Below are 71,796 nucleotides of genomic sequence, written 5' to 3' on the forward strand. Positions count from 1 at the left end.
TGTTCACGTCAGTCTAACTGCCTAGTACATTCGCCCTCAAGAATCTTGGCTCTGATCAGCCGAAGGACTTATATGCATGCATAAGCATAACTAATGGACATAAGACACTGGGGGATAAGGGAGGGCAGGGAATTGTCAAGGGCGGGGGGCAGGGGGGCGGGGAAGGACACATATGTAATACCCTTTGTAATACTTTTAGCAAAGAATAAAAAAGAATCTTGGCTCTGAATTCTTTCAGAGAAAGGGAGTGCAGAGTCTCTTTTATAACTGCTTCATGCTGAGGAGGTGTAACCAGACAATCAGTGGGTCCGTGCTGCCTGACACTACTAGAGCCAATTAAGCAGAGACAGGGTTGAATCATATATGAGCATTTATTCCAGTACTGCTAACAGTATGGAAAAGTAGCAGGTCATCCACAAAAAATATGCTCTGCACCCCATCATAAGCCAGCTGCTTATATTGGGTAGGACAAAGATTACATGGGGAAGTAGACAAAAGAGTATGCCAAATGGGCAGTTTACTGGTAATGCGGGCTGGAGATTTGCAAAAGCCTATGGGTATGCAAAGGCTGAGGGGTCTTCAAAGGGCTGGTGGCTCTAGTTTTAGCAACAAGGTTGTTAATCTGTCCATAATAGGCAGCTCCCAATAAGGAGGATGGGACATATTTCCAAGTGAGCTCCCAGGTCCCACATGCAACTCCCAGCCAGGTTAGAATGTGCTCTCTTTATTATTTATTTATTTATTTATTTATTTATTTATTTATTTATGTATTGATGTATGTATTTATGTATTTATTTATTTATTGGTGCAGTAGAGGTCAAAACTATTGCAATGGGGGAAAGAGTTTGTATTCAATACCAGATATGAGAGGGACCCATGCAGATTTATAGCCAGGGGCCAGGGTGTTAGATAGAATAGAAAATTATTAAGAGGAACTTGGTTAGATATCAAGGGTCAATGGAAGAGGAGCTTGATTAAAAATCAAGGATGGGGAGAAACCAAGATGGGGGCATAGGTAAACACCGGAAATTGCTGCCTGTGCACAAAGTCCACAAAGGGGTGCACCAAGAGTAATAGGGGAGGCTGACCCACTGGGCCCTATAGGACACCTAGCATAGAAAGCCACTCTATCGACACAGGGAAGCGTAAAAAATGCGGAGAGCCCTAACCGGTTTGGCTCAGTGGATAGAGTGTCGGCCTGCAGACTGAAGGGTCCCAGGTTAGATTCTAGTCAAGGGCATGTACCTTGGTTGCGGGCACATGGCCAGTTGGGGGTGTTCAGGAGGCGGCCGATTGATGTTTCTCTCTCATTGATGTTTCTAACTTTCTATCCCTCTCTCTTCCTCTCTGTGAATATATATATATATATATAGAGAGAGAGAGAGAGAGAGAGAAAGAAACAGGTCACAAATGACAGAAATGGAGGAAAGCAAACTACAGGATATAGAGTTCAAAACCACACTTATAAGGTTTTTCAAGAATTTTCTAGAAACCGCCGATAATTTAGTGAGACCCTCAATAAATCTAGTGGTTATGAAAAAGGACCAACTAGAAATTAAGCATACACTGGCTGAAATAAAGAATAACATACAGAGATCCTGTTATGCCCAGATTTCAAGATTCCCAAGAAACCACATCAGGGAGCCAGCCAATCCGATGCAAAAGCATAAGAATCTGTATTTCAAGCTAGCTTGAGCTCCCCATCCACCAGACTCGCCAACACAATGGCAGGCCAAGTGGCTGAGAGAGGGAACCCCCGCGTATAGACGGGCTTTATAGGGGGGGGGGGTTGGAGTAAGGGGAGGAGAAAGGACGTAGCCCTTACCCTGAGGCAAGATGGAGGGCGTAGCCCTTGCCCTTTCAGATCCAACAGCAGACTAGAGGATCACAAGAATCAAGCCAAAGATTTGAAATACGAAGAAGCAAAAAACACCCAACTGGAAAAACAAAAAGAAAAAAGAATCCAAAAATATGAAGATAGTGTAAGGAGCCTCTGGGACAACTTCAAGCACACCAACATCCGAATTATGGGTGTGCCAGAAGAAGAGAGAGAGCAAGATATTGAAAACCTATTTGAAGAAATAATGACAGAAAGCTTCCCCTACCTGGTGAAAGAAATAGACTCCCAAGTCCAGGAAGTGCAAAGAACCCCAAACAAAAGGAATCCAAAGAGGACCATGTGCTAGGGGCAGGGGCCTGGCAGAGAAGAATTACTGAGTGGGCTGAGGGGCAGAGACTATGGGAGAGAAAAATTGCTAATTATCCGGATAGAAAAGCAATGTGTTATGATTAAACTCAGCCAGGTGTGACCTTGCTTTCCTCCCGTTTGTACTTGTAAACTTTATGTGAACTTTTACCCTGCCAGTATCAGAAATGGCTAATAAACCGCTTTGCAGTTTGTTTTTTCTTTTTTTGGAAATACTTTGTAGTATTGCAGATAAAAGGCTTTGCTGTACTCTTGGTCAGCACTGCAAGCTGTGATGCTCCTACGGGAGGGACACCACTGTAGTCAACTGGCCAGCTTAATAAAGGCTCTTAAAATTTAAATTTTGAGTGGGTGGTCTATCTTGCTGATTGAACCCATAAAAGACCACACCAAGACTCATCATAATTAAAATGCCAAGGGCTAAAGACAAAGAGACTCTTAAAAGCAGCAAGAGAAAAAAAAGTCTACTCTACAAGGGAGTACCCATATGACTGTCAGCTGATTTCTCAACAGAAACTTTGCAGGCCAGAAGGGAGTGGCAAGAAATATTCAAAGTGATGAATGCCAAGAAGCTACAACCAAGATTACCTTATCCAGCAAAGCTATCATTCAGAATTGAAGGTCAGATTAAAGAGCTTCACAGATAAGGAAAAGCTAAAGGAGTTCATCACCACCAAACCAGTATTATATGAAATGCTGAAAGGTATCCTTTAAGAAGAGGAAGAAGAAGAAAAAGGTAAAGATACAAATTATGAACAACAAATACACATCTATCAATAAGTGAATCTAAAAATCAAGTGAATAAACAATCTGATGAATAGAATAAACGTGAATATAATAGAATCAGGGGCATAGAAAGGGAGTAGACTAACTATTGTGGGGGAGGGGAGTTGGGGGGTGCGGGAAGAGACTGGACAAAAATCACACACCTATGGATGAGGACAGTGGGGGGGGGTAAGGGCAGAGGGTGGGGTGGGAACCAGGTGGAGGGGAGCTATGGGGGGAAAAGAGGAACAACTGTAATAATCTGAACAATAAAGATATAATTTTAAAAAATACCTCTTAAAAAAAAACCTAAAAAAAAAAATCAAGGATAAGAAGAGGAGCGTGATTAGATACCAAGGACAGGAGGATTCTCGATAAGCCGGATTTACAGGATTCTTTGGGAAAACTGGGCGTAGCAGGCCAAGGATAAGGCCTAGTCTAGATGAGGGCTCAAAAGGGCCGGACTGAAGTTTGCTCCAGGAACATGCCTGCCAAAGGGGGAGTGAGGGCCTGAACGTGGTGGTGTAAGTCCACGGACCTTGCTGACCCTACATCTCCTGTGTGAGCGGTGGACAGCTACACCTCCTATGACCCAATCTGTCGGGAACTGTACACCCACGAAGCAAGACTATGGCTACATTCCAGCCTCAAATCAGACTGCCCCCAAATCCGAGCGTGCATTCCCTTATCTGCTACCCTGCGGCTCCAAGATACCAGCTTGCCTGGGGCTGCAGGGCGGGCCCGGCGTGCACCTCCTACGCGCCAATCACAGGCCGGCGCGCAGGGGCGCAAGCGCCAAGGCCCTGGGCGGGGCCTCAGCTCTCACCAGTCTCCGCCGACTGGCGGGCCTCCCACCGCCCTGATTGGCCTTCCGGAGATGACGTAGGCGCCCGCCTCGGCCAGTAGGAGCGGAGCCGGCGGGCCGGCGGGGTTTGGCGGAAGTGGTGCGGGAGCGGCCAGCCGGCAGTGCAGAGAAGCGGCGCAGCGTGGAGGACGGCACGCCAGCGATGACGCGCTTCGCCCTGACTGTGGTCCGGCAGTGAGTATTGCTCTCGCAGGGAGCCTTTCCCCGCTGGTCACTGTGGGTTGTGGAGTGGGTGAGGGGACCACTGGTCTGTCATCCTGTTTCTTCCTGCTTGTTCACCCCTCGCAGAGTTGGCTTGGACGGGCGATTTTCCAGGTGTTTTCGTACGCGCTGTTTCCTATGACCCTTCCTCCCCCCAGCAGCGCTGAGCCAGGGAGGCAGATGTTAATATCATCAGCCCGGTGGTGCAGAGGAGGTGAGGTCCGGACCAGTAAATGGTCGGGGTCCCCGGAAGCAGTTGGTGCCAAAGCTAAAGCTGAAGAAAGGCAACCTTGTCTGTGCACCGTTTTGCTCCCCAGCAGATTGTGAAGACTGCAGGCAGAATAGCTCGAGGGAGGCTATTTTTGATGCCGGCTACCTTTCGCTGTCTCGTCTCTCTGTCCCTGCTGTTCCTCCTCGTTTCCCGCTCGTTTGCCTGGGCAGTCAGCCCCACGGACATGTATCTGAGATGTATCTCTCCCCTCCAGAGGTTGCTTTACTGGAAGAGAAAAAGGGGCCCTGCCCTGGGCTCAGCCGACCGCATCACCCCGAACAGATATTTTTGTCCTAACTTCACACGGAGCCAATTGCTGATATCTTTGTGTCTCTCATCTTTTCCCCTCTTTTCACTTATTTACCGACTGTTAGTGGGAAGTGAAATTCAGGGTGGTTAAGAGCACAGATTTTTCAAGCAAGATAGACCGAGGTAAGAATCCTGACTCTGCCCAGAAACCTCATAACCTGGCCTTCCCTAAACTGACTTCATATTTCCGACCTCTGTTTCCTGATATATAAAACTTACCTCACTGGGTTAATGTGAGAATTAAGTGGGAGAAAAATAGAGTGTATAGCACAATGGCGGATAAGAAATATATCTGAGAATTAAATAACTTACCTTTTTATAAGGACAGCTCTAATAAGAATTGTTAATTCTCATATATATATATAGTTTATCGGACAACATTTAGAGTAGGCACTATGTGCCAATGGACTGGGTTACATACATAAATAAGATGCCATTTTTTTAAAAAAATATATTTTATTCATTTTTTACAGAGAGGAGGGGAGAGGGATAGAGGGTTAGAAACATCGATGAGAGAGAAACATCGATCAGCTGCCTCCTGCACACCTCCTACTGGGGATGTGCCCGCAACCCAGGTACATGCCCTTGACCGGAATCAAACCTGGGACCTTTCAGTCCGCAGGCTGACGCTCTATCCACTGAGCCAAACCGGTTAGGGCAGATGCCATTTTTAACTTCATGGAGCTCACAAGGAACAATAATGTGATTTAATCTTGTCAAATGACTTTAACTGCTGTCTCTTCTGTCCTTTTTTAAAAAATATTTTTTAATTGATTTCAGAGGAAGGGAGAGGAAGAGAGAGAAACATCAATGATGAGAGAGAACCATTGATCAGCTGCCTCCTGCGTGCCCCACACTGGGGATCAAACCCGGGACCCTTCGGTCCACAGGCCAACCCTCTATCCACTGAACCAAACCGGCCAGGGCTGTCTTGTTCTTTTACAATAATCTTGGGAATCACATGAAATTGTCCCTTTGGGATTCACAGGATTTTAATTTTTAAAAAAATATATCTTTTTATTGATTTCAGAGAGGAAGGAAGAGGGAGAGAGAGAGAGAAAAACATCAATGGTGAGAGAGAATCATTGACTGGCTGCACCCTGCACACACACTCCCCTCCCCTCATCACACACTCACACACATTGGGAATCGAGCGGGAAATCCTGGCATGTACCCTGACTGGGACTCAAACCGTGACCCTCCTGGTATATAGGCTGACCCTCAATCACTGAGCAACACCGACCCAGCTAGGATTCACAGCATCTTAATGACTAAACTAGGAATCGAATTCCTCCCTATCTCTTCTCTACCCTCTTCATTTATAGAATGTCTTATGACTATTGTATGACCTACTTAAGCTCATAAGCTGATCAGTAGCAGAACAGGAACTAGAGACCTGATTGCCCTTTCTGCTGGTGTTAGAGCACTTTCTGGCTCCCTGACCCAGCCAGCAGTGTCTGGCACATAATTGAAGCTCAGGATTTGTGGGAAATCTGGGTTAAAACACCTCTTGAAAAATCAGGTGATCCCTATTCAGATTCTTAATAAACAATAGTTATATGAAGGTGGCTTTTTATCCCCTTCCTGATTCTTAAAAGGCTTGATTTTTTAAATTGACTGCTCACAGGATTCTATAGGAAACAAGTAAAAAATACCTTAAATTGTGTGTTGGGCACTGTTGTAGTTCTGACAACAATCCAATGAAGTAAGGATTGCTCCTCAGTTTGCAGATAAGGAACTGTAACTTTAAAAAATATATATTTTTATTAATTTCAGAGAGAGAGAGGGAGAGTTAGAAACATCAATGATAGAGAATCATTGATCGGCTGACTCTTGCATGCCCCCTACTGGGGGTTGAGCCCACATGCCCGGGCATGTGACCCTTGACTGCCAAACCGGTTAGGATGAGGGCATATAACTTGGTTAAAGTCATATGTCAGGTTGGGAGGCCAGATTTGAACCAAAGCAACATGACTCTACAGCCTAACCTTCTTAACCACTGTACTCTTCTGCATCCTATTTTATTGAATTAAAGATTAGTATTTGTAGAGTGCTTGAACACCACCAGCCATTTTAGAGGCTTTTTATTTTTCTTCATATAATTGTGAATAGTGATAAGAATAGTTTGCTTTGTTCTGTTATATTTGTGGGCAAGTGGAATGAAAGTGTTGAAACAGCCAAAACCTGTTTGGCTCAGTGGATAGAGCGTCGGCCTGCGGACTAAAGGGTCCCGGGTTCGATTCCGGTCAAGGGCATGTACCTGAGTTGCGGGCACATCCTCAGTGGGGGATGTGCAGGAGGCGGCTGATCGATGTTTCTCTCTCATCGATGTTTCTGACTCTCTGTCTCTCTCCCTCTCTGTAAAAAATCAATAAAATATATTTAAAAAAAAAGAAAGTGTTGAAACAATCTATAGGATTAGGGTAAGCTGCTCCCCTATCTGGACCATCTCTCTTTTCTCCTTTAGAATTCTCAAAGCTAAAAATTGATGATTCTTTCAGGAAAAGAAATGATTTCAAACTTGACTGATAATTACCATACTTAAATATAATGACTCTTTTAAATATATATTTTATTGATTTTTTACAGAGAGGAAGGGAGAGGGATAGAGAGTTAGAAACATCGATGAGAGAGAAACATTGATCAGCTGCCTCCTGCACACCTCCTACTGGGGATGTGCCCACAACCAAGGTACATGCCCTTGACCGGAATCAGTCTGCAGGCCGATGCTCTATCCCTGAGCCAAACTGGTTAGGGCAAATATAATGACTCTTATGGGAGTCAGCAAGATAGGATCATTTAGCATAGTATTGGGAATAGGCACTTGAGTTTCTATTACCTGATTCTGTATAACTCTATAAGATAAACACCTTGAAACTGATGGCATGATCAGTATTTTTTTGAGTTGGATTATTTTATTGAACAGTGCCTCTTCAGGTAATGCAAGAAAACTTTAAGAAAGCAATTTAAGTTCAACCAAATCCCTTATGAATCTTGTGCTGTTTCTGTATATGTGTGTTTACCGTTCTTCATCATACTTGGAAGTGAAAGTACCTTGTGTATCATTTTTGGAATAGAATGCCCAAGATTTCAAACTTCAAGTCTACTGATAATATTAAACTGTAACTTCTCATTATCTTATAGCAAAGCTTTGCTGAAAACTCCAGTGTGTGTTGGCATTTCCATCACCTACACTATATATTGAAGCCCCCAGTTCCCTTGACGTTATTTGTAGGTGTTTGCAACCATTTGCCTGCAGATCATCCATTTCACTTCCAGTTTTAACTGGCTCTTAAAATTTAAATTTTTTTTACAAACTAAGTTTAATTTACTTGAATGACTTAAAGGTAATGGATTACTAAAGTTATTGATAGCAAAACTGATGTTTTTCTTACTCTACCATCAGTTAGCTTGCTTTTTGTTGATGTTGGTCTCAAACAGCAGTTCTCAACCTGTGGGTCACGACCATCAGAAAACACATAACATATCAGATATTTACATTACGATTCATAGCAGTAGCAAAATTACAGTTATGAAGTAGCAACGAAAATAATTTTATCGTTGGGGGTCACCACAGCATGAGGAACTGTATTAAAGGGTCACAGCATTAGGAAGGTTGAGAACCACTGGTAAAAAAAAAAATCCAAGCAAAAATAAATATGAAATCACCTGTAAACTTTTATAAAGATAACATATAATTGTTATGTTATTGTGATATTTGTTTTCTGGGGATTGATCATAGCCTTTGCACCCAGGATTAATTCTGTATGTAAACAAATATATCACGAATTGAGATATTAGGTTCTTTTTCCCCTCAAATACCCAGGGAATATCTCCATGTTACTAGCTCTTGGAATCTTTTATATTTTCACTTGACTTATTTGTGGAGAGGAATTAGAATAAAACTGTACTCATGATTAAATATCAGGTGAGGCTTTACATTTCCATGTATGCTAAAGCATATCTATTTTTTGCCCCACATGTATACTAATTTCCCACTATTTGTCTCTCGTGTCTGTTGAATTTGAATTCTTTAAAGGGATATGCTTAGGAAATTAAGCTTTCTATGTGATTTCTGAAGAAATGTCAAAGAATATAAGCCCGAACTATAAAGTCAAATACCTGTTTAAGTGAACAGTGTGATAATCTATGAAATGAATGATCCCTATTTGTAGGGCCTATAAATGGCTGGTCATAAGACTTCACCTCTTGGCAGAAGCATTTGAATTCTTGCAGAGTCGGGTGTTGCGTTTTGGAAATGGATCACACTGCAGATTCTGAAAATGAGTGGTGTTAGTCCTGACTCCTTCAAAATATATTCCTCTGACCTTTCAGCTCCCTTCATCTTCTCTGTGCTGTCACAGCCAAACTTGGTTAAGTGAAGTTTAATAGTAAAACTATTTTAGTCACCTACTTTTCTTTTCCACTCCCCAAGCAAACTAATGTTAAATACTTGCTTCAAGGATTTATACAGACCTCTTGTTAAAGCTGATAAAAGCTGTAAAACTAAATATTTATGAATGTTTTTAGAAAAAAAATTCTATTTCTAGATTCCTACTCTATAGTGTTTATAAAATGATTCAATGGCAGAAGTGACCAACAGAATGCCAGTGATTGTTAATAAAGCAGCAATGTCTGCAGTAGTTTCTGCCCTTCATTATATTAGAGCTATTTTTTTCTCCTTTCACTAAAAATGGCTAGATGGAGGGGCAGTGTCATTACAAAATTATCACAATACTTGGGATTCCATTTTTTACAGGGTGACTTCTTTTTTTTTCACTTGAGGAAAAAGATGGATTTAAAACTTGGCACCTTGCTTTTTCTACTTAATATAATATATATTGGTGATTTTTCTATATCTTCACGTACAATCTCTCTCTTTTTAGGGGACATAGTATTCCATTATGTAGGTATACCACTGTTAAGGCAACCGGAACTTTGTTAATGGACATGTAGGTTATTCACCATCTTTTGCTATTAGAAGTCTATAATAATAAGTTGTAATATGCAAATCAACCAAATGGCTGAACAGTGGAATGAAAAAGGAACATGCTGAAGACTACATATTGTAAGAGGCAATCTAATCTAATAAGAGAAACATGCAAATTGACCGTACCCTCGCTATGCCCAAGCCACACCCACCAGCCAATCAGAGTGGCTATATGCAAATTAACCAAACCAAGATGGCAGCTGGCAGCCATGGAGCTGGAGCAAGCAGGAGGCTTGGTTGCCCCAGCGATGGAGGAAGCCAAGCTTCCCGCCTGTCCTGGCCGGCTGTGGCCTCTGCTAAAGGCACCAAAGTTTCAATTATAGAAGATAAATAAATCCCAGATACCTGCTTCCAGATAGCCTCCACTGGGAGCTTGGGTGGTTGGGGGCTGTGGCCAGCCTGCAAACAGCCATCAGCCCCTCACCCAGGCTGGCCACACCCTCATGGGGTGAGGGTCCCTGCTGGGGGGCTTGACCAGCCTGCAAACAGCCCTCAGCCCCTCACCCAGTCTGACCAGGCATCCCAGCAAGGACCCCCACCCTGAAGGGGCTGTGGCCAGCCTGCAAACAGCCATCAGCCACTCACCCAGCCTGGCCAGTCACGCCAGCAGGACCCCTCTTCCTGATGGGGGTGTGGCCAACCTGAAAACGGCCCTCAGCCCCTCACCCAGGCTGGCCAGGCACTCCAGCAGGGATCCCACCCTGAAAGGGGTGTGGCCAGTATGTAAACGGCCCTCAGCTCCTCACCCAGGCTGGCCAAGCACCCCTGTGGAACCCCCACCCTGATCTGGGACACCCTTCAGGGCAAACTAGCCAGCCCCCACCTATGCACCAGGCATATAATAAAAGGGTAATATGCAAATTGACCCTAACAGCAGAAAGACTGGGAATGACTGGTCACTATGACACACACTGACCACCAGGGGGCAGATGCTCAATGCAGGAGCTGCCCCCTGGTGGTCAGTGCACTCCCACTGGGAGCTCTGCTCAGCCACAAGCCAGGCTGATGGCTGCCAGCACAGCAGTGATGGCGGGAGCCTCTCCCGCCTCCTCAGCAGCGCTAAGGTTGTCCGATTGCAGCTTAGGCCTGCTCACCACTGGTAAGTGGACATCCCCTGAGGGCTCCTGGGCTGCCAGAGGGATGTCTGACTGCCAGCTTAGGCCTGTTTCCCTGGGCAGCGGGTCTAAGCCAGCAGGTGGACATCCCCCGAGGGGTCCCAGACTGCGAGAGGGCACAGGCCGGGCTGAGGGACCCCCCCGAGTGCACAAATTTTTGTGCACCGGTCCTCTAGTTAATTATAAAGTTCAACAATAGCTAAAGTGACCTATGCTCTACACCGGTGGGAAAGCTATAAAGAAAGGCAAGTGAAGGAGCATCCAGATGTCTACATAATGGATCCTCTGTGGGTGGAGGACATTGTGATGGAAAAGGGTCTAGGAGGCTGGCAGTGATCTGTTTTGGGTAATATTATATGAGTGTTGGTTTTATTTGTTTATATTATTTCACAGTTTTCAAAAGATTAGAGAAATGCATTAAGTTACATTTTTTATTTTTATAAACCTCTGTCCAAGCCTCTATAAAGCTCTTATAATTATTGAGTGCTTATTAAAAGCTAAGCAGTATTCTAAACACTTTAACTGTATTCACTCAGTTATCACAAGAGTCATGTGAGATAGAGGCTGTTGCTATCTATCCTTTTTAACAGAGAACGAACTGAAACACTTGACCCAAACCCAGCTCCTAGAGCCCAAGCAGTTTTGTTCCTGTGCCTGATTTATGGCGATGAAGTTTACTTCAAAGATTTCCACTTCTCATTGACATGGAAGGATATAAATAGGGGGCTGTAGACATTTGGTTCCAAATGAGAAATCATTTGCTCTGAAGAAACATTTTTACTGTTTTTACCTCCTATTCCCAATTCTATGTCCAGAGTCCACACAGAACAAGGGCAGACCCTGAGCATCTGTGTCTCCAGTGCTGTGTGCTGTTTCGCATGTAGAAAGAGCCCAGGGAAGCTTCGGCTGAATTCTCCTGACAGCTTTTTGTGTATTTGATGGCGGCTTTAACTGTAGTTCTGTCCTATCACTCAGTCTTGTCCATGTAACCCTGCCTTCTTCCCAACTGACTGTTATTTTGTTGCAAAATTTCCAGTCCTTTCACCCTACTCTTGCTTCAAAATTGTTGTGTGTCTTTTTTTCTCATTCTTAAACATGTATTACCCAAACCCCAGTTCTTCAGTGTGGTCTGCAGACAGTTTGTCAGCACTACAGAGTGGAACATCTTGAGAAAACCTAGGTTCTAGGAGAAGGCAGGGGTCTGAAGATTTGTACGTTTTTCCCCCCCACTCTATTCTCAGTCCTGGACTTGCTCATCCTGTTCAGCAGTGGACAGACTGACCTTCATATTTGAGTTCTGCCTGGGAAAATTGTTTTGGTCAACATACTTCTCGTAACAAGAATATTTAACAAGAGTGATATATACACATACATTTTTAACAGAATTTCCCACCTGCAATTCACTTAAGATTGATTCATGATCTATACATTTTAATTTGGGCAGTGTGAAATTCTTAGCTTATCAATTAAATACATTAAATGATTGCAAATATTCATTTAGAATAAATTTTACAGATTAGATTATGAAGTATGTTACAAGGTTCATGTGCTGTCTTTGTGAATTGCATTACCTTTGATTGCTGATTTTTTTTTCTCATAAAAATAACCTAATTTATTAATAAAGGTGTTTTTTTTCCCCCCCACCATCCTCTCTACTTTAGTGGACAAACAAGATTAAACAAGGAGAAAGTAATTCAAGGTTGGTATATTATTATTTTTGCTTTCTTCTTTAGTGTTAATGTGATATGGGAGTTAGTCGGGTCTTGTGGGGCAGGGTGGATGGGCTCAGCCCTGTGTTATGAGCTGGGATTACAGAATTAAAGCATTACAGCCACAGAAATATGATCAGAGCAGATGGTAACCAAGGACTCTTAAGTAAGCTGTATGTAAAGAGTGGTATTCCATGTTGTTTGTGGGTAGCTTCAAGTGGCCCAGGCAGCTGATAAAACCATCTTAAAATATAACTGCCCGGATTTAAGATGATTTTATATTGGGAGACAAAGTTTACTGGCTGATGCTAGTGGTGTTTTTCTGCTAAGATTTCAATTTTCGTAGTAACAAAGAGGATTAAAAAAGAACTTTCTCACATCGGGTGGTTACTTTATTCTGAACAGATTGTCCCTCCCTTCTTGTGGTAATTTAGACTCAGATCTTTTAATCTCCCTAATGATCTGGCTAGTCTGGCTTTTAAAGAATATTTTGGTGGACGTTCAGCCAGATTATAAAAGCATTTTGTTTAATTTGTTTGGTTAGGGACATCTGGGGTTGGCAGAAACTGATTTTCATACCCAGTGTGCTTGACTCCCTCTACTGGGCACTAATCTGATAGTTAAATGAACCTTTGTTTTCCAATGACTTGTGTCCACACCAGGTTATTCTTTGGACTCATGTCCCTGACTGCCTTGTCCTTCATTCCATTTCACATTGACAATGGAACATGAATAAAAGCTTTCATGTTCACACTTGTTTTGTAAGGATTCTTTTGTGTGTTTTGTTATTTTTCCTAATTTGGTAAGTTAGATGTTTAGTTCTTGAAGTTATACCCTCTCCCCCGCCCCCTTTTTTAAGCATTCCAGGCTTATATATTTGGAAGTACTATTTTGGTTGCATACCTACAGCTTTGATATGTAGCAATTTCGTAAGTATTCAGCACGAAGTATCTTAAATTTCCATTATGATTTCTTTATTGACCTATCAGTTATCTATTAAATTTCCCAATGGCTGGTCTTGCTTTGTTGTTCTTCATCTTTTATGATTCACTTCCAGTGTAATTGCATGTTCTGGCAGCATGATTTATTTGATAATACTTACTTGAAATTTGTTAATATGGTCGGTTTTTATAAATCTACCATTGCATGCTTGAGAAAAATTTATGTTTTCCAATTGTTGGGTTTGAAGTTATATATCAAATAATCAACCTTGAGGTTTTTCTGTTGCTCAAATCTCCTATACTTTACTAATTTGTAAGTTTACTAATTTGCCGGTATGACCTAAATATCAGTTTATGAATAAGACATGTTATATTTCTGACTGTGATGGCCAAGTCATCCTTTGGTACCTGAAATGGCATAATGTGTGCTTTGTATGTTCTGCCTTTATATAGTTAGAGGCTATGTTATCAGGCACATGCAAATTTAAAAATTGTTATATGTTCGTAGTGAATTGGATCACCACTTATTTATAGTAACGCCCACAACCTTACTAAGACTTTTGTCATAAAGTCCTGCATTTCTGAGAGTAGTATAGCTACTCTGTTTTGGGGTTGGAATTTGCCTGGTATGTAAATATATTTTTCCACCCTTTCCTTTAAACCTTTCTGTGTACTGATGTCTTAAGTGTTATTACCTCATAAATACTAGGTAACTGACTTTGATTCTTCTTTTAAAAAAATACAATCTGTCTTTTAATTGGCAAGTGCAGTCTATTTACTTCTGGTTGCTGATATATGGAATGTTAATGTCAGTGGTGCATGGGCAGGCTAAACAGCCATCTCATACGGTGAATAAAGAAACATTAAATTTATTTAAGGAAAAGGGGTTGGAGGATGGGGATATCCAAAGGGAAGAGCTACACAGCACTGAGCCAAAGGGTATTTGGTCCATGCTGACAGCAAAAATATACTTAGGACAGTAAAACAAGGAAGGGCATAGAAGAATCAACAGGAAAGCCTAGGCTGGGCTGTTTTGGCTCACTGCGAAGTCAGAGAAAAGGGGGCCTTGGAGAGAGGTTCAATGGGTTAGCCAGGGACAAGCTGCCATTGCCCATTGCTCTCCTGGTTGTAAATCTCATGGGGTCCCTTAAAAGTTAGGGGATGCATGCCTGTGGGGGAAGGAGAAGCGGGTGGGAATGACACGGGCATCCTCCTTGGAGGGAGAGCATGCACTGGATCCTTTGTCTTGATGTATTTGTCTCTCTCTTGCAGACGGAAATCTTAGGGGAGGTGTCAGGAGAGAGTCAAAAGAATATTCATCAGCTCTACCTGGTGGCTCTTTCAGGGCAGTGGGTCATTAGTCAATGTAGGTGGTCTCGGCAAACAAGGGGTCACTTGTCTGGTTCTGCTGCTTTTCTGGGCCTGGAGCTGAAGTATAACTGAAGCCTAGATATTATCCTTAGGAAGGAAAGGTCTGTGGGTCTAAACCACCTGACGAGTGACATGCTAGGGGAGGATAGTTATCCTGAGGGCGAGGTTTGTGTTTTCCTTATCCAACCCCTTCTCACCTTCCCTACTGGCTTTGAAATGATGAGCCATTTCTATTCTTTTAATGGCTAAAAGTGTTCTTTAAATTTTTACCATTCATGCTTAATAAATTATAAGATTAATATTCACTCTCTTGAAAAATACAAAGACCTTATGTTACTTTTGTTTACTATTTTAGTCCTGTCCTTTTTAACTACAGGCCGTAGCTATTATTGTTCAATTTGTTATTTAGACAGTGTTTGTTTAGATTTACATGTATATTTACCAGTTCCTCTTATCATTTCTTTTATATCCCAGACTTTCACTCCTAAGTATCTTCTACGAAAGCGCCCCTAGTTCAGACTGGTTAATGGTAAAGATAGTTTCAGTTGTTTCTCTTCTAGACAGTTCTGGGTTTAGTCTATGTAATTGCTTTTAGTCTATCAGTGGTCGGCAAACTCATTAGTCAACAAAGCCAAATATCAACAGTACAACGATTGAAATTTATTTTGAGAGCCACATTTTTTAAACTTAAACTATATAGGTAGGTACATTGTTATTAACTTAATTAGGGTACTCCTAAGGCTTAGGAAGAGCCACACTCAAGGGGCCGAAGAGCTGCATGTGGCTTGCGAGCCGCAGTTTGCTGACTACGGGTCTAGGTAATTTTAGAATGACAGTTCTCTTAGCACCTGGGAGATATTATTCTGTTGCTTTTTGGCTTTTATTGTTTCTCTTCAGAAGTCTTCTCTCAGCCAAATGGGGTTCCATGGTAGGTAATTTGTCTTTCTCTGAAACTACTTTTAAAATCTTCTTTGATTTTGGTATTCTAGTTTATCTTAATATACTAGAAGGCCCATGCACAAAAATTTGTGCACTGGCAGGGAAGGAGGGTCCCTCAGCCCAACCTGTGCCCTCTCACGGATCACACTGCCGCTCACCCTGCCCACCCTGCCCGCCCCACCCAGCCCGCCCAAGACACCGCAGGCCCGGATCCCGCGCTGGGGTAAGCAGCAGCTCAGATCTGCTGCCGCCGGCCCCGCCCAAGACACGGCAGGCCGAGATCTCAGCTTGGGCGGCACAGCGGGATCTGCCTGCAGTATGCAAATTAGCCGCCATCTTTGTTGGCGGTTAATTTGCATATCTCGCTGATTAGCCAATGGGAGGTGTAGCGGAGGTACAGTTAATTTCAATCTTTGTCTATTATTAGATAGGATAGGATTTAAAAATGTTTTTTCTGCGTGATTATATTGTATTTAATTTATCTGTGGGTTTCTTGAAAATTCTCAACTATCATTTTTCCTATATAATAAAAGCCTAATATGCTAAGTGTCCGGTTGGCCGTTCAACCAATCAAAACGTAATATGCTAATGATATGCTAAGGCAGTTCAACCGCTCGCTATGACGTACACTGACCACCAGGGGGCAGTCGACCAGTTGCTATGACATTTACTGACCACCAGGAGCGGGGGAAATGCTCTGACTGGTAGGTTAGCTTGCTGCTGGGGTCGGCAGATCGGGACTGAGCAAGATGGGCTGGACATGCCCTGGAGCCCTCCCGCAGTCCCTCCCCGGCTGGCCAACAACCTATGTCCCTCCCCGGCCCCGATCATGCACTGGTGGGGTCCCTTGGCCTGGCTTGCACCTTCTTGCAATCCGGGATCCCTTGGGGGATGTCGGAGAGCCAGGCCAGGCTGAGGGATCCCACTGGTGCACGAATTTGTGCACCGGGCCTCTAGTCTCTTCATAGTTAGGAATTTTCATTTTTTCTGTCAAGCCTCTAATAGATCAGAGATGCGTTCCATCTGTATCCAGCCTGTATTCTGGGTATGAATTCAGGCCTGTCTTGGAGTTTATTAAGTCACTTTGCAACTGGATCTCCCTTTACCCATTGAGGAAATATTTTTCTCCTTCAAGAATTTTATTTTTCATTATTAAAAGATCTATTTGGTTCTTTTAGAAGGCTATCTGATAGTTTTTTGTTTTTTTGTTTGTTTTTGGTGATCACATTTATTGGAAGAGTTGGAGAAAAATAAAAATGCCATTTAGCTTAAGAATTTGTGAGTTATGTGCAAATAAACTCATTTCAGGAGCAGAAGAATCCTTGGTCATTTCTTTATATCAAAATTTACGCAGGTTTCTCTTTTGAATATCTTCTACCTTTAAAGATGCAATCATGTAAAGTCTCCTAATTTCCACACAGGATATATTCTTTGTTTCAACCAACTCTCAATGGAGGGAAAGCCTGCACAACATCTCCCTGGACAAAAAGCATTGGAATATTCCGTTTTGTTGATTTATATATCTCTTCATATGTTTCTTCATCAATTTCTTTAATAGTCACAGTTTCTTCCACATCTCCCAATATCATATTTAAATGTTGATCATAAGCATGTAATCTACCTTGAAGCTCTCTGTCATTTCTCATTTTCATATAAATTCGCTCATCCAGGCTGAGCCTGATAAGATCCAGGGGCTCTTCTACAGTGTTGGTAGTTTGTTGCTGCTCCACATCATCCACCATGTTTCAAACCTTATCTGGTAGTTTTTTATGAGTTTGTGTTTGCTCATTTTTGTCATTCTGCCTTAATCTTATTTTATAGTCTGTATTTTCTGATTTCAATGTTAGAAGTGTTACTGGTTCTAAATCTGTTATGATTTTTATGACTTTCATTCATGATGGATTAATTTCTTTTTTTTTTTTAAATATATTTTATTGATTTTTTTTACAGAGAGGAAGGGAGAGAGATGGAGAGTTAGAAACATCGATCAGCTGCCTCCTGCACATCTACTGGGGATGTGCCCGCAACCCAGGTACATGCCCTTGACCGGAATCGAACCTGGGACCTTTCAGTCCGCAGGCCGACGCTCTATCCACTGAGCCAAACCGGTTTCGGCAATGGATTAATTTCTTGTGTCATTAAGTCTTTGACTAAACTATTATTTGCTCTAAATTAATAGAAAACTTGTTAGCCTTTATTGAGAACTAGAGGCCCAGTGCACAAAATTTGTGTGTGTGTGGGGGGAGTGGCACGGTCCCTCAGCCCAGCCTGCACCCTCTTGCAATCCAGGACTACTGGCTCCTAACTGCTCACCTGCCTGCCTGCCTGATTGCCCCTAACCGCCTCTGCCTCGGCCCCCGCCACCGTGGCTTTGTCTGGAAGGATGTCCGGAAGATGTCCAGTCTATCTGGTCTAATTAGCATATTACCCTTTTATTAGTATAGATGATTTGCTCTGAAAAGGATTTGCATTTTATTTTACTGCTGGCCTGAAATTGCATTAGCCTCCCTTACAGGATCCCTGATTTCCAGGAATATTCAGTGCAGTTCTCCCACCTTGCTGTGTCAGTCAGCCTTCCCCCCCACCCCATCCCCTGCCCCACCCCTGTGCTAATATCACAGCAACTCCATTTTCTTATGCTCAGGTTTTTTTGGATTCTTTTGCTTTGTCTCATGGAGATTTTCTTTTTCCTTATATCCTGTGAGCCCAGGAATGCATATCTCTCTCTCTGTCTCTCTGTCTCTGTCTCTGTCTCTCTCTCTCTCTCTAGTTCTTTTGTAGTAGGATAAGCTTTCAGAGTATCTAATGGAAATAAAGTATATTTTAAGTGAAAACGGAGAAGGGAGGGAGGGTGGGAATGAGGGAGGGGAAAGTAATACAATACGGAACATTTGGCCAATGGAGATCGAGGGAAAACTTTCTTAGGTGATGATCCTACCACCCAAATATAACACCTTAAGTTAAGAACATGAGATAAGAGCCGGCATTAACAAAATATAGCTACTGAAGGGATAGGAAAATGTGAAAGTGGAAAGCTTGAGACTGTTGAATTTTTATCATATAATTCCCATTAGGCAAACATTCTTTTGGAAAAATTTGAATACTTGAGCCTTTTATAGGATTACTAGAAGTCCGATGCATGAAGATTCATGCAAGTATAGGCCTTTCTTCCCCTGGCTGCCGGTGATGGGGTGGCTCGCTCTGGCGGCCTGTGCAGTGGCAGCGGCGGTGGCAAGCCCTGCGCGCTCTGGCGCCGCTTCTTCCTAGCCCTCCTTCTCCAGAGAGTTCCTCTGTGCAGCGCTGGTGCTCCTGGGGAGGCACGGAGGGGAAGAGGTAGGGGGAGCCAGGCAAGCTGGGAGGACTGGAGAGGTTTGGTGCACTAGTGCATTTCACTTTCCCATTGTGAAAGTGGGATGCAACTGGCCCCCCTTCCTCATCCTCTTCCTCCTCTGCCCTCTGCCTCCTGCCCGCCGGCCCTCCCTCCATGCCCATCGCCCCTCCCTTCTTGATTTGGCGAGATAGAAAGGAGGGAGATCTGATAATTTGGGTTACTGTGTAGGTGGCCTCTTTCATCTATTCAAAACAAAGCTGAGCTGCCTGCTGCTGCCGCCACAACTGCCACCATCGCCCCTTGGCTGGCCCGGGGCTCCTGGGGTGCACTAACTGTGCACTGAGCGAGCTCCCATGAGCGTCTGCACCTGCAGAGCTGCTCCAAAGGTAGGGTTTTGTTTACCAGAGCAGCGGGGCAGTGGTGGGGTAGAGGGAGATGCCAGACACCGGTAGGTATGACCTCAGGCAACCGGAGGGTTGCCTCTGAGGCCGGGGGCTGGGCCACAGGGAAGCTGCAAGGACGGTTGACAGGTGTGGAGTGCAGCAGGGAGCCCTGAGGAGGCATGCTGCCCAGAGCAGCCAGGGGTGGGGCTGCCACCATCTTTGTCAGGTTAATTTACATACTCACTCCTGATTGGCTGTGGGCATTGTGAAGTGAAGGTCAATTTACATATTTCTCTTTTATTAGATAAGATGGCTTAATTTTACTGGTCAGTTCTCTGGAATGTTATGTGGAAAAGTACCCAAGGAAATATTTCAATAAAATATAAATAAATGCACTTATAGTCTCTTACATGTGAGTTAATTTGCATATCTTATATTTCTGAATGATATTGTTTCTTTTCTTAATCCCACAGGACAAGGAGTAGATGAGCCTCTTTCAGAAACTGGATTTAAACAAGCAGCTGCTGCTGGTATATTTCTTAATAATGTGAAGTTTACTCATGTTTTCTCCAGTGATCTCACGAGGACAAAGCAGGTAAGTTTAGAGTGGAGGTTTAGGGTGATGAGTCAAAAGTTTCACCAGTGTAACCTTGAAAAATCTGCTACCAGAATTTATAGGGAATTAAATCACATACAGACTACCCCCAATATTCCCCTCTCCTCAACAGAACTTTTTTTTCCCATTGTACTTTATTTTATTTTGGTAAATTTTAAATTAGAGTAGCTTGAGAAAAGCTATCTAAAAAAAAGACAAAGAAGGTGTCGAGAGAGAAAGCCAGGAGAAACAATAGGCAGGAGAAGTTAACACACAAAGGCATCAGATGTTGGAATTAATAGATACAGTTAAAAAACAATAACTATAAATACGAGACATTTTTTGAAATATCTTAAATATCTTTAGGGAACAGATTGGTATAAAAATTACCTAGAGATTTAAAAAGGACCCAAGTCAACTTCTAAAAGCTTAATGGAAGGACAATTTTGTGACAACTACGAGGGAATAACAGGCCTGGGTTTAGCCTTCCCACATGAATAACTAGAAAATAGGACAAAATTTGTGAAACACTATTTTCAGATATTGGACTTCAGGCAATGTGGGTTTATGATCCCCAAAAGAAGTGAAACAAACGAGGTGAGCCCTAGGACTGTCCTGACTTTTCTGCTGAAGCAATTCCCAGACTCTGATAGGAGAAGCCATATAGAGCCCAATGGTCTCAGTGAGTTAGGTGATAGAGCTTGGAAAGGTTAAGTAACTAACATTTACGGAGCAGAGTACTGGAGGAGAGAGCTGCACAAAGAAAGAAGTCTTGAAATGTGTGTAGGGATCCCCTTGAATCTTTGGTGGACTTAATTTGCACACGTGTAGGGTGTAACTGCCTGTGGCCAGACAAAACACAACTTCAGTGGGGAGAGCAATTGCTGGGGAAGTTGTAAGCTGAACAATTCCTGGAGCTCAATTTGATTTCCCATCAGCTAAAGTGGAGAGATTTCATTGAACGCATAGAGCATAGAGTAGAGTTGTCATAGTATTATACCTTAATAAGTGAGGCTAAACTACCCTTAGAGGAACGTAATGAGGAAAGAAATAGAGAATAAAAGAATCAAATTTATCTTCTATAGATGAAAAATATGATATTCTGAAATGAAAATGTTATGGGATGGAATTAACAGCAGAATAGATACTGTCGAAGAAGAGATTAGTGAACATGAAGACAGAAACAATATTTTAAAGTTGTAAAAAGGAAAAAAGACTAGAAAAGGAACATTGAAAAGTCTCAGAGAAGTATAGTATGACATTAAGCAATTTAATTTACATGTAGTTGAAATCACAAAAGGGAAGTGGGGCATGAGTATGAGGGTTAAAACAAATGATTTGAATAAGTAATGACTAAAATTTTCCCAAATATTTACCCAGTGAAAATTCTTTGAAAAATTAGGTGAAATAAAGACTTTCTCTCAAGCAAAAGTTGAGGGACCTAAAATAGCACCATATTTTTATGGACAGTTATTTTTGAGTGTTTTTGGTTTAGGGTTTTGACAAAGGTACCAAGGTAATTTAGTGATTGAAAGGATAATCTTTTCTATAAAAGGTGCTGAAACATTGGGCTATCCATATGGAAAAACATGAACTTTGACTCTTACCTCACATAACACAAACATTAACTTATGATTGATTATAGAACTAACCTAAAAGCTAAATTTATAAAAATTCTATTTAAAAAAAAAAACCCATAGAAGACACATTGAGATATTGCCTCACACCTGCCAGAATGGCTACCATCAGTAAATCAGCAAATAAGTGCTGGTGAAGATGTAGAGAAAAGGGAACCCTAGTACACTGTTGGTGGAAATGCAGACTGGTGCAGGCACAGTGGAAAACAGTATAGAGTTTCCTAAAAAATTTAAAGTGGAACTACCTTTTCACCTAGTGATCCCACTTCTGGGACTATTTCCTAAGAATCCCAAAACACCAATTAGAAAGAATATATGCACCTGTATGTTCATAGCATCATTATTTGCAACTAGAGGCCCAGTGCATGAAATTCGTGCATGGGATGGGGGTGGGGTCCCTCAACCTGGCCTGCAACCTCTCCAATCCGGGACCCCTAAACTGGCAGTCGGACATCCCTCTCGCAATCCAGAACCACTGGCTCCTAACCACTCACCTGCCTGCCTGCCTGATCACCTCTAGCTGCCTCTGCCTGCCTGCCTGATGCTCCTAACTGCTCCCCTGCCAGCCTAATTGCCCCTAACTGCTCTCTGCCTGCCTGATTGCCTCTATCTGCCTCGGCCCCACCACCGTGGCTTTTTCTGTGAGGACGTCCAGAAGATGTCCGGTCTAATTAGCATATTACCCTATTATTAGTATAGATAAGTCGCCAAGATCTGGAAACAGCCCAAGTACCCATCAGTAGAGTAGTGGATAAAAAAGATGTGGTACACCCTAACTGGTTTGGCTCAGTGGATAGAGCATCGGCCTGCGGACTGAAGGGTCCCGGGATCAATTCTGGTCAAGGGCATGTACCTTGGTTGTGGGTGCATCCCCAGTGGGGGGATGTATGGGGGGCAGCTGATCGATGTTTCTCTCCCATCGATGTTTCTAACTCTATCCCTCTCCCTTCCTCGCTGTTAAAAAATCAATAAAATATATATTTTTAAAAAGATGTGGTACATTTACACAATAGAATACTATGTGGCTGTAAAAAGGAATGAACTCTTGCCTTTTATGACAGCATGGATGGACCTGGAGATTATAATACTAAGGGAAATAAGCCAGTCAGAGAAAAATACTATATAATCTCATTTCTATATGGAACCTGATGAAAAAAATTAATTGACAAACAAAATAGAACCAGAGACATGGATACATGGTACAGACTGACAGATTTGGGGGTGGCAGGGAAGTCAGCAGGTGGGATGAAAGAAGGTGAAGAGAATAGTCAAAGAACATATATGCATACCCCATGGACACAGACAACAGTGTGGTGAGGGCCAGAGGAAGAATAGAAAGGAAAAGTATCATGTACTAAACACCAATATTAGGCTATCAACCAATTTGACAGTATCAGTAATTTTTTTAATATGCTGAGAGACAGTAGGATTAACCTAGAGTTTTATACCCAGCAAAATGTTTTCTAGAGTAGAGGTGAAATGAGAGCATTTCACACAAATAGGCTTGAAAGTAAGGAACTTTCACAGGATAACAGAAGAAAAATAATTCCAGAAGGAAAGTATGAGTTTTAGAAAAGAATGAGCAAATTAGTAAAGGTTTAGGTCAATATAAACAACTATCTACACTAATAAAAGAGAAACATGGTAATTAGCGTACGACTGCTACCCTTTTCATTGGTTAATCAGTGAGTATATGCAAATTAAATGTCAGCCAAGATGGCGGCTAATTTGCATACTGCCGGCAGGGAGGGCCAGCTGGAGCTGTCATCCCACCCTCGTGGCGCCTAAGCCCCAACGCCAGCCAGGACCACAGTGTGCGGCCCTGAGTGGCGGAGGGGGGGGGGGGCTTGGCGGCTCAAACAGCCACCTAAACCACTCCCCCAGCCAGGACCGCTGTGTGCGAGTGACCTGGGCGGAGGGGTGGGTGTGTCTTGGCGGTGCAAACAAACCACCTAAACCACGCCCCCAGCTGGGACCTCTGTGTGCGGCCTAGGCGGCCGGAGGGTGCGAACAAACCGCCTAAACCACGCCCCCAGCTGCCCTGTGTGCACCCTGGGCAGTGGGGGGCTTGGTGGTGCGAACAAACTGCCTAAACCACGCCCCCAGCCGGGACCCCTGTGTGTGGCCCTGGGTGGGCGGGGCCTCCGCAGCTGCAGTGTTTGCACCCAGGCCCCCAGCCTGCCCTGGGCTCCGCTCAAAGAGGGGCTGGGGACCGGGGGTTTACTAAACTTTCCTGGAGCTGCTCCCCACACCCCAGCCCCTGCCCCAGAACCACACTGCCTGCAGCAAGGCTCCAGACAGCTTCCTGACAGGTGGGCGGCAGGAGAGCTGAGTAGAGTGGGGCTGCAGGGAGCCACAGAAGGGCTGGGCCGCGGGAGCCAAGCTCCTGGGAGTCTGAGGAGAGAGCTTGAAGGTAGAGGAACCTTCGGCAAAGCCCCTGCCAGGAGCCGCAGCCATGGGGTCTGCAGGCACGTGCACAGGCCTCCGCCTGATGGGCGATCCTGGGCAAGCGCCATGGCTTGGGGGAAGCAGCTGGCCAGCAGGCGGGCGGCCCAAGGAGCGCAGAGCGGCGCCAAGGTGGGGTGCACTCGGGGGGGGGGCTCAGGCCTGGGCAGGGTGCTGGCGGGCGGGGATCTGCCTCGCCTGCAGAGAGTGAGGTTCTGTATTGGCCCCAATAGGCAGGAAACAAGAGGCGATGACTGTAGGGATGACTGCAGGCGTGGAAGGACGCCCAGGCTGAGGGGCAGACTCGCAGCCCTGAGGCGGGGTGGAGGGGTGGCACCACCTCAGTGGAGGAGCGCCCCATGCTGGGTACCCCACTGCGGCGGTTTGGTGAAGCTCCCGGTGCTGACTGGGCCTCCCCGCGGCCTGTACACTTGAGGCCAGGACTCCTGCTCCCGCCTTGGCCCAAAAACAAGCCTGCGCCCGCCCCATGGGGGTGCACACCTGCACAGTGAGTGCAAGCCTACCACCTGCTCCCCAGAAGGGGGGGCAGTAAAGAATGGGGGTGGGGCGGGGGAGAGGAAAGAAGGTGGAGCATCCATGATGAAGAGGTGCTTGAGAATGAGGCTTGGAAGCCTCATGGGGAGGTTTGTTCTGTTTGCCCTGGCTGTCCCTTAGGAAAGGCAGAGAGCCGGCTGTGAGGGCTCCCTGCGCGAGGAGTCCAGTTCCATAGCCAAGTGGAATTGGCCTCAGTTTCCTGCTCCGTAAAATGTGTTAAGCATGTTCCAGTGCCTTCACTGAGCTTTGAGGGCCAATTGAAATCCTACATAAAGAAAATAAGGGAAGACCTGAGAAAGAAAAGGAAGGGCGGGCAACAGAAAAGAAAGGTTGGAAGGAACCTGTAAACCTATTGTCACTTAAATAGGGAATATAGTCAACAGTGTTGTAATGATGGTTTGAAGCCAGGTGGGTACTGGAAGTATCAGGGAACACTTTGTAAAGTATATGGTTGTCTAACCACTATTCTGTAACTAATAAACCTGAAACTAATACAAAATAATATTGAATGTAAAGAAATGAAAATAGGAGTGAAATTTTTCTAAATTTCAAAGTTTAAATAAAGGCTGTAAAGGAAGGAAGGGGGAGAATAAAAATAGTGTTTTTCATTTTTCCACTTTATTGTCTTTTCAGTATATGATAAGACAGTTGTCTTTATATGGTGCTTTTATGCTTTTCTAAGTCATTATCTCATTTAATGTTCAGGGCAACTTAAAGACAAGATAATTATTCCCTCCACTATTCAAAGAAAGAAAATCTTGGTGCCTGGCCCCAATGATTCAATCGTCAATCCCTTATTGTAAAGCAGGGTTAGTGAAATTTTCTGTGAAGGGTCATATCTATACTAATAAAAGCCTTGGGGGTGATTGGGCCAGCAGGGAAGGGCAGATGGGGATGATTAGGCCGGCAGGGGAGTAGTTAGGTGTCAATCAGGCCAGCAGGTTAGGCCCGATCCCGGCAGTCGGACATCCTGGGATCAGGCCTAAATCAGCAGTCGACATCCCCCAAAGGATCTGAGATTGGAGAGGGTGCAGGCTGGGCTGAGGGACACCCTCCTCCCGTGCACGAATTTCATGCACCGGGCCACTAGTTTATAATATAAAATAGTAACAATGATAATGTCTAATTTGTGGGTAGGGTATTAAAAAATAAGGCTGGTTGTGGACTTAAATTACTAGTTTTGCAAATACACTGTCCCTTGTCCATTAAAAGTAACCAAGCACACAATGAGAAGGAATCAAAAATAAATAAGTACAAAAGGCAGCAGAAGTAGGCATGGCAGTTAGCTGATAATGGGAGTTATCAGACAAAGGCTTTAAAATAACCATTCAATGCAGAGGTAAAAGCACTGAGAATTTCAGCAGAGAACAGGAAAGTATAAACAAAAATCAAATGCAAATTCTAGAACTGAAAATAGTCCTAAATTAAGACTCAATGGGTTTAACAGCAATTTAGACACCTTGAATAGAGATTAATGAACCAGAACCTTTTCTATAAAGAGCCAGAGAGTAAGTATTTTAAGTTAGGTGGGTCATGTGATCTCAGTCACAACTGTTCAACTCTGCTGTAGTACTGTGAAAGCAGCCTAAACAATACGTAAATGGCTGTTTTCTAATAAAACTATTCACAAAAAGTGATGGTCTGGATTTGGTCTATAGCCTATAGTTTGCTGACTGCTGAATTAGAAATTAGGGTAGAAGGAAATATGAAAATCTGTCATGAAGAGAGGCAACTTTTACAAAGGAAAATGATTTCTAGTTCTTTTTTATTCATTAAGAAGGTATGTATTATTTTGATGTCTTGGCCAGAATGATTATTTTTATGAGAAGAGAAACAGTTATCTTTCGATTTTCAGACAGTGCATGGGATTTTGGAGAAGAACAAATGTTGCCAACATATGACAGTGAAGTATGATTCAAGACTTCGAGAAAGAGTAAGTAGCTTATGTATTATTCTTTGCCATAGTCATCAACAACTACCTCAGGTTATCATATGGCTAAAAATTAATTACTGCTAGAAATATGGAAACAGCTAACATTTGTTGAGGATCTATCCTGTAATAGTCACTGTTACATACTCTCAGAGATAGCATAGATAGTATCTTATTTAACTGCTAGGAGCCCAGCACGCGATTCGAAATTGTGCAGCGCTGTGCACCCTCAAGTCTCCAGTCCGGCCCTGCCTCGCTCCCTGGGCCCCGCAGCAGCCACAATCGCTGCTGGTCAGCCCTGCCTCCCTCTCTGGCCCTTGAAGCAGCCGCGGCCACTTCTGATTAGGCCCTCCCCCAGCGCAGGTGTGCGGAGGCCCTTGCGCCCCGCCCCCAACGCTCCGTGTGCAATCTCCTCCTGTCCGATCGACCCGTTACGGTGTCCCGGTTAATTAGCATATTCTAGTATATATAGATATATAGATTAAAATCATATGATAATACATTTAAAAAAAATTTTTAATCCTCACCCAAGGATATGTTCATTGATTTTTTTTTTTTTTTTTTTTAAGAGAGAGAGGAAGGTGGGGGGCAGAGAGATGTGAAAGAGCAACATTGAACGGTTGCCTCTTGTATGCTCCCAAACCGGGGATCGAACCTGCAGCAACCTAGGTATGTGCCCTGACCAGGAATAGAACCCACAACCCTTTTGGTGTATGGGACAATGTTCCAACCAACTGCATCTCCCGGCCAGGTGAAATCATATAATATACATCTTAAATTATAAAAGCAAATGGTATATTTGTAAGAATTTAACACAGTGGCCCTAACTGGTTTGGCTCAGTGGATAGAGCATCGGCCTACGGACTGAAGGGTCCCAGGTTCGATTCCAGTCAAGGGCATGTACCCTGGTTGCGGGCACATCCCCAGTAGGAGGTATGTAGGAGGCAGCTGATCAGTGTTTCTCTCTCATTGATGTTTCTAACTCTCTATCCCTCTCCCTTCCTCTCTCTAAAAAAAAAAAAAAACACATTAAAATATATATTTTAAAAAAAAGAATTTAACACAGTACAGAAGAATTTAAAATAAAATTGAAAACCTCTCTCCCTCAGCTTCCCAGTTCTACTGCCTGATTTTAAGTATAAGTAGCCCATTTTAGATACCAGAAATGAATCTTTTTGAAACTGTGATTTAGCTAAAGCTGTAGAACAATTTCACATCTGAGATTTGGCTCCAGGTCTCCTAGAAGACTTTTTATTATGCTCTATAACTCTGACCTATAAAACACCTAATGCCCCTGCCAGCCCTGTGATTTCTTACATAACCAGACAGAAATGTAACAGAATGGCTAGGACATCTTTAAAGAATTACTTTACTTAATGTGCTTATGTTCTCTGTTATGGCTCAACATACATACTAGAGCTCCAGCATACGTGCTGCTTGGAAAGGCTCATTTTGCTCAAATGGTAAACAAAAGCGCCTTGAATTCAGTGAACACCAAACAGGGCCTGTCATCATCAAGGAGTAGCAAGTGTTATTGATCATTCGGCTGCACCATCTCTTTGCTCTCTCCCTGAGTAATTACATCCTCTCTTATGATTTCTGCTAATGAGCTGATTTCCAAATGGGTACTTTTAGCTTAGATCCCTAAACTGTATCAAACTGCCTACTGTTTATTTCTGTTTGAATGCCCCCCAGCTACTTCCTGCTCAGTGAGCTACACTCTCCTTTCCATTGGGCTCCTGCTTTACCCAGTTCAAATCGTTCATTTTTGACTCTTCACTGTACCTCACACTGCACATCTGTCCTCTTGTCAATTCTACCTCTAAATAGTTCTTGAATCCTTCCTCTCTCTGGAAACTCACTGCTGCCATCTTCTGCAGTTCCCTGTCCTCTGTCCCCTAGATCACTGTCACCTAGGTTTTCCTGTTCACTGCACTCCTTTTTCAATCCAATGTCCACACCACCAGCCAGAGTAATCTTTGGGAATTGGGTCGCTGCACACCTGTATAAAAGAGTCTGCTACTTCCCTTTTGTCTTCAAAGGTTGTCTAAACTCTTACCTGTTTGGCTGTGAGCGTGCTGTGGGATCTGACCTGTTGTCTCCACCTGCCTCCTTCCCCTTCCCTGGTGCTTGGTGGCCAGTTTAATAATATTAGCGAGCACTTACATGGTGCTCATCACATTCTGGCCCTGTTGCAAGCTCTGCAAGTTTATTAATCTTTGCAACAACCTGATGTAAAGATTCAAAAACCTCATGTTTTAGCCCCCATTTTACAGGTGCAGAAACAAAGGCACACAGAGGTCAAGCCCATGCTCGGAGTAACAGAGCTAGTTTATTGCAGAGCTCAATGAAAATCGAGGCCGCTGGGCTCTGTGGTCTATGTTCTGGACCTCTGTTCACGGTTGTCTCTCAGAGATCTTGGCATCTGGTGTCGCCCAAACAGCCTGTGCTCTTTCCTCACTCGGCCTGGAATACTTGCTCCTTAAACCTGGCCCACTTCCACCCACCCCAAGGCTTGGGCCTTCAGTGATGTCTCTGCTGTATGTGTCTGTGTCGGTATTTCCCTCCATCACAGCACTTCCTGCCGTTCCTAGGCTAGTGTCTCCACCACGCTGCCATCTCCGCAGGGGCGGGAGCCACGTGTCTCCCTGCTCTTCTTCACTCTGGCCTTCCTGCCTACCATGCTTCAGCGTAGTGTTTGGAATATTGAACCAATGGATGTTTCCATTCTTAAAAAAACAAAGCCAGTGATGATAATTAATGTTCCTCTTTGTAATAGAGGTTACTCCAGATATAACTGAGAATGTTAGAAGTTGGACTTGAGGATTATAAGAGCACCTGGAAAAATGTGCCTATTCTCTTATAAAAAATAATATTTTACTATTGAACTCTGACTGATGGTGTTGTTGGCCTCTTCTGGTATCATCAATGCAAACCATAAAAAATGATTTGTCTCTTTCAATATTTTATTATGCAAGTAATCCATTATCATTGTGGGGAAATTATCAGTTCAGAGGAGATATAATAGGGTAAGTAGAGGAAACCACACTTCTTCCTGGGGATGATTGTTCTAAATTTGTCATAAATTTGTACTTAATTGTTGTATTGCAAGTTAACTGGAGGCACTGTTGTCTATTGGATATTGCAGAAATACGGGGTTGCAGAAGGCAAGGGGCTGAGTGAGCTGAGGGCAATGGCCAAAGAAGCTGGGGAAGAATGCCCTGGGTTCACACCACCTGGAGGAGAGACCTTAGATCAGGTACGTAGCCCTGGGGCATGTGATGAACTAGCCAATGTCACAGTAGCTGAAATCTGACTTAAAAAAAAATAAAAATTGCCAGAACCGGTTTGGCTCAGTGGATAGAGCGTCGGCCTGCGGACTGAAAGGTCCCAGGTTTGATTCCGGTCAAAGGCATGTACCTGGGTTGCGGGCACATCCCCAGTAGGAGGTGTGCAGGAGGCAGCTGATCGATGTTTCTCTCTCATTGATGTTTCTAACTCTCTATCTCTCCCCCTTCCTCTCTGTAAAAAATCAATAAAATATATTTTAAAAAAAATTTTTAGAGAGAGGAAGGGGGAGAGAGAAACATTGATCAGTTGCCTCCCACATGCACCCTGACCAGGGATGAAACTCACAACCTAGGTGTGTGCCCTGACAGGGAATCGAACATACCACCTTTTGAGCCAAACTGGCCAGGACCTGACATTTTTTGTAATTTCCCTTTTTTAATTAAATTAAATTAAATTAAATTTTATTGATTTTAGAGAGGAAGGGAAAGGGAGAGAGAGAAATATCAATGATGAGAGAGAATCAATGATCAGCTGCGTCCTGCATACCCCTTACTGGGGATTGAGCCCACAACCCCTGGCATGTGCCTTTGACCGAATTCGAACCTGGGACCCTTCAGTTTGCAGGCTGACTCTCTATCCACTAAGCCAAACCAGCAGGTTTTTTTTTTTTTGTAATTTAGATGTTCCTAAATTTTAGCTAAGCAGTTTGAAAGTTGTTTGGTTTATAAAACAACTCTGAGTGATACCGTTTTTTCCTTTCTAAGCTATCCTGGCTTTCTCGTTGATTTTAAGTTGGCAGTCATAGCTGATAGTGGATGGAAAAGATGTGTGTTATTACATATTACTGTTAAGAAAACTCTGAATATGAAGCAGTAACTTAAGCAGTGGTAGTGGTAGTCAGTAAAGCAGGTGGTGATGTTCAAGAATGACAAGCAGAACACCTGAGAGGCAAACTAATACACACTGAAATCTTCAGGCCTCTACTGCCTCCCTGACAGCATCACCCGGCTTGCCTTTCTTTGGACTGTTCTGCTTTTGAATTGTATTATTGTATTATTCCCCCCTATTCATTACTTTCATGTAAAAAATTTCTATAAATTTAGAAAGGAAAAGTGTTTTTTTTTGTCCTTGTTCTAAGTACACTGAAGTGTCAGATGTAGTCTCCTAGTTAATACTGTTTTATGGGCTTCTGTTTACTTGCATATTTTCCTAACTAGACTGTGAGTGCTTTGAGCTAGGGATTAGGAATTATATCTTACTCTTCTTGGTCCCCAGTGTGCTTTCATAGTTTCCCGAAGTATGGTGGGCACTTACTAATGTCCTTGGAACTACTGACTGAATGCATAGATAGATATACAGCCTTTTGCCCTGGCCTGTGTGGCTCACTGGTTAGAACGTCGGCCCCCACACTGAAGGGTCTTAGGTTTGAATCCCGGTCAAGAGCATGTACCTGCATTGCAGGTTCACTCCCTGCCCCCGGTTGGGGTGTGTTTGGGAGGCAACCGATTGATGTGTCTCTCTCACGTTGATGTTTTTCACTTTCTCTCTGCCTCCTCTTCCTCTCTCCCTTCCACTCTTTGAAAAGCAATGGAAAAAATCTTCATGAGGATTAACAACAAAAGAAATAGTATTTTATGACATTAGAAAAATCCAATCAGGCTTTATGTTTATGTTTTAAGACAGTCAACAATGTCACTTTACTTCACCCTTTATCTCCTTGTAGGTGAAGATGCGTGGAATAGACTTTTTTGAATTTCTTTGTCAACTGATCTGGAAGGAAGCAGATAAAAAAGAATCGCGTTCCTTAGAAACTCCAAGCAACTGTCTGGCAACTTCTTTGGCAGAGATATTCCCTTTAGGAAAAAGCTGTGCCTCCAAATTTAATTCAGACAGCAGCGCTCCAGAATTAGTAGCCAGTGTCTTAGTAGTGAGTCACGGTGCTTACATGAAAAGCCTGTTCGGTTATTTTCTGAATGACCTTGAGTGTTCCTTACCAGAAACTCTGAGCAAATCTGAACTTACATCAGTCAGTGCCAATACAGGGATTAGTCTCTTTATCATAAACTTTGAGAAAGAAAGAGAAGTTAAACCAACAGTTCAGTGTGTTTGTATGAACCTACAGGAGCATCTAAAAGAAATGACTGAAACTTGCTAAATTTAAACTTACACCAAAATCCTAACAGTTTTGAGCCTCTGAGGGAGGGAGTGCCTTTGACTTTATTTATTTTCATCCTCTGCTCTCACTAAATTGGAAACAGTTTTTAAAAAGCTGTCTATTTAGCAGGTTTTTAAGTTCAAATGGAATCATAGCCACATAAAACACTAATGGAAAACCATTTAGAATTCATTTGTCTGAATACAATTGGCATTTTCCAGAGTATTTTTACTGCCCTGCTTACTTATGTCTCTGGATTGTAAAAGGATGAAAGAACTCAGTATTGCAAATTGGGGGATTAGTAATCTGGTTACTCTTTTTACCCGCCCCCCTTTTTTTAAATGTTGATATTTTCCTTTAATGTCTGAAAAACCTAGCTTATTTTATTGGCTCTCGGTAAGATACTGTATGTTTTGTACTATCTCCATCCATACTTGGAAGAAGGGACTATTTATAATTCTCACCGCATATTTAGAGTGTTGATGTTATATTTTAAAAGTCCTTAAATAAAAAAGGCTTACCATCAAGTTTATATAAAGCAAAATGACACTAGTTTTCAATATAGAAATCTATGGTTGGAATTGTTCCCTCTAGAGCAGCGGTTCTCAACCTGTGGGTCGCGACCCCTTTGGCAGTCAAAACGACCCTTTCACAGGGGTCGCCTAAGACCATCCTGCATATCAGATATTTACATTACAATTCATGATAGTAGCAACATTACAGTAATGAAGTAGCAACGAAAATAATTTTATGGTTGGGTCACAACATGAGGAACTGTATTTAAAGGGCCAGAAGGTTGAGAACCACTGCTCTACAGGGTTTGGAATGTGGGTGAATGCAGAAGTTCTTGTCTAATATGTAGGCTGAGAGTTCAGTTTGAGAAAGGCTGTAAAGAAAGTAGAGTTACCAGGGTGCTGCACAGTAGCCTCAGAATAAAAGTGGGTGCTTCGTTGAAAAAGAAAAATAGTACTCTGAGAACTGCAAATGTGGGGGTTTTGTGGAAGGCACGCATGAGATTGCCTCTTTTTCCCCACCAGGTGGCACTGGAGAAAAGGGATTTTGGTTAACTTAATTTCAAGCATATGATTGGACCCTCAAAAATTCTTATCTATCCCAGGCCTTTGGGGTTTAGGTGGAGGCGGGGCAAAAGAGAAAATGGGGAGACATCTGTAATACTATCAACAATAAAATAAATAAGCAAACAAAAAAATCCGTATCTGAATGAAGAAGTGCTTTACACATAGTCTACTCTTCAGTGTGCATGTTGATGAATGCTCTGGGTCTCAGCTTAGAAAAGAATTAAGCCCTAGCTGGTTTGGCTCTGGATAGAGCCTGCCCACTGAAGGGTCCAGGGTTTGAATCCGGTCAAGGACACATGCCCAGGTTGCGGGCTTGATGCCCGGTAGGAAGTGTGATTCATCAATGTTTCTATCTCTCCCTCTCTGAAATCAATAAAAATGCATAAAGAAAAAGAAAAGAATGCTGAAGTTTGTTGGTTAAGGCTAAAATAATGTATGGTCAGCTTTTACTTTGAACATCATTGAAATGTGTGAAGTTCAGCATTCTGCTGGGCTCCAGCAGTTTTCCTACCAGTATTGGAACAGAGCACAGTTGAACACCGGGGGAAGTGCACTGCAAATGAAAATTTGACAAAGTAACCAAAAAGTACAAATAACAGATGCCTACATTTCCATCACCCAAAAGTAATGCACCCCCTTTTAAGATATATTGTGATGTAAGTCAAATTCCTTATGTAACCAATTCTCAGTCCTGTTCCCATCTGTACTCTACAGAGGCAACCACCACAATGAATCTATGTATTCACCCATTCTTTACATCTTTACCTGGTATAAGGAAATAATATTGTTTTGGTGTCAAAAATGTACATAAATATCTTCAAGCTGTCTGTATCCTTTATTTTCACTCACTGTTGGGGGCTCTATTCTGATTTGTATAATCTACTTATAACCACTGTATTCTGCTGAATAAATATGCACGTTTTGTGTCGTCTCTATTAGTGGGCATTTAGGCGTATCCGCATTTTTCTGTAGCCACAATGCTGCAGAAACCGCCTTTTGCATCTCCTGTGCTGTGTCATAAAACACGTACACCCTGGGTAGATAAAGAGCTCAACCATCTTCAAAATGGTTGTTTTGCAACCTTACTAGAGTTCCAAAGCTTCTGTTTTCATGTCTTTGTTAGCACTTGATACTGTCTTGACGGAATTTTGTTAATATAGTGAATGAAAAATACTGTTACTTTCCTGGGATTCCTAATGGGTCTGGGCATTTTTTCATCTGCGTTGATGATTAGGACTTCCTCACTGGTATGGCACCAGTGTATTTCTGCCTGGTTATCGCTTGGGCTATTTGGCTTTATCTTCCCGAGTTGCAGGAGTAACATCCCAAATACCTCCCAGTTTACTTGCCTTTTACATTTTATCGTGCATCTTTTTAATTTTTAAATTTATTTTTTAATTACAGTTGATATACAATGTTATGTTTGTTTCAGGTGTACACATAAACATTTATATAACAGTGAAGTGATCACCCTGATAAGTCTAAGTGCCCACCTGGCACGATGCATAGTTATTGGCTATAATCCATATGCTGTACTTTACATCCTTGTGACTGTCTTCATAATGCAATTTGTGCTTAATCCCTTTCACCTTTTTCACCCATCCCCCATCTCACATCTGGCAACCATCAGTTTGTTCTCTGAGGGTTTTTTTTTTTTTTTTTCTGTTTTTTAGATTCCACTTACAAGCGAAATCATATATTTGTCCTTCTCTGACCAATTCCACGTAACATAATATCCTCTTGGTCCATGTTGGAATGGTAAAATGCCATTCTTTTTTATGACTAATCTAATATGCCACTGTATATAAGCATCACATCTTTATCCACTCATCTATTGATGGACATAGTGTTTTTAATTTTTAATCAAACCAATATATTTTGTCCTTTATGGTTTGTGGGGTGTAGTTTGGTGCTTTGAAAAGCCATCTCTACCATGAGGCCATATAGTAATCTTTTTCCTTATAGTTTTAGAGGATTTTTTGAATGCTAAATCTTACCTAGAATTTATTTTTGTGTGGTATAAGTTCAGAAGTCACTTTTTAACTTTTCTTCATGTGAAACAGTTACCCCAACACCATTGTTAGGAGTCTCCCAGTTGATTTGTGATTCTACTGTCATACCCCCATGCACTCATATTTGCTGGCATCTGTCTGTGGACTTGGTTCTGTTCCAGTGAGCTATGTACACCCATAGCAATGTCATACTTAGTTACTGTAGCTTTGGAACTGAATATTTTGTAGAGTGGATATCTCTTTTTCATTTTTATAGTATCTTAGCTATTTTTGCACCTTTATTTTTCCATATACATTTTGTTTATTTTTCAAAGCTATTTTTAAAATATATTTTTATTGATCTCAGAGAGCAAGGGAGAGGGAGAGAGAGATAGAAACATCAATGATAAGAGAATCATTGAGCCCTAGCCAGTTTGGCTTGGTAGATAAGAGTGTCGGCCTATAGACTGAAAGGTCCTGGGTTCGATTCAGGTCAAGGGCAAAAGCTCGGGTTGCAGGCTCGATCCCCTGTAGGGGGTGTGCAGGAGGCAGTCGATCAATGATTTTCTCTCATCATTGATGTTTCTATCTCCCTCTCTCTGAAATCAATAAAAATATATTTAAAAAAAGAGAATCATTGGCTGCCTTCTACATGCCCCCCTAACTGGGGATCAAGCCCGCAACCCGGGCATGTGCTCTTGACCAGGATCGAACCCAGAACCCTTCAGTCCACAGGCTAATGCTCTATCCACTGAGCCAAACTGGCTCGGGCTTCCATATACATTTTAGAATCAATAGGCCAATTTCCAGAAAAATTGCAAATTTTATTAGAATCATACATTTGTTAATTTATAATTTGTTATATATATGTAATCATCACCTGAAGATATGTTTTTATTGATTTTTAGAGAGAGAGAAATATCGATATAAGAGAGAAACATTGATCATTTGCCTCCTATACATGCCTGACCAGGGATCGAACCTACAAACTTTTGGTATATGGGATGATGTTCCAACTAACTGAGCCACCTGGCCAGGGCAATAATTATTTTTTGAGCAAGGCACACAAATGCCAGGTTATTATAAGAACTACTAGAGGCCTGGTACACAAATTCATGCACTGGTAGGGTCCCTTGGCCTGGCCGGCGATCAGGGCCGATGGGGTCAATTGGGGACAGCCGGCCGTGGGGGAGGGACCACAGGAGGTTGGCTGTGGGAGCATACCAACCACCAGGGGGCAGCTCCTGCTTTGAGCTGCCTCCTGGTGGTCAATGCGCATCATAGCGACCAGTTGTTTGGTCGGCCGGTCATAATGGTCACTTAGGCTTTTATATATATAGATTGGAAATAAACAAATGGGACTACACCAAAAGAAAAAGCTTCTGCACAGCAAAAGAAACCATTAACAAAACAACAAGAAAGCCCACTGCATGGGAGAACATATATGCAATGTTATCTCCGATAAGGGTTTAATCTCCAAAATTTACAGGGAACTCATACAACTTAACAAAAGGAAGATAAATCCAATAAACAATCCAATAAAAAAAATGGGCAAAGGACCTAAGTAGAAACTTTTCAAAAGAGAACATACAGAAGGCCGTGAGACATATGAAAACATGCTCAAAGTCACTAATGATCTGAGAGATGCGAGTCAAAACGACAATGAAGTACCATCTCATACCTGTCAGAATGGCTATCATTAACGAATCAACAAATGACAAGTGTTGGCAAGGGATATGGAGAAAAAGGAACTCTCATGCACTGCTGGTGGGAATGCAGACTGGTGCAGCCACTGTGGAAAACAGTATGGAGTTTCCTCAAAAAATTGGAAATGGAACTCCCATTTGACCCTGTGATCCCACTTCTAGGAATATATCCCAAGAAATCAGAAACTCCAATTAGAAAGGATATATGCACCCCTATGTTCATAGCAGCACAATTCACCATAGCTAAGATTTGGAAACAGTCTAAGTGCCCATCAGCGGATGAGTGGATTAGAAAACTGTGGTACATCTACACAATGGAATACTCTGCTGCTGTAAAGCAGAAGGAACTTTTACCATTTGCAACAGCATGGATGGAACTGGAGAGCATTATGCTAAGCGAAATAAGCCAGTCAGAAAAAGATAAATATCACATGAGCTCACTCATTTGTACAATGAACAACATAAACTGATGAACAAAAATCGAGCCAGAGAAAAAAAATATTTTAGAATATAATAGAAGTAATCCTGTTACTTGCAGATTTTTCATATTTCATACAACTTTTGTGATATTACATATACTATATTAGTAAAGTTTTGGTAATATATTTTAAATATTTTTTCTTGAAATATTGTTTATTGCATGTAACATTTAAAATAGTTTTTCTTGAAAAATTAATATTTATTGCATGTATCATTATTATATTTAAAATTGTTTTTCTTGAAATAGTAAAAAAAAGTTAATGTCAAAAGGAAAAAAAAGAAGTATTAGAACTGTGAATATATAGCAACAAATAAAAAATAGACAAAGTCCCCATTCTTTGAAACCTATATTCTGTCAGGGAAGATAGTCTATACATGTCAGTGTGGTCTGTATTATTGAGAAAAATGAAGGAGGATAAGGGGATCAAGACTAAAGGGAGGAATACTATTTTATTTAGGGAAGTCTAGTTTCTCTTGGGCAACCATCTAAGAGTGCAGTTGCTGGGTAGGTATGGGTGTATGCTTATCATACAAGACACTTAGATCGTTCTCCAGGGTAGTTGAACCATTGTATACTCACCAACAAAGTATGAGAGTTATGGGTGCTCTACATCCACACCAACATTTGACGTTATCAGTCTTAAATTTTAGCCACTCTGTTGGATGTGTAGTAGTATCTCACAGTGGTTTTATTTTTTTATTTCCTTGCTAACTAATGATGTAGAGCACCTTTTCACATATATTAGCTACATAACTTCCTTTGTTAAATCTCTTGTATAATTATGTTTATCTTTTAGTTTGAATTCTGTATATATTTTGGAGAGACAAGTTCGTTGTCATCTACATGTGAGTGAGTATGTATGAATATATATACACACTTACATATTTATAAACTTTTTAAAATAAACAATATTTGTTATAAAATATGATTTTCTTAATAGTGTTTTTGAATAAGTTAATTTTCATAAGACTAATTTACTATTATATTTGTTTTATGGTTATTGTTTTCTATAGTCTAAGAAATCTTTGCTAACCCCTGGTTATGAAGATATTGTTCTTTTTTAGAAGCTTTTTATTTATTTATTTATTTATTTATTTTTAGAAGCTTTATAATTTTACCTTTTATGTTTAGGTCTTTGACCCATATGGAATTAATTCTGGGGTATGGTATGAGGTAAGTGGTTGAGGTCTGTGGGGAAGCATGGGACTTGGTTGGAAAGTCTGTAAGGAGGATTTTTCGAAAGGTCGGAGCCCTGGGGGATTCTTGCCAAAGGCAGCAGCCCCTGCCTTGACTTTTCCAAACAAGTTTGAGCCCCTGGGCGTTTTACTGGAATCTTTATGTTTAGACTTCAAGACATCCTTGTTCAAAGGACACTGCAGATACATGTATTTTCTCAAGGATACTTACCCTGCTGATAGTATCTAGAGGTTAATTTTGGTTCAAGCTGTTACTACAATGAAAACCTAAGGAGGCAGGCAAATGGGACTGTCTGGTTCCTTTAAAATAAACAATATTTGTTATAAAATATGTTTTTCTTAATAGAGTTTTTTAATGAGAAGTTGTTAATTTTCATAAGACTAATTTACTATTAGTCTTATTTACAGAAACGTGTGTCAGAGTAATCATTCATCTGTTGCTCAGGGTCTGCAGGCCAGCCTGTGGGGATGGGGCCGAAACCAGTAGTCTGACATCCCCCAAGTGGTCCCGGATTGTGAGAGAGTGCAGGCCAGGCTGAGGGACCCCACTGGTGCACAAATCCGTGTCCTGGGCCTCTAGTATATATATAAATTTTATTGTTGAGAGTATTACAGATGCCCCCTCTTTTTTCCCCATTGTTCCCCTCCATCTAGTTCCCACCTCACCCCACCCCAGGCCTATACCACCCTATTGTATGTGTCCATATGTAATGTATATATGCATATAAGATATTTGATTGATTTCTTTCCACTCCCCCTCCCCTGCTTCCTCTGAGACTCATCAGTTTGTTTCATGTTCCCATGCCTCTGCGAACATGGCATGTTCCCTTTATTCATCAATTTATTTTGTTCATTAGATTCCTTGCTTATTTTTATTTTTGGATTCAATTGTTGATAATATGTTCTTATTGCCATTTTATTATTCATATTTTTTTATCTTTTTTTCCTTCTTCCTCTTCTTAAAGAATACCCTTCAACATTTCATGTAATACTGGTTTGATGGTGATGAACTCCTTTAGCTTTTTCTTCTCTGTATAGCTCTTTATCTGACCTTTAATTCTAAATGAGAGCTTTGCTTGCTGACTGGTGTGGCTCAATGGTTGAGTGTTGACCTATGAGCCAGGAGGTCATGGTTCGATTTCCAGTCAGGGCATATGTCCTGGTTGTGGGTTCAATCCCCAGTGTGGGGCATGCAGGAGGTAGCTGATCAATGATTCTCATCATTGGTATTTCTATCGCTCTGGCTGCCTTCCTCTCTGAAATCAATAAAAAATATATTTAAATGAGAGCTTTGCTGGATAAAGTAATCTTGGTTGTAGGTCCTTGTTACTCATCACTTTGAATGTTTCTTGCCATTCCCTTCTGGCCTGAAAAGTTTCTGTTGAGAAATAAGTTGACTGTCTTATAGGCACTCCCTTATAGATAACTAACTGCTTTTCTCTTGCTGATTTTAAGATTCTCTCTTTAACATTTGGCATTTTAATTATGATATGTCTTCGCGTAGGCCTCCTTGGGTTTCTCTTGTTTGGAATTCTCTATGCTTCCTGAACTTGTAAATCTTATTTCTTTCACCAGGTAGGGGAAGTTTTCTGTCATTTCTTCAAATAGGTTTTCAGTATCTTGCACTCTCTCTTCTCCTTCTGACACCTCCATGATGCAAATATTGGTACACTTGAAGTCTCAGGGGCTCCTTATACTCTCTTCATATTTTTGGATTATTTTTCTTTTTGCTCTTATGATTGGGTGTTTTTTTTACTTCCTTATATTCCAAATCACTGATTTGATTCTCAGCAACCTCTAGGCTACTGTTGAATTCATGTAAATTATTCATTTATAAAAAAATATATTTTATTGATGTCAGAGAGGAAGGGAAAGGGATAGAGAGATAGAAACATCAATGATTAGAAAGAATCATTAATCGGCTGTCTCCTGCACACCCCCTACTGGGTATCAAGCCCACAACCCGGGCATGTGCTCTTGACTGGAATCGGACCTGGAACTCTTCAGCCTGTAGGCCGATGCTCTATCCACTTTACCAAACCAGCTAGGGCATGTAAATTACTCTTTATTTCAGTTAGTATATGCTTAATTTCTGACTGGTCCTTTTTCATGTCTTTGATGTTCTCACTAAGTCCCTTGAAGCTTTCATTAAGATCCTTGAGCATCCTTATAACCATTGTTTTGAACTCTGTATATAGTAGTTTATTTGATTCCATTTCATTTAGTACTTTTTTCTGGAGATTTCCTCTGTTCTTTCATTTGTGACATGTTTCTTTGTCTCTGCATTTTGACTGCTTCCCTGTGTTTATTTCTATGTATTAGTTATGTCTCCTGGAATTGGTAGTGTGGTCTTGTGTAGCAGGTGTCCTGTAAGGCCCAGTGGCTCAACCTCCACAGTCACCTGAGCCTGGTACTCTTGGTGCACCCCTGTGTGCAGTCTTATTGTAGTTGAGCCTTGATTGCTGTTCACGTTACTAGGAAGAATTGACCTCCAGGCCAATTGTCTGTGAGGACCAGCTGCAATTACAGTGGAAGAGCTGCTGTGCAAGAGACACCCCTATGGAGCAGGACTTGCTTCAGTGCAGCTTTGGTGCTCACTGAGTCTGCCCTTTGAGTGTGTTGCAGTGGATGTGTAGGGTTGTAATCTGGTATGGTCTGAAGCTGTCCACCTGGTGCACTGGCTTTGGGGCCTCCTGGAAGGTGCAAAGTCAGGCACTGCTTGGGGCCACCTGGCAGGAGCTACAGAGTGATCTGCAGATGACTGCTACTTGTATTGGGCTTGGAAGTGCCCAGGCGAGGCCAAACTGTTAAGCAAGGCAGGCTGGTGCTAGTGTCGGGTCTTGGACCTCTTATTGACAGGTTTGGGGCATGCTGACTCCAGCTGCAGCTTGTTTGAGAGATTTTAGGAAAGCCTGAGGCCTGAGCCAGGACAGACTATTCATATGGAAAAGGTGCTGCAAACACCTTGGGTGGATCTGCAAATTGGGTGAGGTGGAGTCTTAGGGAATCTCTAGGGTGGAATGAAAGCCTCAGATATGGCATCTGTGAGTCAGTTCTATGATGGGGGAAGTCTCAGCATAGGAACAATGAACCCTGTGAGCACTTCTATCTGGGAGAAAGCCTCCCCTAAGTTCTTGCCCCGATGCCAGACAATCCAGTTTCTCCCTATATGTCTCTGGATGCCCCCAAGCTGCTGTCTCAGTTCTGGAGCTCAGAGGGAATGAGTCTGAGTAAATGCATATGCCGGCCCTTTAAGAGGAACTACTGGGACTCTGGCAGCCTCTGTGTCACTCAGCCACAATCCCAGCTGGTTTGTATAAACTGAAGTTAAGAGGACTTCTCTTCCCAGATCTGGGATCGTTGGCTGAGGGGGTCTGGTGTGAGAGGCCTCCGCAGCCAAGATACCCTTCCCAATTAGAAACACCACATGTAGGTTTCAGACCAGTCTGTCCTGCCCCTCCAACACTCCTACCAGTCTCAATGGGCTTTCTTCTTTAATTCTCTAGTTGTAGGACTTCCATTCAGTAAGACTTCAGGCAGTTCTGAATGACGGTTGTTCTGTATTTTAGTTATAATTTTGATGTGGTTGTGGGAGGTGGTGAGTATCTACACTGCCATCTTGGTTCCTTCTATATATTTTTAATAGACTTTTTTTTTTTAGTAGTAAGAGTTCCCATATTCTATGAACTCAATACAATATTCAGATGATGTATTATAGAAGTGTGCATCTGAAATCTACATAAATTTATTAACCAATGTAACCCCAATAAATTCAATAAAATTTTAGAAAATTTCTGGTATTCTTTTACAACTTTGTCTTCTCTGGATTCCCCCAAAGCTCCTCTCCCATAATCCCTTTTATTCTCATATTGTGACATGCTTTTATGTAGTAACACAGAGAGGAAAAGCTAATAGAAGCTTAGATGAATTTTATTTTTCTTTTAAACAGAAGAAAGGAAAATGGTGGGGTTACATACTTATAAATATCTATAAATACAAAGCGATAGGTAAAGTCTTCCAAATAAATAAATAAATATTGCCACATGCTTCAAGACATAGGAAATTGTGGGGGTTACCTTGGCACTGCCAAAGAGAAACCCCCCTAATAGATGCTATTGAGTTTGTGAGATTATAACCAGTTTTCTACTAAAGTCCTTTGGGAATTTTCCATCAGTATTGGGGAGCTTCCAATAGTTTTTATACAGTATAATATCTCCAACAGAAAATGAAAACTATATAAAGAGAATATTTGCCATGCACTGCTACATAGTATTATAGTTTTGGTGCTTCATAAAAGGAACTATTTCTTCAAGTTCAGCTTAAAACCATTAGGCAAAAACAGTTGTCCAATGTTTCTCTCATAAGTAAAAAGAACGGATGTTTTTAAGGTTGGGTACATGATAGCAGTGGGGGAAAGGGGTGACTGGGAAGAAGCTGTTGTTTAAGTCTGCTTGTTAATATTCTGCTCTTTGGGGGAGCCATTTAAATAGAGGTAGGAAAATGGGGCCCCGCTGTAGGAAGATCCTACATCGCGGGGTAAGGCTAGAGTGAGGGCTGAGCAGCCGTCCCACTGTCTGGTGCTCCTCGGCTGTGAGATTTGGTTTTCCCCATGGTAGTATTGGAGCTCCTTGGCCTGAAAGCTGTCTTCATTTAATGCCCTCTCCCCCCCCCCCCCCCCCCCCCCCATTTCCCAAGTGGCTTAAGACCCAGACTTGTCAGCCTGGGAGTGTTTTAACCAGCCCCCAGCCACTGCTGTGGGGTGGTAGAGATCGTATGAAGAGCTGGCAGTGTGGTCTTTTCCTACCTCCTTTACTGAGGTGCCCTGGCTATTGGACTTCGCTTCCCCCAGGTCCTTGATGCCACTTCACTCAGAGGGCAGAATTTACCAGAATACAGAGAACCTAGCCCAGAGCAGCCCCATTGTCTCAGGACCCCTCCCTTCCCTGTGACATTTTTATAATCCATCCAGAATGAATTGCCACTGGACCTGGAAGTAGAGGCTTGGTGAAATGCCTCTTAGGAGAGTTTGAATTTATTTCCATTTTGAAAAACAAATCCTAGCAGGCTAGATTTTCCGGAGCCGGTACCAGGGCTCTTCCTCAGGCCCAGTTCACTAGAGCCAAAGACCAGGCCAGAGGCCAGGCTGTGCCTGGGAGCGAAGCAGGGTGCTTCTCGGCCCTCTGGCTCTGGCTGCTTAGAGAGCATGGCCAGGGGCGCCCGGCCCCGGGCAGGTGGAGTTTCCTAGCTTGATTTCTGCCTCAGTTCTCTGAGCATTCTGGTGAGGTTCTGACCGGTTTCCACCCATCTTTTTGACAGCTGTTCTCCAGAGATGCTCAAGGAAGACCAAAGGCTTGAGATTAGGGTGCCCAGTCGTTTGCCCAGTTCGGCTGTTACTGCCCTGCCTGGGTCAAGGTTACAAATTCGAATGCCAACAGGGCCAAGGTAACAAATGCAAGGGACAGAGGAGAAGACTGCGGGCATTGACTCTTCCTTCACCTGCAGAGCCGTGAGCTCACTAAATTGTAGCTTTGATTTTAGCGCTAAGCTGATTAAGAAGAGAGGTGTCTATATGGAAGGGAAACAAGAGAAGGGAAAAATCCTTTCTCTCCGCGGTGAAGCGGAAATTTCGATTTTACCTATGGGGCTGAATTCAGAAAGGTGGTTTAGGTGGGTCGAGGAAGGCAGCGAAACCCCTTTTCCCAGGCCTCAAAGGCAGGTTCTCAGGGGCTTTCCTAGGGAAGGAAATGGAGAGAAGCGGCTAATTGCACACATCATCACCCCACCTCCCCTTCCTTGGCGAGTACAGGGGGCTGTCCCTTGCAGTGGTTCTCAACCTTCCTAACGCCGCGACCCTTTAATACAGTTCCTTATGTGGTGGTGACCCCCACTTTCATTGTTACAAATTGAACATAACTAAAGCATAGTGATTAATCACAAAAACAATGTGTAATTATATATGTGTTTTCCGATGGTCTTAGGCGACCCCTGTGAAAGGGTCGTTCGACCCACAGGTTGACAACCGCTGCTTTAAAGGCTGCGTGCGTTTCTGAAAGGTACGAGCAGCATTCCTTTGTGGGTCCTAGGCGGACCTGGGGGCGGCGCGTGCGAGTTCACCCTGTTGCTGCTCCGCACCACCCCGAGCGGGTCGTGGGCCGCCACGCTGTTGTCCTCGGCGCTGCTCAGCTCCCGGGAGCAGGAGGCGGGCGCGGGCGTCAGGCGCGGCACGGGCTTCAGCACGACCAGCGGGTCGGCCGCCGAGTTCTCCTCGGCGCTGCGCGTGTGCCGGCGCGGCGCGGGCGTGTTGAAGTGGAAGAGCGGGATCTCGTTCCTCCGCGGCAGGAACTGCGAGTAGGGCGGCGGGTTGGTGCCCGGCAGGAAGGCCCTCTTGGCCCGGCCCAGGCTGACGAGGAAGCGGTGCTGCGGCGAGTGGTACACGTTGTAGCCGTTCTCCAGCATCTGCTGGCTGAACCTGCAGCTCTCGGGGCTGAAGTGATGCTGCAAAGCGGAGGCGGTCGTGAGCGAGCCCAGCCCCAGCCCCAGCCCCAGCCCCAGCCCCAGCCCCAGCCCCAGCCCCAGCCCCAGCCGCAGCCTCAGCCCCAGCCGCAGCCTCAGCCCCAGCCCCAGCCCCAGCCCCAGCCCCAGCCCCAGCCCCAGCCCCAGCCCCAGCCCCGCGCTCCCGGGGCGGACCCGCCTGGGGTCCCGGAGGCAGCAGGTGCTGGGAGGAGCCCCATCCCTCCCGACTACTCTGTTCGGAGGTGCATTTCACCAGGCTGGGAAAACGTGATTTGCACCAGTGCTTTAGGCACCCCCCGCAGCTCCCACCCCCAGGGCGTGGCAGCCACAGGGCTCACAGCCCCGGCCTGGAGGTGGGCGAGGGCGGACGGAGCCTCCGCGCCTGTGCCTGGTTCTGTAGGGAAGGCTAACGTACTAGTAAATACAGCCTTGTCCTTCCAGCGCTCTACCTTTTTGAACCCTCTTTTGGCTGGTGGAATGGAGTTTGAAGGAGAAAGGGGATGGGATGGAGTTTGAAGGGTCAAACATAAGTGAGGATACTCACATCAGAGAAAATGTGATTTGGGAGTTAGGGACGTGAACTTTAGCAACAGATGTCCTAGGTCTGAGCCCTCAGTCTGCCACTAACTAATACAGGGTTTTATTGAGTGCCTGCTAGGACCTCTGCATATTATATTTAGTTTAATCCTCAAACTCCATGAAGTAATGTTTTACAGATGAGAACTATGTATATGCAGTCAACAGCTATTTGTGGTCAACAGCTATTTATTTATCCATTTAATTTTCTATATTTCTTCAACAGATGTTTCTCTGCTCTGGGTCAGATACCGTTATTGATGTTGGGACACAGCAGTAAGCAAAACAGAAAGTCATTGCTCTCATGAAATTTCTGGTGCGTCTGTCTGTCTGCTTATCCTGAGATCAGCAGTCCCATTATTGTACCATCTCAAAACCCTTTAGGCTGTGCCTGCAACCTGTAGTTTGGGAAATCCTTTGCTTATCCGCCTGAAGGACCAGCCAGCACAGTTGGAGCAGAGAAAATTAATTAGAGAACTTTAACTAGGGGGAGCCCCACAGGGCAATGGTCTATCCCACTTTCGTTTTTCCATTCAAGGAAACTGAAATTTAGAGGAATGGGGGTGGGGGTGGAGGGCGCTTGACCAAGGTCAAGGAGGTCTAGTAACAGAACCAAGAAGACACTTACGGTTTCTCACCCTTCCTAATGCGCTTGATGACATGAATTGACATGGCTGAAGGGCCTTTGGCTACACACAAGGTGCTGTGTTAGATACACAGATGAAAACTAACAGGCATTTGACTACAGGCTAAGAGTTTGGGCCCCAGAGCCAGACTGCCTGGTTCAAACCCCAGGTGTATAAACCTGAGCATTTACTACTTCGACTGAAAAAAAGCACTCAGTGAAAACAAGTCATCAAGATATTCTGCAAATGGAATCTTCAAGCTATAAACACCTATGTTCTGTCAAAAAAAAAAAAAAAAAAAAAGAGGGATAATTATTTGCAAATGGTGATCAGCACAAAAAGAAACTCACGGATCCAAAAATGTTGCCTCTGAAGTCCATGCAGAGGTATCTCCTACTCATCACTCCAGTTATCACCACAAAGCCAGCGTCCTCTGATCTGATCATCAGGGCACCTGTGGAGAAAAGCATTCAGGTCAAACCTTGCTGTACGTCCAGTTCCCACCTTCAAGCACTTCTGGAAAACCTGCCTTCATGTATCTTCCCTTGATTAATTTTAATGGTCATGATTTCACAAACCCTCCCCTTGTACTTACTTGTTCAGCCTCATTTCTTCTGACTCCTACATGCCCCCACTCTTGTCCCCTCTCCCCCAATTATCTTGCTCTTCACCCCCTTGCCACATGGAGCATTCTGAACTCCCTGCATTCTTTCACCTGTGCCCTACACATGTTTCTCTCCTTGCCTGGACTGTCTTTATCGTCTCCTTGCCTGGCTAATACCGCTTCATGTTTGTGGTGGTAGTCACATTCCCCCAAAGCTTCTGCCTTTGTGATTTTAAAATCTATACCAAGATGTCTTTCAAGGATTCAGGTTGCACATAGAGCCTGATTCTCCACCTGAGTAGCTGTGCAAATGTCCCTGGTGCCTCAGTCAACACCCATCATGTGTCAAGAACTGTATTAGAATTGATCTTCCCTCTCTTCTCTGCTTATTGAAGTCACTCATCCTTCAAGGCCAGGCTAATCTCCCTCAGCATTAATTGTTCTTTCTTTTCAGCTCTCAGCACAATGCCTACACCTCTATTGCAGCATGCATTTCATTCTCCTTGCTTTAGGTTCACATACCTAGTGTGTCCCCTAGAGGGAGCTACTTAGAATCAGATGGTTTATCTTTCCATGTTGAATAGGATTGGATGGAATTTTTTTCTTGGGTCTTTATTGCTGTTCTTTGTCTTTTCCTCACTTAGTGATGTCCCCTCAAGGTGCTGTCCCTCATGGTCTTTCAATGCCCCTCTCAAAAACTAGTCTCTGGCAAGGGCCCAAAATCTATTCACACTACCTACACCTTAAATAATTGATAACAGTTTTAGTACACCCCTCACCCACTCCCATGGAAACTTGCAATTTTAACAAGTACCAATGCCTAGTTAAAGAAAGTCTAAAGCTTTCTGTTTTGTGGCAAGGGTACAATTCAGCAAGACCTATGGCCCACATGCTGTTTAATTACCTGACATTTTCTATTGGAAATCATTTATTTAAGTCTTTAAGGTCACTTCCATTGCCTACCACAGAATTTCCCCCTGCATCTCATTTGGCCTCAGCCCGAGGAGAGGAGCCCGGGTAGTGGTTCAAATCCCTTTTAGGAATGGTGTGTTCCCAGTAAGTGGTAGCACTTCATGGGTTGACTTACAGCCCGTCTCCTTCTCCACCCAATGTAGGATCAATACAAGACCTCTGAGGAGAGCAGCAGCCAATTCTTAGACACGAGCTGAGAACAGACCCTGATCTGGACTGAAGTCAGAATGATTTGGGACAGAGGAAATGAGGCGGGAGCAAGCCTAGAACGGAGAGAAAGGAGGAGGCCAAAGAGGAAAGTTAATTTGATTCCAAGTTTGGCTGAGGGTTAGCCTTGAGGGAAGCTTCTGGAAGCGGGGTGGGGTATGGGAGGTGTGGAGGATATTTGCATTGCTCCATAATTGGGTCTGCTTATGTGTCTCGAATAAGTGGCTAATTTTGTGGTAAGCCCTGAGAGAAACTTAAGAAACATGAAAGGAATAGTTTTGTCCTGATGAATTTTCTTTACATTGAGTAACTTTTTGAGTGATTGTGCGCTAAGAACTTTATGTATTTTACATTTTCAAAACAACGGTTGTATTGTTAATATTTTTAATATTGGCAGTAGCAGCATCCCAACTTAAGTGTTGTGGAAACTCAGGCAGGATTCAAACTAAGGTCAGTGGACCTAACATCCTCTTCCTATCACCTTGTAGCTTGTCTCCAACAGAAATCATCAGAAGACAAAGCCAAGGCCCCACACAGTGGGTCAGGAAAGAAGCACTGAACCAGGAACTGGATTCCAGTCCCAATTATACTTCTTACTGACTTTGTAGCCTTGGGCAGGACATGCTCTTGCCTCAGTTTCCTCAGTTGTGAAAAGGGAATAATAACAGCTGTCCTGCCTACTTTATAGGGTTACAATTAGAATCTAATGGGATGATGGCTGTAAAAATGACTTGAAAGTGTTGAGCAAAGGAAAGGCATCAGACAGTATTGCTGACCTGCCATTATGGCATCCTGTGCTCAGGGCCACTGTGTGCAGTGTGCATGGGACACCTGGTCCTGTTCTCCGGGGCCAGTCCCAGTAGGAATCAGCCCGCAGAGGAACTGTGAGCAGCTGGCTATGGAGGATGCTCAGACTTGAATCAAACCAACATAAGCCAGTGGGAAAACCAGAAAATATAAGAGAAAGACTTTGTTCCCTTTGCCATTTCAGAAGGCATGTTTTCACAGTCTGCACAGATGTGAGGGCAGAATTCAGCAGAAGGAAAGACGAAACCACTGGCTGCTTGAGTCACAACCTGTTGGAGCCAGCAGAGTGAATGGACATTTCTTTTAGTCACAACGGGTGGTGTGTGTGGCCCTGGAAGAAGCACAGGTTTGGGCTCATGGTATCCTCTAGGTCAGTGGTCGGCAAACTGCGGCTCGTGAGCCACATGCGGCTCTTTGGCACCTTGAGTGTGGCTCTTCCACAAAATACCACGTGCGGGCACGCATGTACAGTGCGATTGAAACTTCATGGCCCATGTGCAAAAGTCGGTATTTTGTGGAAGAGCCACACTCAAGGGGCCAAAGAGCTGCATGTGGCTCGCGAGCCGCAGTTTGCCAACCACTGCCTAGGTAGGTCATCTACTACCTATGTGACCTTGTGTGAGTTATTTAATTTCCTTAACCTTTGTTTTCCTCATAAGTAGCAGAATCACCTCATTTGGCTGTCTAGAGGATGCAATGCGATAATATTTTTATCCACTGTAAAAGCACTTTCTAAATGCTGGTAATTGTTATATTACCTCTTTGCCTCACCCTCTGCTATTAAAGTAGAAAATTACCTGCTCTGTTCTAGTCTCATAGCCAGTAAGTGACAAGTAAGATGATCTTTCCCTCAAATATCCACTGGTGTCAGGCCCAGCGAAGGCACTGAGTATTAGTTGGAATGAATTAAAATGACTGAGAAGAAGTAAAATAAACGGATTTCAGATTTTTCTACTTTACAGAAAAGTGATTTTGTAAAGTATCTCCAGCTCCCCAGAAGAAAGAGAAGATTTTGAAGGATGAAGGAGCCTGAGGATAATTCAACTTCAAATAAAGAAAATGCCAACGAGGAAGGTTACTGCATCTAGGAAATGACAGTAACCAGGGGTAGTAAGCATCTTTTCTCTGCTGTTTCCACAAAGTGGGGGCGGGGGGTACCGGGGAGTGGGGGGTGGCCTTATTCATAGCAGGACAGGAGACACAGACGTAGGAGAGGCTCCCTGCCATCTGTGCTGAGTCCGAAGGGAGGTTACAGAATCTTGTAGGTAGGTAAGTTTACAGTGACCAACAACCCAAAGATGGGGTGGGCACTCAGCTATTAATCAAGAATTTGCTAAAGCACAGCAATCAAATGAAACAAATTTCACTGGAAATCTATCATGACTTAAGAGGGGGAAAACCCACCCACTGGTTCCCATCAATGTACATGTGTTGCTTTACACTCATTGAGGAGGTAATTATAAATCCTCTGTTAATTAGTTGTCCTACCTATCTACATACGCCCATGTTTCCTCTATTCTTTTTGGTAACATTTATCTTAATGTATGCATTTTTTTTGGTAATGCACATGATACCTGATTTGAATAGTACAATAGATTATTCAAACTAGGAAAAGTGTCTCCCACCCACCACCTTGACCTGAGTTCCCCTCCCCGGGAGCACCCTGCTTAGCTAGCAGCTATACCTGACAAAACAAAATCACTTTTCTATAAAGTAGAAAAATCTGAAATCCGTTTATTTTACTTCTTCTCAGTCATTTTAATTCATTCCAACTAATACTCAGTGCCTTCGCTGGGCCTGACACCAGTGGATATTTGAGGGAAAGTTCTACATTTTGGCTTGCCTGCTCAGTAGGCGGAGCCCCATACACTGGAGCACTCAGGCTACCACAGCCAGCTCACACCAGTCTACTTTGTCATGTTCAGGAGGACATGTCTTTGGGAGGCTCCTTTCAGTGAAGGGATTCCATGATTTTAGACAAGTTTTACAAGCATTCTCTAATTAAATGAAGCCCTTTCCATCCATGGGAATCAAAATAAGGTACCATAAGTCACTCGTGCACGTTAAACCTTGCAGTGGAAGTAAGGGTGACTCTCCATGGGAGCTGCAAAAATTGTATTTCTGAGAAGTCTGATAATAAGCTGGGAAACAGGGTGAAGTGCTTGAAGGGCCGTGTCTGCCTTTGCAGTCACAGAGCTTTGCATGATGTCAGACACATTGTAGGCTACGCTAAACACCCCTTGGATAAAATGAGCAGCACTTTGGATGTATCAAGTATATCCAGATTTATTTCAGATTTTCGCCATTAGACTCCAAGATGTTGACTCCTGAAACCCACCTTATCCTGTTGAGTTCCAGAGCCTTTTTGGTATTTGGAGAGTCCTTTCTCCCTCCTCTAATCTCTTATCACTATCCATTGAGCACTTGAAGAGATTTGAACTGTTGGTTTTGCATGTGCATTTACCTTGCTACCAGGTTTAAGAACCTTTGATTCTTAGCAGAATTACTGTCTTGCACACAGCAAGGCCACAGGAAAATTACTAAATAATTTAGTACAATATACAGCAAATAGTTTTCTGTAATTAAACAGACTGTGATTACTCTTTCATTCCTTTAATTTGTTCTTTAATTTAATCAGTATGTATTTTGCTGTATTCTTAAAGTAATTTTTACATATTTTCGTAAAATACAAGACCTTGTCTTTTTCAATATCCATCCGTCCTCCTGCCTCATTATTTCTTATATAGGTGCACACCAAAGGGTCCTCATATGAATCATACATAATTGATTGACTATTGTGGACTGTGATCCAACGTTCCACAAATGTAATCTTTAAAACATTCTAGTTGTCTCGTATTGCCAAAGAGCTCCCAACTAGCTCATTTGCTACTGATTTGTACTGAACTGGGTAGCTCTGAAGAGCCCGGTGACCTGTTGGATGGATGCATGCATGGATAGATAGATGAGTGCATGAATGGTTTGTGCACATGGTCAGGCCCATCAAGACAACATACCTGGATAGTCTGTCTTTTATACATTTTTCCTGAAAAAACTTAAAAGGCCAGAATACAAGAAGCTTCAAGTTGGAAAGAGCCCCTGAGTTCAGCTATTTCAAATCGGAGTTGGACACAGGCATCTTCTTCACAACCTCCATTGCTAACTCTGCCCAAAGTTCATAAGCTAAAACTCAGTGACTCTTTACCTGTCTGTCTTTGCCCTCTGAACCTCCTTGTCTTTCTCTATGTACATCTTTGACTCTTTGGACAGGACAAAGGGAAAGTGGCTGCTGTTGTGGGAAGAAGGACTTTAGTTAAGATAGAAGTTATTCATGTCAGTAGAAACCAGTAAATGTTACCTAGGACGGTGGCAGAATCTTCTCCCAAGGTTTAAACACACACACAGAGGCTGGATTAGCCCTCTGGTCTAGCCCAGGGTCTCCCCATGTCCCTGGCAGGGGACGGGCAAAGGAGCTCCCCTTCCTCCCAGCCTGAATGAAGCCCCTACTCACTGTAGATGGTCTGATGGGGTGTGCCGTCCACGTGGCCGTCCTTGTGGATCTGCAGGTGGTAGCTGTTCCTGGCTGAGGCCGTGTACAGGTGGGTCAGGCCACCCCAGCTGGAGCCGAGCAGTGGGGAGGAATTGGGATAGGCTCTGACCACACAGCGCAGGGCCAGGACGCAGACCAGCAACCCAAGGCGGGCCCCTGGCATCGCTGCTCTCTGAATGGCTGGTGCGGAGTTTGAAACCTGACACTGCCTCCCTGACTCGGGGCAGCCTCTCTGGCCTTTTTCTCCTCTTCCCCTGGTGGGTATCTGGCGTGAGGATCCCAGGCTGGATTCCCTCCTTTCCCCCTTGGGCTTTTAAAGGGTAGCAGTGTGACATCAACCAGGAAAACCTCCACTGTCCACATCCTCTGTGTTGTAATCAGCTCATTTGAAGAGAGTGCAGAGAACTCTGAGGTTCACAGAAGGCACGTCGGTTACACACACACACACACACACACACACACACACACACCAATTTCAAGCCAACGCTCCAAGAAGTGAATGATGTGTGGGCAAAAGTTATCTATGACTGTTGACCTGTCCCACTTCCACCAGGAAATGTGAAGGCAGCCAGCGGTTCCGAAAAAATCCAGCTTCAGTCATGCGGTCAATAGACTCCTGTGCAATTAATCTCCCAATGAGTCTACTCATTTTGGTTTTCTTGGTCCTTCCCATCCCAATCACCAACAATGTGTCCAGTGCTTTTCTCTGTGTATAGCACAGGTGGGCATTTGGAAGGACACAGAAATAATACAGAATAGCATCAGGCACCGGGGATCCTCTGGGACCCTCCCATCTCACCCCACCCCATGAAGATACAGGAGCAGAGAACAGAGGGGCCTAAAACAAGGTTGCCATTGGGGAAAGTTCCAGGCAGGAAGAAGGAAAGCAAGGCCTTGAGTCTCTGCTGCTCTACAAAATGAAATGCTGATGTTTGATTTCTCAGTGTCCCTGGTTGGGCTGTCTAGGGCAGGGGCTGGGGGGGATGTCCAGCCTGTGGGCCGTATCAGGCCCAAGAAATCATTTGGTCTGGCCCTGAAGGCAACTGCAGGCAGGACTCAAAATTCAATAAGTCTAAGAGCCTTTTCCATAGCAACATAGTCTATATTGCTCTGGTCTAGGGCACCTGAACTGGTATTATGGTCTCTCCAATAATATGGAGACTCATTGAGAGACCTCACGAAGACCGGGAGACTGATGGCTGAGCACAGGGGTCAGAGCCCAGGAAGGTCCCAGGAGTGAGTGGCAGGCCAGGGAGTCCCTACAGTTAGTGTCTATTGGGTGCCTGGCTCCTAGGATGGGACCTTTCTCAGAGATTCTCCTCACAGGTGTGCCCTCTGGGAAGCTACATGTGATGGAGGACATCTTAGCACATGCAGCTCAACAGGGAGCAAGCTGCTGGAACGCATCCCAGAAAAACACACACAGGAGGCTGCGACTTCTCCAGTTCCCCATTTGTTGAGCGCATACCATGGTCAGGCATCAGACTGGACACCGTGGTTGATTAAAGAGAGAGCAAACGGTGATCCCTGCCTCAAGGAGCTCACAGGCTAGGAGAGAAGGGAAGTAAAGATAAGTAACCACAACACAAAGCATGATGGGATGCACAATCATATAGGTGCTGGCGAAAGTGGCGGGGGGAGGGGGGCATATGCTATCTTACATTTGTACAAGGCTTTATAGATTACGAAGCATTTTCATGTGTACCAGCTCATTTGAATCTCATTGCAGCGTTGTGAGATAGGCACTCCAGGCATTATCAGCATTTTTATATTATACATGAAGAAAAGGTCTTGGGATTCATATGTACAAATAAATGAGATCGGACAATGTCTTCTGCTTTCCCAGATTGCTTCTCCAATAATAATCATGGCAGCAACTAACATTTATTGAGAGCTTACCAAGTGCTTTACTTGTACTGACTCAGTGAATTTTCATAATAAACCTCTGAAGAGATGCGGTTATTTCCTTCATAGTTATAGGAAACTGATGCACACAGTTTATACAGTTAATACGGGGAAGAGGTCAGATGGGTGTCTGGGCAGTCTGACTCCAGCCCTACTAAGGGCTTTGCTAGATATACAAACCCCACCAGCGCTAGGCGCCTGGTAAGGAAGTGCAGGTAGCAATGTGGCATATTCAGTGTTTCTCTAAGAAACCCAGGCCTTTACCCAGGATGTGTCTCTAAGAGGCAGCGTGCTGTCTTCCCAGGTTAGAGAGAAGATTTAGGACATTAAAATGTTTATGTATAACACAGTCTTCTTCAATGATGTTCACAGAATGGTTCACAAGTATAGCTCCTCAACTGAGTTAACTGAAGAAACAGCCAAATACAAATACAAATCATTCAGGAACATTGGCCAGTTGACAACCCTACATTTCCTCTGTCGTTTGCGAGTGGGAAAGAGATTGGAAGCACTCGTGACAGTCGGTGGGCACTGAGAGCCTTCTCTGTGCAAGGGAAAGGCGGAGGGAGTTACAGGAATAAAGCAGTACAATCTTATCCTCAAAGGCTTATAATATTGAGCAGAAAAAAGAAAAACTTTGTTCAATACAAGGCACTGAGAGAGAAGAGCTAAATTACTAGGACGTTTAATAAACGCTAAGGGGGTTCAGAGAAGCGAGAGATCACGGGGGGGGGGGGGGGGGGGACACTGCAGTCAAAGAGGGCTTAAAGGGACCTGAGACTAGATGGAACCTTTATATGGACAGGCAGGGAAGGGTGCATCCCAGCGCCTGCCAGGGCACGTTGGGGAGCGAGTGCAGGTGTCTTGGGAGGTGTACCTGGCCATTGGCTCTATTCCTGGGGTGAATGGAAGGGGAAGCTCCTTCGCCACTGCAGCTGGGAAAGAGAATTGATGTGCCACTTACTCCACTTCCCAAACCTTCCCTCCAAGAAGAAGCCCTGAATGCCCAGCAGCTGGATCTGAGGGCAGAGAACAATCCAGGGAAGTTGGTTTATTTCTGAAGGGAAAAGGGAGGGGGATGAGAGAAGAAGCAGTTCCTATTTGGCGAGAGTGAAGAAGGTACAAGAACCTCAGAATAATTCTCCTCATCTGAGATATGGAAAAATTGAGAGTGGAGGGGAAGATTTGCCCAACAGCAGGACTTCCAGCTCCTGGCTGAACTGCCTAGGAGCGGATTCCAAACCTGGCCACCCATTAGAATCACCGTAGCCCCAGGACTGATCTCAGACCTGCTGAATCTGCAGGGGGCAAGGCCCACTACTTGCATTTCCCCCCAAGCTACCTGGCAGATTCTAATCCCCCACACTAGATGCCAATGACACTGAAGTACTTATCAAGAAATAGCCTTTGCGTTCAATCACAGAGTTAGTTCAGAGACCAAGACCCCCTTCAGTGGTCTGCTCAATTTTCCATGCCCTGCTAGGATTTCTGGTCGACCTGTGCTGCTTAAGATGTAAATGGGCCTTTCTAGTGAATTTTTGTAGTGAACACTGCACTAGCACATGGTGCCTCTGAGCAGCCTCCCCTCCAGCCCAATGGGTGTGGCATCTCCCCAGAAGCTTCTGAGAACCTTGACAGAGAGGGAGAGCGTAGAGGAAGTTGGTTCCAGTTCTTTGCACCTACAGGGCACGATTCTGTGACAATTCTGGTCAGAGGATTAAGAAACTGGTGTGCCCTTGGGAGCCAAATGAGAAAGGCTGATACCAGGTGGGAGCAGGAAGTGCAGGGAGCAGGCCAGTGGTTTGTGGTTCTGGGAAACCACTGTCCTTGGTGCCCAGGTGGCTGCCTGGCATGCAGCAGGTGGGCACACCTGCTCTTGTCCAGCCGGCCCTGCAAGCCCCTGCTCTGACTGAGGAGGATTTGCCGCGGGAGCTGGGTGGAAGCCTCTGGTCCATCCCTGCATTTATAGTCAGAGAACTGAGGCTCTAACCATGGCTGGGGGACGACAGGAACCTGTATTCCCACAGTTGATTACTTTCCCTTAGCTCCTGACGTCCTTTTCTCAGAATCTGATCTCCCCCAGGTCATAGTCTCTCAATCTGAAGACTTTCCAACAATTCAGATGTTCCCGTCTGGGTGTTTTTTTGGGGGTAGGAAACTGCCTTGTTTGCTTTGTCACCTGCTACACTTGATCATCCACCTGGGAATTACCCACCTGTGGGTGGTGACTGAAAGTGTTTAAATTCTCTGCTGGTTGGCTCATTTCTTTCTCCCTGCCTTGCTTATCATGCCCACACTGGATTAGGGATAGACTCAAGTAAGGCAGTTGCCTTTAATCTCATATTTAATATCATATGTATGATTATGTACATTTATATTGTGCTACCATAGGTCACTATAATATCAGTCTCACCCAAAGAGGTGTAGTCAAAAGTAAATCTAAATATATAAATAGAACCCTCATTATTCATTCACTCCAAATGAAATAAAAATGGCTTCTGTAATATTATGGAATCCATGCAATTGCTATGTTGCTTTTGGTGCAATAATCAGAAGCTTGTTTTGTAGGACTAAGAGGGGTTGGTACGGCAGATGCCTCCACTGGGAACCTTAGTGAATGGACCGTCATCATAGACGAGCTGGAGGGCAGAGGACATGAGAGAAGTCCAAGTGACTGATCTTGGGCTGCAGCCTTTTCCTTCCCTCCCAGGTCCTCAGTCCTCCTTTTTCCGCTGACACCCATCTTACTGGAACCTACTCCCGGCCTCCACCTCGACAGCCTGAGGGAGATAAGGCGACATGTGTCTCAGGCTGGAGGATTCCAGGCCTGTGAGTGGTTTCACAAAAGGTCCACTTTAGGTCATAAGAACAGGGTTAGGCTTGTTTCACTCAGAACAAAGGCAAAGAGTTAGGTCGCACTTGCAGTGGAGGCAGCGTGGGTGACACAGCTTTTGAATTAAGGGCTTGCAGCGTAAAGTTTGTCCATTTGTACCGCCCTCCCCAAACCCTGCATAGTCACACGTCCAGAAGGCTCTTTGACTCCCCTTTCTTTCTCTTCAACACTCTGCCTTCCAATAAATAAATAAATAAATAAGTTAACTATATGTAAATAGGGATTTTCAATTTTTCAAAATACTTTCATAATGGTTATCTCACTTGTCCCTCACAGAAATGGTCTCCTTGGAGAGGGACCTTTCCAAACTGTTATTCCTACAAGTTGATATGAAATCAAGTATCCTTGAGGCTGGTCAGTCTTCATGGCCTGGCACTTCATGGCCCTGGCACCCCCTCCTCAGTCTCCCCTTTGTGCCTTTCTAAGTCAGAGCCCCATCCAGAGTTTTCTGAGCTTAGGAGACTTGTAAATTCTGAGTTCATTTCCTTTCCCCTGTATTTTCTTCCCCTTCCTCTCCTACTGACTCCCCCCAAACAGGGCGATCAAGGGGTCTCTTCCTCCCCCACGTTCCTCTTAGTGTGGGTCATAGAAACAGAGACTCTCGTACCTGGATGCTGGGAACCTGGGAGTTCCTCACTGTTGCCTGCTTTTACAATGAGGACTACTGAGGCCCGAGGTCACACAGCCATGTTAGTGGCAGAACTTAGCATTAGAATCAGGCTTCTGACCATTGGCAAGCATCCCCATCGCATCACAACTACATTTATTCATTGGAATAAACTCATGGGAGGGAATCAGGCCCTCATTAGTAGGCCTCATTACTAGGTGGGTCAATTTTTCATCTGCTTTGCCTCATCTGTGCCACTTGGAACAAGGCGGTTATGGAGATAAAGGAAATGGCATTAGGGCATGAGCCCTTTGCAAACAGATCCTTCTTTGCCTCCCTAGTATTAGCACTGACCCAAGGATGGGAAAGCTTGGCTTCCCATAATTCCTTTTTCTCCCACCTCAGGGACGTTAATTCTGCTCGGTGACTACAGTGAAGGTGTTGCCCAATTATTTTGTCTCCAGCCTGGATATTACCCTTGCCGTCTCCTATCGTGCAGTGGAAGAGCTGACCCAGGGCAGGAGTCCTGGCAGCCACCTCTGCCTGCTCATCTTCACCTCCATGGATCTCGTTTCTGTTCTGTGTAGAAAAAGGGAATCGACTAGAAGATGTTTGCTCTTTTCCAGGTGGAGGAAGAAGGAGCACAGTCTAGAGCCCTCAGTAACTCTGTCTTCAGGGCTCTGCCAGGCTGCTTCCCCCGTTTCCCACTCTGTGCCTTTGACCAACGCCAGAGGGAAGGCAATGATGCTTCCAGTGCTGGACTGTGCCCAGGGAAGGAACAATAGACACTTTGAACACACACAGTCTGCCTGATCCGATTGGTGGGAGCCCAGCCCGCCCTCTCAGGATGCCTGGGGCTTGTCACGCAGCCCACGTCGGGGAGCACACATCCTGGCTCCCACTCACCTCCTTGGAGCCTGTGACCCAGGCCAGCCCACCACGTTTGGGACTCTGCACATCCGGACCATGTTATCTCAGGATCCTGGGACTCCTTTGCTTCCCTGCCCAGCCTCCTCCCCTCCCTGTGGACACGTAGCCACCACACACTTCTCGGAGGGCTATTTCTAGCTGAGGGGCCAGTAATTCAGCTCCAGCCTGTCAAGTCAGGCCGTCTGTGTGCTGCAGCTGGGACAGGCAGCCTGACACGTTGTGGGTTCAACAGAGTGCAGGATGTTGGGGCTTCCGGGAGCAGGCATCCCCCCAGCCTGCTAGAGGTCACGGTTGATGAGACGTGGGGGTGGGGGGCAGACAGGATGCTCCCACCACATGATTGGAAGGAGCTGCATGTCTAGGGGGAGAGGGGAGACCTCAGCTCCCTCACAGCTCCAGCTGCTCCCTGCCCTCTGACTGACTGCAGCCCTTGCCCTGGCATGAATGAATTCTCCTTAGCATAGCTCAGAGTTAGCACAGTCCTGCGGTTGAATGAAGGCCCTGGGCTAGACAGTCTGGGTCAGAAACTGAGCTATGCCCCATACCAGCGATGCCATTTTGAGCCTCACTTTCCCCATCTGTAAAAAAGATGAAAATAATCATACCTTCCTCATTAGATTATTGACGGGATCTAAAAGGCACATGGAATACTTCATCTCACATAAAGTGGTTACATAGCCCTGCTTGGTATATGGCCAGTGTTGATGGTCTCTATTGCTTCTTTCCCAAGCCCAGCCTCCACCACAGCTGCAGGGAGTTCCAACGCGGCTCTCAGCCGCTATAAGAATTCCTTATAGGTGACTTTCAGAGTGATTGTTATTTCTGATGTCTGGCACGTCTTAGGTGCTTAAGGAATGAATAAAAAAACTAATTCTTCCCTTATCTTGATATGATGGAATAGCTGACCTTGCAATGAAAAAAGAAACAAAACCAAAAACCTGGGTTCAAATTCCCACTGCACCCCATGGCTAGTGGTGTGTCCTGGTCAAGCTGGATCACTCATTCTCGGCCCCTCCAGTCTCCTCACTGTCAAGAGGGTGTGATGGCTCCTGCCCAACCTCTTCCCAAGGCTGTGGGGGTGAATGGGCACAGGGTCTGACGCTGCTGTGGAAACTGGAAGGGGCTGTGCAGCTCGAGGAAGATGATTCTTTATCTTCAATTATTTCAGATTCCCTGCTCCAGGAAGACAGAACTGTTCTATTAAGCCCTCTTTCATATGACCATGTCTCCGTGCTGAGGTTTGCCTTGGCTGTGCCTCATTGTCTTCCTTCCGTTCTCGTCTCTCCCTCAAACTCTTCCTTTCTCTTCTCTCACTTCCTTCAGAACTGGGCCAACTCACCTCATAAGGAAGCTGTTCCCACCAGCCTCACCCAAGCCAAGGGCGCCATTCAACCCATCACTCCAATGTTCCCTGCACAGAGGCTTTGGGTGGCACACTGCCTTTTCCTTTGGGCGTGTTCTCATACTTTTGAGAAAATCATCCATTCACCATGGTTTAATGTCAACCTCGGTCCCTATTTTATTTTATTTTATTTTACCTCAGTCCCTTTTAAAACAAAGCCACATTACTTCACTTGAATTTCAGCTCAGCTCTCAGCTCTGTGAGGGAGCAGAGATGGGTTATTACCTTCATTTTATAGATGAGAAAATTGAAAGCTAAAAAACGTTATTTACTGACTCAAGGTCTCCTAGCCAGTGAGTTGTACCCAGTTCTTCATTCTTCCTTGCATTACAGCTGGGGAATCCTGAGGTGAGGTGGTATAACCAAGGGTCTTCTGGTGGGCCACATGGCATGGGAGCTCCTACTTCTTGTCTAATAGACCTGGAGTTTCCAATCTTTGCTTGCCCTCTTACTGGCTGTCACCTTGAACAAGTTACAAGTTACTCAGAATCTCTGAGCTTAGTTAACACGTCTGTGAAACGGGGATATACTATCTACCTCATATGCAAACACTTGACCCATAGTAGGTACCCAACATTCCCTTTCACTCCTTATACAGGGTGTTCCCCAAAATGTATAACAGCTGGTAGCTCATTATGAAAATGAAATGCATTTTAATAAACACCGCCTTTGTAATTATTTAAAGTGTGTGTATACATTTTTGAGACACCCTATATTTCCTCAAAACACCAAACTGCCTCTAATAAGTGTGCACATCTTATTACATTTTCATTACTACCCCCATAAAGGTCTCTTTAGGTGAGGTGGACTGAACATCTAATTATTCCGTGAACATACATTAAGTGCCTAGTATACACTAAACATTGTGCTAGACTCAGAGACAAATGGGTAAAAAGGCATTATTCTTGCATTTAAGAAGCTTACAGTACGGTGAGGAAAGGCACCTGCTAGAAAGAAGACTACTCTGAGTGTGATTGTGCCATGAAGGCTCTGTGTTCAAAGGCTGTGGGGTCCAGCAGGAAGAGTCTCTGACTGGCCAAGGTCAGTCAAGTTTGGCTTCAGGAATGGTCCATAGCTGACCAGAGTTTTGAAGGATTATGAGTTAGCCACCTGAGCCACTTGTGATACAGGAGAGATTATTTTATTTATTTATTTAAAAATATTTTTATTGATTTCAGAGCGGAAGGGAGAGGGAGAGAGAAATAGAAACATCAATGATGAGAGAGAACCATTGATTGGCTGCCTCCTGCACGCCTCCTACGGGGGATCGAGCCCAAAACTCGGGCATGTGCCCTTGACTGGAATCAAACCTGGGACCCTTCAGTTCACAGGCCGATGCTCTATCCACTGAGCCAAACTGGCTAGGGCCAGGGGAGATTATTTTGAAAGGGAGATCACATGTGGAAATACAGAGTCACGAAAGAACATGACATCTTGGGGAGGCTGTAAGGATTTCAATGTAAGCACAGCATAAAAGGAGGTGTGAAAAAAGGGTACTTCTATAATACTTTCAAGAATAAAGATAAATTAAAAAAATAAAAGAGGGTGTGAAGTATTGGTAAACGAGGGAGGAAAAGGTGGACAGTGTTGGATTATAGACAGACTTATATGACATATTAAGGGATTTAGATTATAACCTCAGCCTATGGGGAAACCCTGAAAATTCTGAGCAGGGAATAAACATGATCAAACTCATGTTTCAAGATGATCACTCTGGTAGCAGTGTGGTGAATAAATTTGAGGAGGAATAAGACTATACACATGGAGACCAGTAAGCAAAATTTCAAAATATTCTAGATGAGAAATGGTAATAGGCTGAACTAAGCAGGAGCCATTTGGGGCTAGAAAAAAAATAGGGTTATGAGAGGTCTTAAGAAAGAACTCAGAGGAATAAATGATTGATTATACACGGGAGTCAGAGAGGAGGATTCAAGGATGACCCTGGGTTTCTGAGATGGGTGCCTCCAGGGCTGATGAGCATCAGAAAGCAATAGGTTTGGTTGGAGAGATGGTGAGTTTGGTTTTGTTGGGTCTGGGGAATGTTAGAGCATGTGTGGTTTTGGGGAGAGAGATCAGGCCTGGTGGTAGAGACATGGGAGTTGTTTTCATACAGGTGATAGCTGAAGCAATATTAAGGATGGATCGTCCAGGGAGAGCACATGGGCTAACAAAGGAGAGCCCTGGATATCTGCCGAATATCGGCCTTTCCGAAGAGAGTGGAGGAACAGGAGCCTTCAAGAGATATCAAGAAGTGCTGCTCATAGACTTTTGCTGAGGCCCGTCAGTCCCTCATTTCCTGGTAAATGCCATTGGTTGCAGTGGCTTCCTTGTAAAAGACATACAGAAGATACCACAGGCAAAGGCACCACCTTTATCACCAGCCAGAACTTCTGCCCGCGTGAGCTGTACTAGGCAGTGAGTGACCCCTGTGGGCATCACCAACTTTGAGATCTTAGCTACACCCAAAGGCAGCTTCTTCCTGATCTCTTCTCTGTAAGCTCATCCTTCTCTTGATCTTGGGGTCTTAACCTGTCTAATTCCCAAAGGAGGAAATGAATAAGACATTTAAACAAAGGGGAGAATGGAAGGCTCCTTTCCGAAAGGCTGGAGCAAAGTCGATGCCGATCTCTTCTCTTCTCCCTCCCACCCTGCCCTGATGCCCACTGGATTTCTAAGGAGGCAGAGAGAGAAGGGAAGAAATAAAAGGGATCTTAGTGGCTGAGAAGAAGGTATGGTGTGATTTACCCCATGCTGCTTCCACGTATAGTTTATTTATTCCTTCTACTAAAAAGCTCCAGCCTCTAGTATCAAAACTCCACTGTACACCCTTCAGAAGAAGAAACCTATTTTGTTATTGACTCGTATTTGAGATTCCATTCTTAGGGGTGGAGTAAGGAATAAGTCTTAAGCTCCCTATGGAGATTGGAGTGTGTTCTTAAGGATCAGGAGTGGAGAAAGAAAAATGAGGATGTGGGATAATACAAAAGCAAGAGGAAGCAAAATTTCCAGAAAGAGGACATGATTAACCATATCAGGTGCCGCAGAGAAGGAGACATAAGCTAAGTGACCGGATTTGCATTTTTTCACTCATGATTTTGCAAAGAGCCATTTCAACAGAGTAGAATTGGAGACCAGATTGTATGGACTGAGAACAGAACAAGGGATGAGGAAATGAAAATAGAAAAGAGTGAACACTCTTTTAAAGCTTGGAGAGACAGTAGTAGGAAGAGACATAGGGTGATGTTTCAAGCTAATTAGTTAAGAAATTCAAAATGAAAATGGTATTATTCAGACCACACATGAAACAATTAGAGAAATATTATGGCCAAACCTCACTTGTTTCATTTGTTCTAATCATAGTGCGTTCAGCTTTGGGAGCCATTCAAGGCTTTGTGTGACCGTCTTCTCCAGTCAGGAAAATTGGAAACCAGAAACTGCACTTCGAATTTAAAAATGATTTGCTCTGGCCTGGCCGGTGTGGCTTAGTGGTTGAACGTCCACCTATGAACCATGAAAGAAATAATTGACAAGCTGGACTTCATTAATATTAAAGACTTCTGCCCTACGAAAGACAAAGTTAACAGAATGAGAGGGCAAGTCACAGACTAGGAGAAAATATTAGCAAAAGAAATATCTGATAAAGGACTGTTATCCAAAATATACAAAGAACTGTTAAAACTCACCAATAAGAAAATAAGCATGCTGATTAAAAAATGAGCAAACACATTACTAAAGGTGATATACAGGTGGCAAATAAGCATATGAAAAGATGCTCCACATCATATGTCATCAGGGAAATGCAAATGAAAACAAACAGATACCACTACATACCTATTAGAACGGCCAAAATCTACAACACTGACAACACCAAAGGCTGGCGAGGATATGGAGCAACAGGAGTTCTCATTCATTGCTGGTGGGAATGCAAAATGGTACAGCCACTTTGGAAGACAGTTTGGTAGCGTCTTAGAAAACTAAACATACTCTTAGCATACAATTCAACATTCATGCTCTTTGATATTTATCCAAAGGAAAACTTAAGTCCATACAAAAACTTGCACATGGATGTTCATGGCAGCTTAATTTATAATTGCCAAAACTTGGAACCAACCAAAATATTCTTCAGCTAAATCAGAAAGCAGGTCTAATTAAATAAGTTTATTCTATATATATAAAAGGCTAAGTTGACTCACACATGCGCAATACATATAAAGCTCTCACTGGCACCAATCGCACACGTGTGTTTCGATCTGTCATTGTCAATCATGAATTTGGTTGACACTTCTATTATAGAGAAAAGGTGAATAGCGATATTAAAATATTTCTTCTAATTAATTTCCTTTCAATGTGCATGAATCCATGCACCTGGCCACTAGTGATACTATAATGATGGAAATGTGTCATCTGATATATTTGTCCAAACCCATAGAATGTACCACACCAAGAGTGAACCCTAATGTAAACTATAAACTTTGGGTGATCATGATGTGTCAGTGTAGGTTCATCAATTGTAACAAATATGTCAATCTAGTGGGAGATATTGATAGTGGGAGAGGCTATGCACATGTAGGGGCAAAAAGTATATGGGAAATCTTTGTACTTTCCTCTCATTTTTTTTCTATGAACCTAAGACTGCTCTAAAAAAGTAAAGTCTTAAAAAAAATATTTCCTCCTTAAAATATCCATGGACCTTATGGCTGAAAAGTTTGGCAAACCCAGAGGATTCATTTTAGAAAATAAAAAGCAGTTGCTGTGGCCCTGACTGGTTTGGCTCAGTGGATAGAACGTCGGCCTGCGGACTGAAGGGTCCTGGGTTCGATTCCGGTCAAGGGCATGTACCTTGATTGCGGGCACATCCCCAGTAGGGAGTGTGCAGGAGGTAGCTGATCGATGTTTCTCTCTCATCGATGTTTCTAACCCTCTATCCCTTTCCCTTCCTCTCTGTAAAAAAATCAATAAAATATATATATATTTTTTAAAAAGCAGTTGCTGTGTCCTGCTGTAACATTTGCTCTGTGATACAACTTCAGCATGCATGTTTATCTAATAAATATGTGTTGGGTAAAGTTGTTATGTGATACGTTAGCAGTAAAAAATGATAGACCTTGGGGGGGATGATGACACATTTGTAATTCCTTAACTAATAAAGAATTTAAAGATAAAAAAAATGACAGACCTGGCCTCTGATCACAAAGTAGGTTGTGTCTAATAAGGAAGAAAGACAGTTATAGAAGTAACATTAAAGTGTGATAAATGTTACAATAGGGGTTGAAGACACACTCACGGGAAGGTGTGGCCATGGGGACCATCCAGGCACAGGGGTCAGTGAATAACCAGGAGAACATGATGATGACTAAATTGAGATCTGAAACATGAGCAGCTTGGGAAACGATAGAAAAGTAGAGAGATAAAATTTATTCAGTCTCTCCAAACATAAATAATTACTTGGTGATAACTTAGTGTATTTCCTTCTGAACTTTCTTTCTCAAATATTTTTGGTTTGTGAAAATGAGTTACTCATAAATAATTTAAGTAAATAAAAAAAGTCAAGAAAATTTCACCCATAGGTATCTACTCTTGAATGAACATTATTCTAGACATATCTGTTTATTTTTTATAAATAGAACAGGTAGAAATGTTAAAAGAAGTATTTTTATAAAAATGGAACCATACCATATACTTTACTTTTTTAGCAAAGATTTTTAAATTAGATCTTACTCAGATTTAACAGAATAAAAAGAAACAGAAGTAAAACTGGTGAAGGAATTGGTGAATTTCAGTTAAATGTGATATTTGCACAAGATATTGTTTTTACAAAAATTCTTCTACATTTAAGAAAATAGATTATGAAAATATTATGAAAAACATTAAAAGATTAGGATCTTTGCCTATATATTTTTTGGTTACTGATTTTTTTTGGCAGTTCAGTTGGGTAAGTGCTAGGAAAAATAAAGTAAGTCTTCTCCCTCTCCTCACAACTCTCTAATTTTGTTAATTTATATTAATTTTATATCGTCAAGACTTATAAAAAATTTGTCAAAGTTTACATTGTCAAACTTTGTTCTATAATTATAATTTCTACAACTGTCTAGTTTTCATTCAGTATCTAAAGGTTTGTGCTTGCCCTAACCGGTTTGGCTCAGTGGATAGAGTGTTGGCCTGCGGACTGAAGGGTCCCAGGTTCAGTTCTGGTCAAGGGCATGTACCTTGGTTGCAGGCACATCCCCAATAAGGGGTGTGCAGGAGGCAGCTGATCGATGTTTCTCTCTCATCGATGTTTCTAACTCTCTATCCCTCTCCCTTCCTCTCTGTAAAAAAAAAAAAAAATCAATAAAGTATTAAAAATAAATAAATAAATAAAGGTTTGCGCTTACTGCCAGTACTTTTTCAGCTGTTTCTCCTTTCCTGAGGTTTTTAAATTCATATTTTACTATATATAATTGTATTCAAGTGGTTCTCCTTCTACCAAGTAGGACTCCTGGTGCTATCTTCCTAAGTTCTTTTAGGTTTGAGAAATTCTGGCCTTTATGTTGAATGATTTCTTGGTGGTTATCATTTTAGGTGTCATTTTTTTCCCCCCAGAACCTTATAAATATTGTTTTATTATTTTACTAGAGGCCCGGTGCACAAAAATTTGTGCACTCGGCGGTGGGGGGGTCCCCCAGCCCGGCCTGTGCCCTCTCACAGTCTGGGACCCCTCGGGAGATAACGACCTGCTGGCTTAGGCCTGCTCCCGGGTGGCAGAGGGCAGGCCCAATCCCTAAGTGCAGCCCCTGGTCAGGCTCAGAGCAGGGCCAATTGGGGAGTTGGGGCGCCGCCCCGTCATGCACAGAGCAGGGCGGATCGGGAGGTTGCAATGCCACCCTCAGTCACTTTCAGGGTAGACTGATTGGGGGGTTGGGGCACCGCCCCCTGTTACACTCAAGGCAGGGTCGATGGGGAGGTTGCAGCGCCACCCCCAGTCACGCACAGAGCAGGGCCGATCAGGGGGTTGGGGCGCTGCCCCCTGTCACTCACAGAGCAGGGCTGATCAGGGGGTTGGGGCGCTGCCCCCTGTCACTAACAGAGCAGGGTCCATCAGGGGGGTTGGGGTGCTGCCCCCTGTCACTCACAGAGCAGGGCCCATCAGGGGGTTGAGGAGCTCCCTCTGTCACTCACAGAGTAGGGCCGATAGGGGAGCTGGGGCACCGCCTCCTGTCACACACAGAGCAGGGCCGATCAGGGGGTTGGGGAGCTCCCCCCTGTCACTCACAAAGTAGGGCCGATAGGAGAGCTGGGACACCGCCCCCTGTCACACACAGAGCAGGGTGGATCAAGGGGTTGGGGTGCTGCACCCTGTCACACTCAGGGCAGGGCCAATGGGGAGGTTATGGCTGTATCCTGTCACACACAGAGCAAGGCCCGTGGAGGGGGCTTGGGGCGCCACCCTCTATTACCCACAGAACAGGGCCGATCAGGGGCTTGGGGCACCGCCACTGTCATACTCAGGGCAGGGCCGATGGAGAGGTTATGGCTCTACCCTGTCACACACAGAGCAGGGCCCGTGGGGGCAAGGGGTTGGGGCACCTCACCCTGTCACACACAGAGCAGGGCCGATCAGGGGGTTGGTGCGCTGCACCCTGTCAAACACAGAGCCGCAGGGCAATCAGGGGATTGGGGAGCTCCCCCCTATCAGGCACAGAGCAGGGCTGATCAGGGGGTTTGGGCACTGCCCCCTGTCAAGTTGATCCTGGTGCCGGGAGGCCTCGCTGCTCCGCTGATCCCAGTGCCGGGAGGCATATTACCCTTTTACTATATAGAATAGAGGCCTGGTGCATGGGTGGGGGCCGGCTGGTTTGCCCTGAAGGGTGTCCTGGATCAGGGTTGGGGTCCCCACTGGGGTGCCTGGCCAGGCTGGCTGAGGGGCTGAGGGCTGTTTTCCCGCTGGCAGTTGACTAAAAGCTCCCAACCGCTCCTTGTTTTCTTTTTTTTTTTTTTATTCTGGGCCAGCTTTAGCTCTGAGGCCTCGCTGCTGAAAACAACAATACAATGTTGTGGTCCGGGGCTGACTGAAAGCCGGTTTTGTTTAGCTTCTTATTTGCAACATAGTAATAGTTGCTTAGAGTTGCAGTTGAGAGGCCGGCAAGTGAGGCGGGGAACGTTGCAGTCTGCAGTCCCTGGAGGAAGCAAGCCTCCCTGCTCGCTTCAGTGCATGGCTGCCGGCCGCCATCTTGGCTGACAGTTAATTTGCATAAGGATACGTTGATTAGCCAATGGGAAGGGTAGCGGTCGTACGCCAATTACCATGTTTCTCTTTTATTAGTGTAGATGGCATTAAATATTGCTCTTGAAAGTCTGAAGTCAGCTTATTTTTTCCTTCATGTAGGTAAATTGCTTTTTATGCCTATATTTTTTATTTGAAAGGGCTGTGTCAAGCACTGTTTAACTATTTTTAATATTTGAGTTATATTAGTTTAAAAATTTGTATTATCTTCAGAATGCCTGAAGAGTTGTTAAATTTCAATCAGTTAGAATATATCTGGGTGTTGAAGCTTCTGTGTCAGTTTTTCATGGAACCAGTGTGATCTTTCAATCTGCAGATTTATTCTTCTTGCATTTCAGGGAAAATTCTTATATTATATCTTTAATACTTCCACTCCATTTCTTGGTTTCTCTATCTCAGGAACACCAAACATCTTGTGTTAAGTTGTCTTTCACCCTCTTTCATATCTGAATTGCTTTTAATTTTTATCTTGGTGTTCTTTATTCACTGTCACTAGCTCAGGCTTTTTCACCAACAAATATTCTCAAAAATAGTATATCTAGTCTGTTTCTTATCTATTTATTACTTCTATAATGATCTTGCTTTGCTTCTCTATTTATTTCCTTAGCTCAACAATCTCCTTTTTTTTCTTTTTAATGCATATTATGTTTTATGGAAATAAATGCTAGGGGGAAATTCAAATTTTTTGTGTATTTTATTTATTTTTGTTGTTGTTTATCCTCACCAGAGGATATTTTCCCATTGACTTTTTATTATTATTATTATTTTTTAGAGAGAGTGAAGGGAGGGGGAGAGACAGAGAGAGAGAGAGAGAAACATCAATGTGAGTGAGACACATTGATTGGTTGCCTCCTGCATGTGCTCTGACCAGGGCCTCTGGTCCAGCCTGCAACCGAGGTATGTGCCCTTGACCAGAATCAAACCTGGGACCTTCCAGTCTCTGGGCTGATACTCTATCCACTGAGCCAAACCGGGTAGGTCTCTCTCTGTCTCTCTCTCTCTCTCTCTCTTTACTATTCTATTGTTTTGTAATCTCATCTTTGAGTTTTAATTTTTATATATTTATTTTTAAAATATATTTTCATTGATTTCAGAGAGGAAGGGAGATGAAGAGAGATAGAAACATCAATGATGAAAGAGAATCATTGATTGGCTGCCTCCTGCATGGCTCCCACTGAAGATAGAGCCCACAACTTTTCTTTTTATTGAATTCATGTTCTATTTAGGCTGTTTTTAGTGTGAAACACATGTGGAAAATTTGCTTCTTTTCCTGGAGTTATGTTTTCTTCCAAACTCGGTTCTTTGGCTATTTTTTCCCATTTATTCTTTATTGTTTAAAGTAGTACATATGTCTCCTTTTTCTCCCATTGACCTCTCCCCAGCTGATCTCCCCCCACCCCACCCCAGCACATGACCTCATCCCCCTACTGTCGGTGTCCATGGGTTATGCTTATATGCATGCGTACAAGTCCTTTGGTTGATCTCTTACTGCCCCCTTTACTCTTCCCCTGCCTTCCCTCTGAGGTTAGACGGTTTGTTCGATGCTATTTTTGTTCATCAGTTTGTTGCTCATTATATTCCACAAATGAGTGAGATCCCGTGATATTTATCTTTCTCCGACTGGCTTATTTTGCTTAGCATAATTAGTGCTCTCCAGGTGCATCCATGCTGTTGCAAATGGTAAGAGTTCCTTCTTTTTTACAGCAGCATAGTATTCCATTGTGTAGATGTACCACAGTTTTCTAATCCACTCATCTCCTGATGAGCACTTACGCTGTTTCCAAATCTTAGCTATTGTAAATTGTGCTGCTATGAACATAGGGGTGTATATATCCTTTCTGATTGGTGTTTCTGGTTTCTTGGGATATATTCCTAGAAGTGGGATTACTGGGTCAAATGGGAGTTTCATTTTTAATTTTTTGAGGAAACTCCATACTGTTTTCCACAGTGGCTGCACCAGTCTGCATTCCCACCAGCAGTGCAGGAGGGTTCCTTTTTCTCCATATCTCTTGCTAGCACTTGTCATTTGTTGATTTGTTGATGATAGCCATTCTGACAGGTGTGAGATGGTACCTCATTGTCATTTTGATTTGCATCTCTCAGATGATTAGTGACTTTGAGCATGTTTTCATATGTCTCTCGGCATTCTGTATGTCCTCTTTCAAAAAGTTTCTATTTAGGTCCTTTGCCCATTTTTTTATTGGATTATTTATCTTCCTTTTGTTACGTTGTATGAGTTCCGTGTAAATTTTGGAGAATAAACCCTTATCGGAGATAACATTGCATATGTGTTCTCCCATGCAGTGGGCTTTCTTGTTGTTTTGTTGATGGTTTCTTTTGCTGTGCAGAAGCTTCTTATTTTGATGTAGTCCCATTTGTTTATTTTCTCCTTAATTTCCATTGCCCTAGGAGCTGGATCAGTAAAGATACTGATACATGATATGTCTGGTATTCTGCTGCCTGTGAATTCCTCTAAGATTTTTATGGTTTTCTGTCTTATGTTTAAGTCTTTTACCCATTTTGAGTTTATTTTTGTGTATGGTGTAAGTTGGTGGTCCAGTTTCATTTTTTTGCATGTATCTGTCCAATTTTCCCGACACCATGTATTGAAGAGAATGTCTTGACTCCATTGTATGCTCTTGCCTCCTTTGTCAAATATTAATTGAACATAATGGCTTGGGTTGATTTCTGGGTTTGCTGTTCTGTTCCATTGGTCTATATGTCTGTTCTTATGCCAGTACCAGCCATATGGAGAGAGAGAGAGAGAGAGAGAGAGAGAGAGAGAGAGAGAGAGAGAGAGAAGCTTTTCAGAGGAACACCATGGTGTCAGACATGTGAGTGAAACCTTGGATCTTGTGATTCAGCACAGTCACTAGCTAAAGGCAACTAAGTGAATGAGCCCATCTGAGTCACATGGAGCAGAAGAACCACCCGCTAATCCCTACTCAAGTTCTTGATTTCCAGAATTGTGTGAGAAATAATAAGTGATTTTTGTTTAAACCACTACATTTTGGAGTATCTTGTTATCTATAATAATGAAAGAGTAATATGCTAATTAGACTGGACATCCTCTGGACATCATTCTGGATGTCCTTCCTGATGAAGCCGGGGTCAGAGGGAATCCAGCTCAGGTCCTGGGTGCCTGTGGGCAGCCAGAGGAGGGAAGCAGCCTGGGTCCTGGGTGCTGGAGGGAAGCCGGTGCTGGCAGCTGGGGGAAGGAAGGCCTACTCTTGAATGAATTTTTGTGCATTGGGCCTCTAGTCTATATAATAAAAGGCTAATATGCAAATTGACCAAATGGCAGAACGACTGGTCACTATAACACACACTGACCACCAGGGGGCAGACGCTGAATGCAGGAGCTGCCCCCTGGTGGTCAGTGCGCTCCCACAGGGTGAGCGCTGCTCAACCAGAAGCCAGGCTCATGGCCGGTGAGCGCAGCAGCGGTGGTGGGAGCCTCTCCCACCTCCACGGCAGCACTAAGGAT

General features: G+C 43.7%; 2 protein-coding genes and 1 pseudogene across 2 annotated transcripts; 1 reads left to right on the forward strand and 2 right to left on the reverse strand.

Moving 5' to 3' along the window:
• The first annotated feature begins 3,882 nt into the window (after positions 1-3,882).
• TIGAR (TP53 induced glycolysis regulatory phosphatase) lies at positions 3,883-33,214 on the forward strand. Its single transcript, XM_070409549.1, has 6 exons — positions 3,883-4,010; positions 12,384-12,421; positions 19,870-19,991; positions 26,484-26,561; positions 29,707-29,817; positions 31,573-33,214. The coding sequence occupies exons 1-6, from the start codon at positions 3,979-3,981 to the stop codon at positions 32,002-32,004; spliced, it is 813 nt and encodes a 270-aa protein (XP_070265650.1). The 5' UTR covers positions 3,883-3,978; the 3' UTR covers positions 32,005-33,214.
• On the reverse strand, positions 17,045-17,424 carry LOC139005277 (U6 snRNA-associated Sm-like protein LSm3 pseudogene; annotated as a pseudogene).
• Positions 33,215-44,484: 11,270 nt separating the features above from the next.
• On the reverse strand, positions 44,485-52,472 carry FGF23 (fibroblast growth factor 23). Its single transcript, XM_070408759.1, has 3 exons — positions 52,271-52,472; positions 46,523-46,626; positions 44,485-44,952 (listed from the first exon to the last, which is right to left on the reverse strand). The coding sequence occupies exons 1-3, from the start codon at positions 52,470-52,472 to the stop codon at positions 44,485-44,487; spliced, it is 774 nt and encodes a 257-aa protein (XP_070264860.1).
• Positions 52,473-71,796: the final 19,324 nt, after the last annotated feature.

This window comes from Myotis yumanensis, unplaced genomic scaffold (assembly GCF_028538775.1).
Source record: "Myotis yumanensis isolate MYYU_CA2020_CCGP unplaced genomic scaffold, mMyoYum1.0.hap1 SCAF_3, whole genome shotgun sequence".
Taxonomy (NCBI): Eukaryota; Metazoa; Chordata; class Mammalia; order Chiroptera; family Vespertilionidae; genus Myotis; species Myotis yumanensis.

Coding starts and splice junctions, on each gene's coding strand:
- FGF23 (XM_070408759.1), bottom strand. CDS start 52,472: ATGCCAGGGGCCCGCCTTGGGTTGCTGGTCTGCGTCCTGGCCCTGCGC. Junction 46,627..52,270: donor ACCCCATCAGACCATCTACA/GTGAGTAGGGGC, acceptor TTTTCTCCACAG/GTGCCCTGATGATCAGATCA. Junction 44,953..46,522: donor GAGGCAACATTTTTGGATCC/GTGAGTTTCTTT, acceptor TCCGCTTTGCAG/CATCACTTCAGCCCCGAGAG.
- TIGAR (XM_070409549.1), top strand. CDS start 3,979: ATGACGCGCTTCGCCCTGACTGTGGTCCGGCA. Junction 19,992..26,483: donor ATCTCACGAGGACAAAGCAG/GTAAGTTTAGAG, acceptor TTCGATTTTCAG/ACAGTGCATGGGATTTTGGA. Junction 26,562..29,706: donor ATTCAAGACTTCGAGAAAGA/GTAAGTAGCTTA, acceptor TGGATATTGCAG/AAATACGGGGTTGCAGAAGG.